This window comes from Protopterus annectens, chromosome 8.part0 (genome assembly GCF_019279795.1).
Source record: "Protopterus annectens isolate FY-2018-M chromosome 8.part0, PAN1.0, whole genome shotgun sequence".
Classification (NCBI taxonomy): domain Eukaryota; kingdom Metazoa; phylum Chordata; order Ceratodontiformes; family Protopteridae; genus Protopterus; species Protopterus annectens.
The window spans coordinates 839,175,963-839,248,051 of NC_056741.1; the positions used below are offsets into that span (position 1 = coordinate 839,175,963).

General features: G+C 37.7%; 1 protein-coding gene across 1 annotated transcript; it reads right to left on the reverse strand.

Annotated features, from left to right (window-relative positions):
• Positions 1-14,749: 14,749 nt before the first annotated feature.
• LOC122809095 (myosin-1B-like) lies at positions 14,750-53,516 on the reverse strand. Its single transcript, XM_044080323.1, has 39 exons — positions 53,301-53,516; positions 53,066-53,209; positions 51,542-51,698; positions 51,432-51,459; positions 51,207-51,324; positions 51,019-51,111; positions 50,857-50,920; positions 50,668-50,766; positions 49,855-49,958; positions 49,626-49,764; positions 46,454-46,572; positions 46,201-46,350; positions 45,940-46,110; positions 45,551-45,857; positions 43,708-43,778; positions 43,448-43,535; positions 42,556-42,673; positions 41,749-41,872; positions 41,371-41,507; positions 41,028-41,283; positions 33,536-33,778; positions 33,258-33,434; positions 33,027-33,172; positions 32,844-32,934; positions 31,426-31,815; positions 31,208-31,334; positions 30,948-31,066; positions 30,322-30,518; positions 28,464-28,647; positions 28,203-28,368; positions 27,880-28,004; positions 27,459-27,767; positions 21,615-21,818; positions 21,388-21,513; positions 18,766-18,936; positions 17,722-17,826; positions 17,533-17,628; positions 17,263-17,397; positions 14,750-14,861 (listed from the first exon to the last, which is right to left on the reverse strand). The coding sequence occupies exons 1-39, from the start codon at positions 53,502-53,504 to the stop codon at positions 14,841-14,843; spliced, it is 5,823 nt and encodes a 1,940-aa protein (XP_043936258.1). The 5' UTR covers positions 53,505-53,516; the 3' UTR covers positions 14,750-14,840.
• Positions 53,517-72,089: the final 18,573 nt, after the last annotated feature.

The following is a 72,089-nucleotide window of genomic DNA, read 5'->3' on the forward strand; positions in this document are numbered from 1 at the left end:
GGTAGTCTAGTCCCAGATGTTAGAGGTTTTAAAACCGAAATGAAAAAAAGTATTAATGCTGATTGTTTTGCAATTTCCCATCTGTAGATCCTGATAGTATGTCATTTTATGATATATGAATCTGTCAGTGCACAGGATTAAGGATGTGAGCTGCTAACAAGCTACTTCTTGTGGTACAGGGTTTGATTCTATTAGCCTGCGTTTGCTTACTGTGTGATCTTGAACAAATCAATTAACCAGACAGCATTTTGGGGTAACTGGGAATTTGAGCTAGGCTCCTTAATGGTGTCCTGGGCTTCACACCTAGTAACTAACTTTGAACCAAGCCAAAAAAGGACAAGTGCAGAGCTAGGAGAGGGGAGCGGCTTTCAACTGAAAAGACTGGACTTGAAATGCTGAGTACCAACATGCCAAAAAAAAAAAAGAAAAAGAATGAAAACCCAGTAGAAGGGGAAATCTTGAAGATTTCACTTCCTTTTAAACTTCTTTTTTCAGGGGGGCAAGTCCCGTACCCCTCACACTTAAATATACCAGCTCTGAGATCACCATATCTCAAAGAAAAATGAATATCCCAAGAAATGGTCATCTCAGCCACTCAGTCTCCATGTTTAGGGGCTCACTGTAGTGGGTCCCACATTTTAAATGGTTACCATGAGGAGCTGATATCCAGATAACCAGCTGCATCACTTACTAAATGAAGCAGCACTTAGCAGGAAAGGCAGACCCATTTCATACTTAAAACAAAATTAAATGTTAACTTAGGATATATACAATGCAGCTTGGAAAAATAGTATTGCCTTCTCACATGCAGCATAAAATGAGTCATCTTAAGAAAATCAGGACATTTAAGAGCTAATCCACATACCCTTGATGTGCACCACCAACTTAGGTTCCGCTCGAAGGGGTGCATGAGTTCAGACAAAGAGTCCAGGTGTTTGTCTCATCTGTTATTGATAAGGAGTTGCTTGCAGTGGCTAAGCAAACCTTGTCCAAGTGTATTGCTACATGCATAGTCTTTTTTCACCAGACAGTTAATCGCCCATTGACAAATGTTGCTGCCTTTGCCTACTCCACCAGCTGTTTGGTTATTTTCAGTGTAGGAGAGAGTTGATTTTGTTTGTGTGTGTATTCCAGGCTGAGTTGGAAATTTAGGAAGGGGTTCAACCAAATCCCTAGGAACTTGAATGAAGTGACAGATTTAGTTAGATTGAAACTGGGAGAGGTGACAGAATAGATCTTTGGGAGATAACTTTCTGCAGAAGGACTGATGGAGAGGTTGATGAGCTGAAATTCATTGAGAAGTGGTGGTTAATAAGGTAGTTTTTGAACATGGGCAGTGTGCCTATTTCAATGAGATGGCTTAGGAAAATTGAGTGATTGCAAAGATCAAAGGCTCTGCTGAGGTCAATAAAAATGGCTCCAGTAGTTAGGCCTTTGTACATTTAAAGAAGAATGTTGTTGCCGAGTGTTCAGATAGTTGTGTACATACTGCGACCAGACCAAAAGCTATGCTGCTTTCCAGAGATAAGGTGGCATTGGTTGATGTACTGAGTCTGATGCAATTAAAGTAATTTTTCCAGAATATTTACTAGGGTAGGAAGAATAGAAATGAACCAAAAGTATGATGGATTGGAGGAACTGGGTTTCTTAGGAAAAGATTTTACAATGGAATTTTCCAGATATTATGATAATATTAAGAAGTACAGTGAAGGGATGTATGGACAAGAGGTGGGAGTGGTAGAGGCAGTTTGGAATTGGCTGGAGAAAGGGGTAGGAAGATTGATGAAATGAGAAAGGAAATCAGAGGCAGAAAGTTAAAAGGCTATGGAATTCATGGAGGGAAGGTTATTCCATCCTGTAAGATGGCTTATCATTTTCTATAAGTTTTTGTGTGATTTTATTAGTAAGGTTTGGTATGATTTCATCAGATGACTTTTATGATGTTGTATTACTTGAGTGGCGAGGGTGTATAGCTGAGCGTAGAATTGCCTGTCTATGGTAGGAAGTGCTTTCTGAGAATGCCAAGCCTTGTCTCTGGGTTGTAAAAGAGCTTTAAGCTCATAGGTTAACCACTTGTTAGTTTTTGTTTGGTGGAGTCTTTGGATTACTGGAAAGCAGGAATTTTGCAGGTCAGTCAGTATACAGATGAGTAAATGTTCTTTGTGTTTCACTGTTGCAGTCCTCACATATGGGTTATCCAGCTCCCGGTAGCCCTCAGTCGGCCTGAATACCAGAGTCCTTGGTATATGATGTCGGCTGCCGCCAGTTGTAAAACTGATGTCAGAACATCAGGTATAAAAGGAGGCAGCTGATGCCATTTCCTCAGTCTTTCTTGTCACGGAGCCCGAAGCAGATGCAATTCACACTAGTGCCGGTTGCCATTTACCTTCGTTTTGCTTTCCGACTACCAAGTTGACAACGCCTTCAGATAAGTACCCCATTGAGGATCCTCTTTTCTTGCTTTAACGAATGTCAGATAAAGTTAATAACTCTCTTGCCTGTGGAAAACAGATTCCGCACTGTGATTTCCATTCCTATTGTATAACTTGTTTGGGCTTTGAGCACGACGTCCCTAACTGTGATCTCTGTGCTTCCTTTAACCCGCGTACCATCCGCTGTAGAGCTAAGATTTTGTATAAGTATTTCGGAGTCTGGCTTAAGTTCATCGGTATGGCGTCTTCTGGTCTCCCGACTTCGGATATACCTAGGAAACGCAAAGACAAGGTCCACTACAGGCCTAGGGTTAAATCTGCTGACAACGCACCGGTGAAATTGGATGTCAGCAGAGCAGTAGTCAGTGAGGTGCTTTCGCAGCCCCTGCAGTCTGCAGACTTTCAGCCGCAAGTCTCTGCCGAGACCTTTACGGAGTCCTCCATGTTGCAGGCTGCTACTTCATCTTCAGACCCTCCACCTGTCGCCGCCTCAGATGGGTCTGGAGCTGCTTTGTAGGCACTGGCTTCTGACGCCTCTTCTTTTCGACATGAGACCAGAACCAGACTGACTACCTTGGTTCAGACTTCTGCAGTTGCTAGGCCTCCCAAGTCCTTCCAGATTGCTAGTAAACCTTCCAGCCGCAAACCTACTCACAAGCAGGCGTCGGCCTCCCCTCCTGTGCCTCAGTCCCAGTTGGTAAAGGTGGCTGGTGATCTTCTTTCCCTGATTAGGGGCTCTTGTCCCCCCCTTCAAAGAGGGCTAAGGAATTATCTTCTGATGTTTTGTTTGTCTCAGATTCTGAGATTTCCAGTATGTCTGCTGGTGAAGAAGGACATTCTCAACTTTTTTCTGGCTTTGAGAATTCTGATGCTGAGGACTTAATCCCTTCTGCCTGCCCCCTCTGGAAGATTTTTCCTTTGGGGATACTTTGAATACCCTTAGGGAGCATTTTAAATGGGAATGTCAGGATTTTCCACAGTTTAAGAAAAGAATCAGGGAATTTTTGGATTTGCCACAGTATAAGCCTCTGGCTATACCTTCAGTTTTGGAAGTTGTGGATGATGTTTTCATGGAAAATTATTTAATGTCTCGGTTACATCTGTAGCACCATGTTGGTTGTGATACCCTGGTTCCCTCCTAATTCTGTTCCTCCTGCCCCCTGAAATCCAGATAGGTATTATAGGGTTGCTGAATCTCATCAAGTCCTTTTTAAAAACCCTACTGCTGATCCAGAAGTTACTTCTCAAGGTCCCAAGGGTGTTAAGGCTACTATTGCTAAAAACTCTGTGCCTTCTGATAAGGAGTCTAGGGCCTTGGACAGGTGGAGTAAAAAAAGTCTATACCTCTGCAACTCTTGCCACTAATTCCGTGAATTATCTTTTTCACATGCTTAAGTATCAGCAGCATACTTTGGAGGCTATTAAGGCTAAACTTGGAGATATTCCTTCCATGACGGAGAACAAAGATTTACAAGACTTACTGAATTATGCCACTTTAGTTAATAAGCATTCACTTCATTGTGGTTTTGACACTTTGGAGGTTTCCTGCAGAGCATCCGACACTGGATCTGTAATTGGAAGGCATGCTTGGCTCAGGGAGCAGCCTCTTTCTGAACCTGTTAAGTCTAAATTGCTGGATGTTCCTTTGCATAAGGACAATCTTTTTGGTAATAAGCTGAGGAGGTACTGAAGAAGTTGGAAGATAAGGCAAAATCTATGCAAGCAGTAAAAGATTTCCTTCAGGTTCAGCCTTCTCGGTTTAGTAGGCATTATCCTTCCAAGAATTGGTCTTTCCCTGATCCTGGCAAGCAGGGTCACTCTAGGCCTAGGGATTTCAGATCTACCAGAGGGCAGCCTTCCACCCCTCAAAGGGCTAAGCAATGGCATTCTTCTTCTGCTAAATCGGGGAGTTCTAAGCCAGCTTCCCAAAGTAAACATCATCAATGACTCCGGCCTTCTTGTGCCTACCTCTGCGGGCCCTGGGTTTCCTTTAGGGGGAAGGTTAGCCAGGTTCGCAGAGGTATGGTCTACCATCACAGACAACAAATGGGTGCTCAATATAGTAAACCAAGGTTACAAGTTTTACTTTCACACCTTCCGTGTTTTACAAAGGTACTCAGACATACCCAGAACTCTCAGGGCAGAGGTAGAAACTCAAATTTCTTCTTTACTGACTATGGGGGCTATAGAGCCAGTTCCTGCAAATCAGGCAGGCCTAGGTTTTTATTCAAGACTTTTTCTGGAACCCAAGAAAGGGGGCACCTGGCACCCTATTCAGGATCTGTCTATTCTAAACACTTTTCTGGTGATTCCCAAATTCAAGATGCTCACCCTTCAACAGTTACTACCAATGCTGGGAAAGGATTCAGGGCTGGTAACTTTGGATCTAAAGGAGGCTTATCTGCACATCCCAGTAAGGGAAAGTTGCAGGCAGTTCCTTCGCTTCAGGGCTGTGAAGCAACACTTTCAAGTCTCAGCATTGCCCTTTGGCTTATCTACTGCTCCCAGAGTTTTTACCAAGTGCCTGGCTCCAGCCATTGCTTTTTTGCAGGCAGAGAAACATTCAAATTTATCCTTACCTGGATGACTGTCTCATTCAAGCAAACTCCCCAGAACAACTAGAAAAGGATTTGGATTTTGTGAAGAACACTCTCACCTCTTTGGGTTACACTCTCAACGAAAAGAAGTCAAAGTTAGTTCCTACAAGGGAGATTGTTTTCCTGGGAGCAAGTCTGAATACAACCACCCAGATGGTATTTCTTCCTCAACAGAAGCAAGAAGATCTTTCGGCTTACTTCATGAACTTGGCAAGCATGACCCAGCTCTCTGCAAGGCAATTCCTGCAAGCACAGGGGTTCATGTCTTCATGTATTTTGATGATCCCATATGCAAGGCTGCATATGAGAAAACTTCAATGGTACCTCAATAATTTTTGGTGTCAACACACACAGGACTTATGATTCTTCCCCTGATTCCCTGTCTACAAATGGAGTTCCTCTGGTGGGTGACAGCCTGTTCTCAGAACAAGGGTCTGCCTTTCTGCCCACCACCTGCCAGCCAGACTCTCACAACAGATGCCTCAGAGGTTGCATGGGAGACTCATCCGGAAGGCAGGGGCACACAGAGGACATGGAGCAACCAGCAGATTCATCTGCACATAAACTTAAAAGAATTAATGGCAGTGCAGCAGGCCTTGCTGGCTTTCAAGGACCTACTCAACCCTGGGACTCTGCTGATCAGGACAGACAATACCACAGTCATGTGGTACATCAACAAGAAAGGGGGGACTCACTCTTACCCCTTGTGCAGACAAAGCATGAGACTGGTCCATAGCAGCATCCATGGGCTTACATCTAATAGCCCAGTATCTCCCAGGGAGGCTAAACTCGTTAGCGGATCATTTGAGCAGACATGTTCTGGATCCTCACGAGTGGCAACTGAACAAGCACATTTTCCATCACATCACTCATCATTGGGGCACGCCACAAGTGGATCTTTTCTCCTCTCACACCAATCATCTCCTTCCAACCTTCTGCACCAGGAGTTTCACAACAAAGCTTGGAGGGTGGACACATTGTCCTTACCATGGACACATCTCTCAGTTTATGCATTCCCTCCTCTGCCTCTTCTTCTCAGAGTGCTGCTAAAGATAAGGGACGAAAAACCAAAGGCTATTCTGATAGCTCCAGATTGGCCCAGGCATCATTGGTATCCCCTCCTTCACAGCCTTTCACAGGCTCAGCCTTGGCATCTTCCTCTGGTACCAAATCTGTTGGATCAGGGAGGGGGAAGTGCCTTCATCATCATCTTCAAACTTTGCATTTAACTATCTGGCTAATACTTTAAATCTTTCCCAACAGGTGGTTGAAGTTCTTCTTGAGGCCAGGAGGCCTAGCACCAGAAAATCCTATGCAGATAAATGGAAGAGATTTTGCTCTTGGATGCTGGCTAAAGGAGAAGACTCTTCTCATCCTTCTCTTTCCCTCATTCTTGACTACCTAGCAGGACTGCTTAATGGTGGGCTTTTCTTTTCTTCAATCAAAATTCCCGCTTCAGCAATTTCGGCTCATTACTCTTTTGAGCAACTCATTTTTTTTCACCCCTTGATGAAATAGTTCCTGAGAGGAGCTAGTCATCTTACACTTCCCAGTAGAGCTCCTACTCCTGCTTGGGATCTTAATTTTGTCCTGGAAAAACTTACTCTGCCTCCCTTTGAACCAGCTGCCACTGCAGATTTGAAGTTTCTGTCCTGGAAGACTGCTTTCCTTTTAGCTATTACTTCAGCTAGAAGAGTATCTGAGCTGCAAGCCTTAATGGCAGTAGAACCTTTCATTATTTTTCACTCAGATCGAGTTTCTCTGAGAACTAATCCCTCCTTCATGCCTAAGGTAGTTTCCAGTTTAACCCTTAGCCAGTCTATTCACCTGCCTACATTTTTCAACAATCCCCAAAATAAAGGGGAAAGGATTATGCACTCTCTTGATGTACATAGACAGCTGAGATTTTACTTAGGACTAAATCCTTTCGAAATTCTGAACAGTTGTTGGTTAGTTTTGCTCCTGGGGCTCAGGGTAAAGCTATTTCAAAACAAACCATCTCCATATGGATTGCTCATTGTATTCACTTTTGTTACCTGCAGCATGGGAAGGTTCCCCCTCAGGGTATTAGGACCCATTCCACTAGACCAGCCTCTACCTCTGCAGCCTTTCTGAGAGGTGTGCTTACTAAGGACATTCTACAAGCAGCTACTTGGTCTTCTCTCCATACTTTCACAAAGCATTACAATCTACCTTTGTTTTCTAAATCTAGGGCTGGTTTTGCCTCTGCAGTTTTCCAGGGCCTTCTTACCAACCCTTAATCTGTGATCCTTCCTCCCCCCTTTGTCTTTTTCCTGTGCTTTGGGAATCAACCCATATGTGAGGAGCGCAACAGTGAAACACGAAGAACATAGTACAGTTGTGTACACTTACTACAAATGTAGATGTTCGAGTGTATCACAGACTATATATATATATATATATATATATATATATATATATATATACATATATATTATCATATAGGTAGATACTATACTAAAGTGCTGCCCTTAGCCATTTTAAATAAGCCTAGTTATCCCAATTGAGGCTCAAACCCTGCACCACTTTGTGTTTGTAAGGGCACACACCTTCACCACACTCCCCTCTCCCTCCCAACCCCCAGGAAAGCTTGCCTCAAGGGAGACATCACACACGTGTCAAATGCAGGATTCAAACCCCTATCAAAACCACTTCATGATACCAGAGGAATATGCATTTACATGACGCACTATACATACATACACATTTTTTTTTTTTGTATGACGTGTCCAGGGTGCTACCTTCCTGGGTTAGCCTTCTTTTGGGGGCTCCTGACAGTTAAGGCAAGAAAAACTGAGGAAATGGCATCGGCTGCCTCCCTTTATACCTGACGTTCTGACATCATATAACAAGGACTCTGGTATTTGGGCCGACTGAGGGCTACTGGGAGCCGGATAACCCATATGTGAGGACTGCAACAGTGGCTACACTTGAACATCTACATTCATGGTAAGTGTACACAACTGTACTTTCTGCAGCACCAGTCCATTAAGGAGAGGATAGATTTAAGTTTGTTAATGTTATTCTGTGATCTGTTATGAAAGATATGAGATTTGGGAGCATGTATTGTGATTATGAATTCTAGTCATAATCTTGAAGTGAAAAAGAATAAAACAAAAAGCTGAAGAAAGAATACCAAAGTACAGATATCATAGAAGATGCAAATCCCCCAAAACACCAAACTCTGCTGAAATGCAGTATACACACATGCATACACATCAACTGTATAGCAAATACATCCCATAATAAGGCATTAGGTAATAATATCCCTTAGTTCCTCCAGGTTAACAGCAAACTTGTCTGTCCCCTGTCACTAACTACTTTTTTGAACTCTTAGGTTGTAAAATCATGGAGAAAAAAATATTCTTGTTTTTCAGCAAAACTCATTCTCCAAGACTGTTTAACCTGATATTTAGATTATAAACATAGCTGATCTGTATCTCATTTCTGCATGAAAACATTTTTTTTAGCATGTTTGATCGTTTGCTTTTTCACTTGTTAAGTCAGTCTATAGACTCATTTGGTAATCTTTCTTCAATATGGTCTAGGCCGGACATTATTTTAGGTAACAGCAAAGGAACAATTAAAGTGTTTCTTTACATAAAGCAAAGAATTGTTCAGAAAGCAACTTTCACAAATCTGTTTCACATATACTGATTAAGAACAACTAACAATATACAAAATATAGACAAGCAATGGCTCAGCAGCTAAGCTACACATATAAGAAAATAGGCACTTGGGCCAAGTGATGTGTAAATCTCAAATGCAATGATAACTAGTCTTTTCATATTATTTCCAAAGCAGTAATTTACTTGTATAAGCAATACAAAATAACTAATTTCATTTACATACTCAAAGGTATGTAAGGCTGATTAGCGCACAGAATGACATTGTGCTACAACTACAACAGGAGCTTGTTTTCTATGCATTAACACTATCAAATAACATTATCTAGATTTTGTTTTTACTCCTCTATGATTGCATCTTACAGAACTTTTCCATTTGTTTGTTATTTATCACCATCTGTTCAACTACTTATGATGTATTTCTTGCGTCACTGGATATGCATGATGTCCACTTTAACAGCTGTGTACCAGTTCATTCAGTACCTTAACCACCTTATGATGAACCATTTACAGGCTGCTTGTATATATTAGAGACATAGATGCCAAACTAGGGATGAATTTCCTGTTCCCCATCCAATTGTCCAAGTTACAATTGAATTAGGTTACGGAGAAACTGTTTTGCATGGATGAGGAGCCTGTTCTAGAGATGGGCTAGTTTCTGGGATACATACTTGTATAGAGTCAAACTGCAAACTACTGAAAAACAACAAAAAATAGGCAGGCAACAGTAATTCTTAAACTTTTATGATTAGCACTTTCGTCAAGTATTCTTGCACTCGACTTCATCAGACATTAGTTAAAAGAATGGTAGCCATATTTAAAACCAGATTCATAGTCACATGTTCAGTCACCTCACATGACACCATGTCACCTGACACAATTCTCATTTCTATAACACATGTACCTAAAAGTTGTATAAACTTCTTTTTCTTCTTCTTTCGGCTGCTACCGTTAGGGGTCGCCACAGCAGATCAACTGTCTCCATTTCTTCCTGTCCTCTGCGTCTTGCTCTGTCATACCAACCACCTGCATGTCTCTCTCACCACATCCATAAACCTTATCTTAGGCCTTTTTCATTTCCTGTTACCTGGCAGCTTCATCCTTAGCATCTTTTTCCCAATATACTCTGCATCCCTCCTCAGCACATGTCCAAACCAACGTGATCTTGCCTCTCTGGCTTTGTCTCCAAACCTTCCAGCCTGGGCTGACCCTCTAATATACTTATTCCTAATCCTGTCTATCCTCGTCACACCCAGTGCAAATCTTAACATCTTCAACTCTGCCACGTCAAGCTCTAACTCCTGCCTTTTTGTCAATGCCACTGTCTCCAACCCATATAACATAGCTGGTCTTACTACCCTCTTGTAGACCTTCCCTTTCACACTTAATGGTACTCAAGTCTGTCACAAATCACTCCTGACACTCTTCTCCACCCACGCCATTCTGCCTGTACTCTCTTCTTCACCTCTCTTCCACACTCACCATTACTCTGAACTGTTGATCCCAAGTACTTAAACTCATCCACCTTCGCCACCTCTACTCCCTGCATCCACACTATTCCTCTATCCTCCCTCTCATTCACACACATATATTCTGTCTTAGTGTAAAAAATGTATATACACTTTCCTATTGACAATACTCAAATTCATATGTACATATACAAAGAATACATAAATATACATGAAAAAGCCTGCTAAAACATCCAAAAAATGATATTAGTCATTGTGTACATAAAAATTGTTACATGTCACTAATCAACCTGAATACATTTCAGTTGAATGTCATAAATACATGCACTTGTGCATAAGGGAGGGGGTTGAGAAGTTTATGTGCATATAACAAACACAAAGAGTGCCCCAAATTATGTGTCTATTCACCTGAGTATTAGCCTTGTGTTAACATTTTAAACTCCTCAGTTTCAAGACACTTCCCAAAGAGCATATGTCGTTCAACCCTGGTGTCACATAGGCCCTGGTTCTAAGCTGCAAATCAGCTCCTTCACCTCAAGTTTTAAGCCTAATGGACCACCCCTGATGTCAAATTCAATTTGGTCGATCACCCTGAATGTGAAGGAATGACCAGGGTTTTCTACCACAAGTTTTGCAAGAGCATTGTCTGTTTTGGCTTTCCTAATGTGGTAAATATGCTCGTACACTCTTCCCCCTTAGTTTATGCTCAGTCTTGCTGATGTAAAAACCCGTACAAGACTGGCAGGAAGCGAGGTAAACAACCATAGTAGAATTGCAATTAAATCTGCCCTTACAAGTGAATTTTTCATCCAAGATGTTAAATCGGTTACCTGTTTGCATAAACCTGCAATAAGAGCAGGCTTCGCATTTGTACATACCTGGAATACATATCATCTTTGGTGGTGGCGGTTCCAAGAGGTTTTTCAAATTAATCCCCCTCCTGTAAACTACACTTGGTGCAGGTCCAACTGTAGTAAATTCTTTGTCTATTTGGAAAATGTTCCAATTCTTTTGCAAAATCTGTCTCATGTTTTCACCATCTGAACTAAACGTAGTAATGAAGGTGTACCTATAATCGATCCTTAGGTTACTTTCACCTCCAACAGGCACCGTGTCATCAATACTCATCCCCTGATTGCTGTTATCTAAAATGGCTTTAAAATGGCCATTTGTCCTTTTATTTTGAACTTCTTCAAATAGGTTGCTCATGTGAGGTGACTGAACATATGACTATGAATCTGGTTTTAAATATGGCTACCATTCTTTTTTCTAATGTCTGATGAAGTTGAGTGTAAGAATACTTGACAAAAGCGCTAACCATAAAAGTTTAAGAATTACTGTTTCATACATACTTGTATCACAGGCAAGGTTTACATCTTTAGAATTGGTAATTATGGTGGTTTGTTTTTTGGATATATGGGAGGTCCATCAGAGTGGAGTCCTATGATGCCTTGTTTGCCAGATGTACTTCATCAACAGCCTGAAGGAAACAGAATACAGGGATAGGGATTGAGTCAGTCTGCATAGGACATAGCTTTGCAACCTATCCAGTATTTTTCCAGACTACCCTCTAATCAGAATGTTGGTCTGGCAGTCCAAAAAGCACTGTACAAACTCTGGTATACCGTTTATCTGTACAAACAGAATGCCGAAGTTTGTAAAAAGCAGCCATGACATAACTTTTAATTAAAAACATCACTAATGTGATGAGTTGAAAACTGGGACTTAGTTAAAAAAAGGGAGAGAAAGCAAAAGAGTGTATTCCACACTGCAATGATGTGTATACTGACATCATAAAATGGGCAGGAGAGTTGTTGGGATGGACAAAAAAATAGACAGAGACAGGCAGGGTTGTGGGAAGTGCAGGGGTGTATGACTTCAATATGTTTTTTGCTGAATAGAATGGTGGCAAACCTAAGAGGGCATGGTATTTATACCCTGTATTCTTTTAGTGAGAAACCTCTGTGGAGGTTCCAATTGTTGGATATGCCTGGTTAAGTACAAAGCAAAGGGGGCATTGTACTCAACGATATGTCTCACAGATGCCGAATATGGTGGAATAATGACCTCCTTAGGCCTAGATGCCATACCTTTGTTTACAATTTGCACAGCATAAAATGATTTCCTCACTACCATAAACAAATGATGGTCAAATGCTAAGTTACTGTCTGTCTCTATGTGTCCCCAAGTCCCTGGCTACTGGGACTATTCTTAAAGTTGTGTTGTTAATATGATAGTTACCAGGGTTGACTGACTTCCTGAAGGATACTGTTATGCATTTCTTGGCATTTAGTTTTAGCCCATGGCTCTGACAGCAGTTATTTATCTGTAGCTGCCCTTCCTGGAAAACATTAGTGCCAATAGTGAATTCTATGACTGCTCCTAATTTTCAGTCATTTGCAAATGTGTTCAGCCAGAGGCCCTTTACATTGGCAGTGGCATTGAATTCAAAGAAGTAGATGAGAAAAAGGATTGGTCCCAGGATCAGTCCTTGAGGGAATCTGCTGGTGACTGGCCTCTTTGTAGAGGTGGACTTCCCGATTCTTATTTCCTGGGTACTGTCTGTAAGCCACCTGGCTATACACTGGGTAACATAAGGGTTTATACCTAACCTCTTGAGTTTGTCAACAATGTCCGAGTTGGGTACTGTGTCAAATGCCTTGACCAGGTCAAGGTAGGTAGAGTGAACCATTTGCCCTTGTTCATTACTTTGTTAACCATTGCAAAGAAGTCCACCACACCAGGTTGAGTAGGCATGACCTGTCCTTGAAAAAGCAAAATTGGTTGGGTCCAGTGTCTGGCGGTTTCCTATGCCATTACTGATCATTTCCATAATAATTCTTTCCATGGCTTTGTATATAAGCTAGTGAGACGTATATGTATGTAGTTTCCAGGGTTTGTAAATGGCCCGTCTTTGTGCAGAGGGACGATGATTTCTGTTCTCCATACTTAAGGCATGAAGCCTGTTTGGTGGCTTGAAAAGTCATGTTTCTTGCTATTTAGAAAGAAGCCTGGGATATTGTTTTGGCCCACTGATGCAGTGTTCTTAGCCTTAGAGAGGGCAGTCAGAAAATGCTCTCTAGTAACATGGGGAGTTATATTTGATGGTATTTCCTGAGGGGAGGCGGAGGGAGGGGTAAAGTTACAGCCGAATTTGTCTGCCAGTAGGTTTGCTATATATTTTGCCTCAGTATAGGTGGCTCCATTAACAATGAGCTCTGCACACAATTATGTATTGCCTTTAAAGTTGTAGATATAGCTAAAGAATGCCTTGTGGTTGTCTTTGGCCTGGGAGGCCAAATTTACCTCAAATTTTGCTTTGGTAGACTTTATTTGTCCTCTTGAGTTGTTTGTTTAGTTTGATGAGAGTGTGCTTATCTTACTGGGTGCTACACCTCATAAAATTTGCCAAGATTTTCTTCCTTTTGTTATACATCCTTCTGATATTATGCTTCCACAAGTGTGGCTTGCTTTTTAGTTAGTTTTGTACTTATAGCTAGTGGGTACAGCTGCCTTGATGCAGCTATGTTTGTTAGATATTTTCAGTGTGTGTGCCATACCTTTGTCCAAGTCCACATTTCTGACATCCAGAAGACTTACTTTTGTTTGGAATGACTCCATAGTTAAAATGATTGTGAATTATTCTGTTTGGAGGTCAGCTGTTGCCAAATATCGGCCTACGTCCAGAAATTAGATTTTGCCTTCCAATACGTGTGAGAGAAAAACAAGTCTAAAGTGCTGTTTCTCCAAGCAAGTTGTGGTAGTCTACTAGAAGTTGCCATAAAGCTTCCCCATACAGGGTATAAGGAATGCTTCTGCTGTTAGATTTAACTGCAGGTAAGTTTTTGCATACTGGTGTCTTCCAATCAGTCAGTTATAGAGGTTTACAAATTAGGAAAATTTTACAGACTGTCAAAATATTTCTTACCAGTACACTTGCTTTTGTATTGCACATCCAGCATTTAATTTAATTTAATTTTATTTTATGTTAGTTTTTATAATTCAGAGCTAGACTAGAACAGTGAGATATATAACATTACAGTGAAGACAAGGCTGGACTCTGGCTGTATGTGGAACTCTTACGCAGGTTTAGTCTGTAGTTAATCATATCAAAAAGTAAATGGAGTAGGGTACATGAAATTACTCCCTAATAGCCAACTTGTCTTTTCTGGGAAAAAAATTTTTGGTGGTTCAGCCTGTTATCTGCTGTAATTCCAGAGCTAGAAGATTAACATACCAAATAGATTAGAATGGGGTCTGTTACCGTCAGGAAGGTGTATGAACTCAACAAGACATTCATTTCACAGATGTCAAGTTTGGGGTAGGGAGAATAGGAGAAAAATATCCTTCCAGCTTCTCAGTGTGACAACCCTGAAATCCTCTGTTACTATAAGAGGAAAATAATGGGTAGCATGGATTATGGGCAGATTAGGAGTAACCCCAGATCAGCACAGAGGGACCCCAGAAATGATAAAATCAGATCATAATGGCATTCACATTTCAGTTCATGCAATGTATTCTAGCATCTGTTTCTAATCAGAAAAAAACAAACAAAGAAGATAGATAAAATAAGTTTTATTGATACTTATAAAATAATTAACATGCCTCTAGAAAAAGATCTGTTTTGGTTCTGTGAGTTGAAGAAATCCACATTTTGCTTCATTCTTCTCTTCACGTCATGCCAGTTACGTGGATTCACTCTTCACTCTCTCCTTTCTGAAACAAAAGTTCACACTGTATGAATGACAATATTATGTTTTTGTGTTAAAATTTATTATCATTTATCTATAAACAGTAATACATTCTACCTAAAACTAAGTCTTAAGAATGAAATTAAAGTAATATATTAAATGATTTACATGTTTCTTAAGTACTAGAATATGAATTTAAGGGCCTAATGAGGTGAAACAAACTATTGCCTAGCTTTTCAGCATCACAGATAAGTGTGCTCAACATATTGTGTCCCTCACACTGTAATGCCATGCACACAAAGTCATAAACTGCTAAAAAAGGGTGGTGTGTTAATTTCAGTCAGACCAAATGCAAAAGATAATATTGGTGATACTTTATGGCCTTAGAGCATACATCTCAACCTCTAAGTGCAAGAAATCCAGACAAAGCCAAATATAATGGGAGGACAAAGGCACAGAATCAGGGACAGATTTTAAATGTTGTCCTTATAAACTTGGACAGTTACTAGAATAACAGGTTTGCATTAACATGCATTTTTCTGAAGGATATGAAGTTTGAAACTCAATCATATGTCATTGTTTAATGACTTCAATCATCATTAATTTGACAGAAAACCACAAATTATTTGAAGACAAACATCTGTCCATTCTGTGAAAATCTGAACAGTTCAAAGGCATGTCTTACAGAAAATACTTAAAAGGGATTGGGCCCAGGAAATGCACAGAACTGAAATATCACATGGGAGCCATGCTGAATTATCTTTGCTTTGAGTTTGAATAAAAATCGATTACGTTGGGACTGGAGGTATTGTTTTTAAGACAAACTATTTAGATTAAATTAGTATGTATCTACTAGCATGTTTTTGAAGATGTCTTGAAAAAAAAGTATTCTTTCTCTGATAATGTACCTGATTACTTTACTGTTTTTGTTTGCTATTTGACCTAGTTGTATTCTTACATTAAAATTACCCAGGGACTCCTATGATCTAGTTATGCCAGGGGGTTTACAAATAGTCTTTGCAGGCAGACCTTTGCTGAAACTCAAATTGTCAACTATAAAATACCAAAAAAAAAAAAATCAAGTAAAGAATAGAATGGTATTCACCCCACATATAAACCACTTTATGATAAACTATTAACCGTATGTCCCTATAATTCTGAAGTCTGTATACCCTTGTCATTTTGAAGTGAGTGAAATTTACTCTGTTAGCAGACTGGTTTCAGGTGACTTGATGATCAATGAGGTATTTCTTGTTTAATCATGGTAGGGAAATTGAATGAATATCCAGTTCTGTAGTCAGCAGTAGCAGTAGAACATGCAGGCAGACTGCATTACAACTTTTCCTGACATCTGTCTGTCTTAGCTGTTTTTCATTATTTTTTAAATTATTTTAAGACAATGCATTTGTAAATTGGAACACATGAATGATCTTAATTAATAGAATTTACTCATCTGAGCATGTAAGTAATCTTTATAGAATTTATTTTTTTACTACAAATTATTGTGGCTCTCTGGTTATTAAATGCACTTCATTCTTCTTGTCTTCTTTATGCTACCAAGTAAATCTTGCTTTTTACTATGTGTATATGTTATATATGTACTGTTGTTTTTTTTTGTTTTTTTTTATCCTATGTTAATCCTTACTATTGTGAGTTGAAAAAAAAAAAAAATATCAATATCAATTACTTTTTTCTCCCCGGCCTCTAAAAAAAAAGGACATGTATCCAGCTAGACTAGCCCGGTCAACAAATGTAAAATAAATAAAAAATAAAATAAATATTTCATAAATCAAGGCATAGTGAAGCTGTTGTGCATCTGCATTCTAAACAACAAATGTCTGCCAAACTTCAACAGTGAGGTAGGCTGTCCCTTTTTACTGAAGTCTCTTTTGTACTACAACAGTCTTAAGATATTTAAGAGACTACATGCAGAATGTCTCCTATGTGCCAAGGATCTTCTTTGAATGGAGGCATAAACTGCAGAATGCAGGCAAAGAATACTGCTCTGAGAAGAAACGTTTAAGTGGAAGTGTGCATTACAAGTCTGTTTCATGTCATTTTTACTTATTAAGTATCTCAATTACAAACTATAAAGTCACAATGAAGATTTTATGGTATAGAAGGAGTAATTATCACACTTGAAATTGTTTTTCCCTATCAATACTTACTGCCTGATCTGAGTTAATAGATATCAACTAGTATCTTTGTATAGTTCAGTGATACATCATTTAAAGAAGGGGAAGAAAATGTCTACCTTCTGTCAGACAAGTGAATCATATTTTAAGCTCTGCATGGCTTTGCATGGTTAACCACAATGGTAAACCAAAATTAATTTTACGAGATTATAGCAACAAAGCATTCAGTTTTAAGATTAAAAACTCCATCTTGTGTCATCTAAATATAATCTTCAAAATTATGAAACTCACCTTGCCACTAATATCACGGCTCTTAGCTCTGAGCTTGTTGACCTGGGACTCTGCAATATCAGCACGTTCCTCTGCTTCTTCAAGCTCATGCTGGACCTTCCTGAACTTGGACAACTGGACATTGACCTGCTCCTCCTAGAAGACAGAAAATAGGAAAATATCACATTTAGTGCATTCCTTATTTCATGTAAGAAACTACATATATAAATAATTTTTATCAACTCATACAAGTATTTCATTACAAATACTAGTGCTTTAAATAATACTTACAGCTTCTTCTGATTGTCTCTTGTAAGCTTTGACTTTCAGCTGAAGTTTGTCAACCAGATCCTGAAGTCTCAGCATATTTTTCTTATCTTCTTCAGTCTGCAAGGAATGGTCAACAGTTAGATACGAGTTTCATCTAGTAGAAAATTTAAATAAACTAATCTAATTCTATTGAACGACAGTGCAGTATACCTGATAAGTTAGTTCCTTAACTCTCCTTTCATATTTGCGAACACCCTTAATAGCCTCAGCGCCTCTTTTCTGTTCTGCTTCAAGCTCATTTTCCAGTTCACGGACCTGAAACATAATAAAAGAAAAAATATATATCTTTTGCTCAGCCAGGCAGGAGGGTAAAGAGAGCAAAATGTAGTGAAAATCTAATTTAAACCTCTTCAACACATGCTTCAACTTTCCAGCACCCCTCTGCCTCACTCTGCTAGTTTCCCATTCTATCCCAGCACATCTTCTCTTATCTCCCTTCATCTATCCACCTTTCTTTTCTTCCTCTCCCTTATGTTATCACCCTTATATCACAAACTCACTCCTTCTGCACAATCATTCCAATCACTTTCGCTTACTTCCTGTTTCTCTTTTTTCCATCCTTCTGCTCTTTTTCTTTTACCATTCTCTCCCTCAGACTTTGTACATATTCACCCTTTGTTCTCCTCCCATCCTACTCTTATCTTTTCTATCCCTTTATTCACTGCATTAACCTATACCATCTACGTTGTGTCTTCTCTCTATACTCTGTCATGCTACAATCCAATTTTATATCCCTCATCTTCTTCCTATCCATTCAATTCATCCCTCCAACTATATATCATAATATACATTTTTTGTTTCTCTTGTTACTTACTCTTTTCATAAATTATAAATATTCTTTCAATGCTTTAGATGATATTTGTACACCAGTTAGCCATACATTCATTGTATTGCTCCTGTATTTACTGTAAAGTACTATGTTTTAATTTCCATAGCTTTTTTCCTCATAAAATAACATATTTTGATTCTATTTTTTTTCTCCTTCTGTAACTTAAAAAATATTCTTTCACTGTTCTAGATAATTTTTTCTATTGTTAGCTATATGTTACTTCTATTGCTCCAGCAGTCATTGCAATTTTCTATGTTTAATTTGCAGAGCCTTTCTCCTCACTACTCTAATGAACAGGGGTCTTGAATTGCTCAGTTAACATAAATACATACATAAGTTAATAAATAAATTCTGATATCACTTACTCTGGATTCCAGTTTCTGGATCTGTTTCTTTCCGCCTTTCATTGCTAACTGCTCAGCCTCATCTAAACGATGTTGTAGGTCTTTTACACTCTGTTCAAGGTTCTTCTTCATCCTTTCAAGGTGGGCACTGGTGTCCTGTTCCTTCTTTAGTTCTTCAGCCATTAAGGAAGCCTATCAATTCAATTGTAATGAAGATTGAAGTGATAATTTTCAAACCAGTTAATGGCTTTTACTTCTTTACAATGTATGTACTATTTGTGCCTCGAGTGATATTCTAAAAAATATCCTAGGGTGCAGCTTTATTTCTTAAAACAGTTGCTACTTACATTTTTAGATTATTGTTAGCAAATTTCTTTTAAGAAGTACAGATGTGTCTGTAATTAATTAGTGCATTTAATCAGTGACAAGAAGTGAGGGTCAGACCAGTTATTTATTATGTTATTTGCCTTCCCCCAAGATAGCTGAGATTCAGCTTTATTCAACAAAGATTTTTGACCAAACTATAATCAAAGTGTTTCACAATTTAATGATGAAAGATATAGTTTAAGTCTGACATACAAGTCAGAAATTTGTATTAGAAAATATTTTAAGGTACATAAACAATTTTATTTGGCGCACATAATTACAGTTACTGTTTATTTAACTTTACCTTGGCTGTTATAGCTACTTGACAGTAATAAAACTATTTTGGAATAAAACTGTATGCAAATTAAGGTAATACTTCCCAGAGGCATGCTTTTCTGCCTTTGGAACTGTTTTTACCTTTATTCTAAATTTGCTTATTGTACACATTTTTTTAAGAATGAAAAATGTTGTTTGTGCTTGTCTAAATGTACTACTTTTCCGGTCTGGTATAACAAGGCAAACACTAGTAAATGGTAAATGTCATATTGTGTGGCAAAATTTCACCCCAGGTCTGCTTAACTCAGTGAACTTCTACAAACAATCATCATGTTATCATTTGATGAACAAAACCTTTTCACCTTCAAAAGGCTCCATAAGCTGTAATGAAACATGAGGCATCCTTATAGTCTTGTTTCAAAGTCACATTCTAGTTTTAAAATAAGATCAGTGATACTACCAACATTTGCAAAAAAAAATCACTGTTGTTACTTTTAATGTTCGCAGGTAGTTGCCAGGGGATCAATGGGAAGCATAACCTAATTTCTTTAGATATCTGTTTAGCTAAATGACTTGCTTAATGTCACCCAGCAGCTAAATGGATATTGAAGGAATCAATCCCTAAAGTACTGGAAGCAGCTCATTAACTTAATCATCTGATCTAACTGCTAACACTCTTTCCATTGGAGAAATTTAGGCCAGCATGCTTTACAAGTCCCATTCAAGTGCATTACTTCAGCATAAAAAACAGGAAAGCCAGCTCATAGTTATATTACTTTCCAGCAGTTCCAGAAATGTTTTAATCTTTTTTTATTAATGTTTTTAAAGCTCTTATTAATGTTTTTTGTATACTCATGGTCAATGGCAACAGGCAAACGTAGAAGCAGAGGATTAAAGTTGCAGCTTTAGAATTTTCACAGATTTTACAAATACAGTAAAAGTAACGCACAAGCAAAAACACAAAAGTCAACAAGAATTAAAAAGAATATATTGACCATAATCCCTGTATTTTCAGCGTTTAGTGGTTGTAATGGCAAAAATGGTAGACAATGCAGACAGAATTTTGTGTCTATCAAGACCTTCTCATTTTAGAATAAAACAAAACTGGTGGAATGCATATTTTATAGTAAACACATAGACTGATATTTTAACATAGGTTATTAAGAAAAAGTAGGTTGATTTCAATGAGGAATACCACATTTTGGGTATTTGAGTTCCTTCATTTAGCGGTGCTTGCATCCTTACAGTTTTGCCGCACATGCCATGCAATACGCCAGTTAATACTACTTTTGGTGTCTATGAGCTGAAATATGTAACTAAGGTAGTCTATGTGCTGTAATACATATAATTATGAGTGGTCCATGAGCTGTGATATATCACTAAGGGTTTTCTATGACCTGTAATATATAACGAAGGATAGCTCACATCACACGTTTTGAGGGGATTTCCTAATGCAAAATAATTTTCCTAGAAGTCAGTGATCAGAATTGTACTAATTTGATAAAACAGTGTTAGGTGAATACATTTCAATGAAATGGCAAGTGAAAAAAGTCAAGAAATACCACCTTGGTTCTTCCTTGAAAACAGACATTGGCCTAGTGGACCAACCTGATCAACTTAAAAAGAATTAACTGTTAACTATGGTGTGCCAGATTCAGAGACAATGTCCTGTAGATTCATGCTGGCTTTTTCTAAGCTGCTAGTTGAATGCTGAATTGCAAAATGTAATGCATAAATATATTTCCATATACATTTTTTTTGGGGGGGGGGGGTTACAGACCATTCAGACTGTACCATCCAATCAGAATGTAGAACATCTGGAAAACCTATTTATAAAGTGGATGACTGTCTCGTATATTTCTTTTTCTTTTCCTTTAATATCAGTTAGATAACTTTTGCTGAAATAAGCTATCCTGTAACTTAATTTGTAGAGTTCTGTCATCTGTGTAGTGATTTTTTTTTTTCATTATTTCTAGTTCAGATAACAAGAGCAATCCTTACATCAGTGATGGCCTTCTTTGCCTTTTCCTCAGCATTCCTTGCTTCCTGCACAGATTCATCCACCTCTGACTGGAGCTGGGCCATGTCGCTCTCAAGCTTCTTCTTGGTGTTGATAAGGTTGGTGTTCTACAAAAGAGATACATTGTAACATTTAATTAATACCAACTGTTGTTAAAGAACTAGAATTAAAAATCATGACACAGGCACAAATAGCTATGCTGTGTTACCTGGGAATGCAGGAGCTGCACACGCTCACTTGCATCTAGCAGTTCTTGCTCTGCAACCTTGCGGCCTCTCTCTGTCTGTTCAAGTGCAGCTCTTATCTCTTCAACTTCTGCTTGCAACAAGGTATTCCTGCGCTCAATCACAGCTACCTGTTCTTTCAGGTCATCCTGGCTTCTGACAGCATCATCAAGGTGTAGTTGAGCATCCTGTGACATTTAATAAGAGTTTGAAATATTAATTGTTGTTTTATTTTCTTTCACTTATTCCAGTAGGCATTACTGGTCCAACATTTCATCAACATCAGCAACTACATTATAATTCTGACAGTTTTAAGTTGCATCTTGACAACTTTTACACTAAAGCAGTTAGATTACATTATATTTCTGCCAGTTTAAGTTACATTTTAATAACCTTTATAGGTTCATAGGTTCATACTAGACTATCTGCCCTAGGGCATTTATAAGCCTAGCCAGAGTGTGTTTGGCTTTCGCCACCCATTTTAAATTAATTTTGCTATGCCCTTTTTCGAGGTTAGTATACTGTGCCTCTGTCTAACAGTGACACAGAAGTGATACCTGGGGTAAACCAACAATCTCCCATCCACTCATCAAGATTCCTCTTGAAGAGAGTCAATGAGGGACTCTGCCTAACCTGGACTGTGATTTTATTCCAGATTGAAGGGAGCCTCTGGGTTATGAATCTGTTCCTCCAGCATGTCCTATTTATTTCAGTGCTGAGATTCAAGTCTCTCGAGCGCGTAGCTCGATGGGATTTGGATTTTCTGAGGTGCAGCATGTCCATTAATTCCAGTTGGACATGGCTTTATACGTCATGCGCAGATTGCCTCTGAGCAGGTGGTATGCCACTGAGTAGAGCTGGAGTTTCTTTAACCGGGCAGCATATGGCATCTGTTTGAGCCCTTTGATCCTGTTGGTGAGGTACTTTTGGGGTCTTTCCAGTTGCTGCAGGTGTCCGGTAAGGTACATCCCAAAAGGGGCATTGTACTAAATTATGGGCCTGATGAGGGATGAATAAAGTGGCACGATGACCTCCCCTGATCTAGATGTGAATCCCTTCATGATTAGGTGGGCTATATAAAATCAAGTGCAGCTCTTATCTCTTCAACTTCTGGCCACGTGGTTGTCAAATGAGAGATTGCTATCAACCTGGGTCCCCAGGTCCCTAATTACTTCTTCCATACTTAATGGATTACCACCTATGTGGTAATTTGTGGGCACTTTGTTTTTGCCAAAGGGGATGACTATGCATTTTTTGGCGTTTAGCTTGAGACCATGGCTCTGGCAACAGTTGTTTGTTTCTATGAGGCCCTTTTGGAGGATGCTTGTGTCGGCTGGAGAGTCGATTATGGTGCCCAGTTTGCAGTCATCTGCGAACTTGGTCAGCCACAGTCCTTCCGTGTTGGCTTGTACCTCCGAGAAATATATACCGAACAAGAGAGGTCCCAGGACTGAGCCTTGTGGAACGCCACTTGTAACTGGTTTGGAGTCTGACATGGCTCCAGCAATTCTAACCATGTGGGTTCTGTCCTTGAGCCAGTTTGCAACCCATCTAGTGACATAGGGGTTAATATTTAAGATGGTGAGCTTATCTATAATGCCCGAGTGGTGTATTATATCGAAGGGTTTTGCGAGGTCCAGGTAGGCTGTGTGGACCACCTTCAGCTCGTCAATGGCCTTGGTGACTGTTTCAAAGAAATCGACCAGGTTTAAGAGGCAGGATCTGCCTTTAACAAAGCCAAACTGGGTAGGATCCAGTGTCTGTAGGTCCCCAATATCTTTATTTATGAGGTCCATAATGATCCTTTCCATAGCTTTGCAGACCAAGCTAGTCAGGCTTATGGGGCAATAGTTTCCAGGATCCGTTGAGGCACCACCTTTGTGGAGAGGGACCACTGTTGCTGTACGCCACTCTTTGGGTACATATCCTGTAGTAAGGCTAAGATTGAACAGTAGTTTTATGTTTGGGTTTAGCTCTACTTGGAGTTCATGTAGGACGCAGCCCGGGACACTGTCTGGTCCCACTGATGCTGTGTTTTTTGCTTTGGAGAGGGCGGCTCTTACCTGAGCATCTGAGATGTCAGGGGGGCAGCACTCTGCTGGGATAGATATTTGCCCTTTTGGTGGGGGGGGGGAGAAGTTTGCGCTGAACCTGTCAGCTAGGATGTTGGCAATGTCTGTGGGTTCGGTGTATATTTTGTCATTTTGGACTAATTCTGAGCATATCTGGGAATTCCCACCCAGGTTCCTAACATAACTAAAGAAAACCTTGTGATTATCCTTAGTGTCCTGTGCAATTTGTCTCTCGAAGCTGGCCTTAGACGATTTTATGAGTGCCCGTAGTTTTTGCTAATACTGATCAGAAATGCCTTCCCTTTTTGGTATTTTGCTCTATCATGTAGTAGCTTCCTCCTTCTATTGTATAGCTTGTTTATGGCTGGGGTCCACCAGACAGGACGTCTGCCTTTGGAGGATTGGGTCTTGGTTTTATTTGGGATTGCATGATCTATGCATTCCTGAAGGTGTTCATAGAATGCATTTATAAAGGATTCTGCGGTCTGGGCTGTAATGGTTAGATATGAGGACTATGGATATGTTTTGCACATCCATACTGCCTGGGTTTGATTATAGCACCTTTGACTTGTATATAGTTCAATTAGAAGGAAGCCAGTTTACTAAATGAAAATTACTGAATCTACCTTTTAGCTGCGGTGGTGGTGCTGCGGCAGTTTCCTTCAGATCTGCTAATACTTCCTTCTGTAGGGCAGCATATAAGTCTCCACTCAAGTGTCATTTTCTGGCTTTGTGCTGCCCAGTTTGGGCAACGTGATCTCACTATGCCTGTTCTGTGCAGGTGGAACATCTAGTACTTTTGATAGGTGTCACCTAAGCAGAAAAGCAGTGATGTTTCCCTCCCCAAATGCTAAGCTGGAAATGGTTGCTTTTTCTCATTCTTCCACTCCCATCACTCCATTGCCTTTGCTCTAATTGAACACTGATGAGGTATAAAATAAACTAATATCTGTTTAACAACAACAAAAAAAAAAAATAACCTGATATGTGGTAACCACAAATAATAAAAATTAAAAAAATAAATAAATAAAAACTTGAGAAAGGAGCTAATACTTACTTGTATTAAGTGTATTAATCAGTTAATATAGCCGCTTTTTATCCAAAGGACTTCATCAGAAAAAAACCTACATTCCATCTTACACTGTATAACTGGAAATTCAAAAACAACATGCTCACTCAACAACCACTATCAATTAACATCCATATTTAATAATGAAGAAGAAAAAATCCTTTGGAATAAATTGTACCAAATAACAAAAAAAAAAAAAAAAAACAAATTCACTGAATAAAAAATGCACCAAAGCACGACTGTCTCCATATAAAACTCAGGTTTAATAAAATATATAATAAGGTAAGCACTTTCACACAATAAATATGCTTCTTCAGACAACAGATTACAAAATCAAATGAATTAAATAGTACATTCATCTTAGGTCATAAATATAACCAAGCAAATGAAAACGCATTCCTAATAAAACAATTAAAAAGCTCTTATTCATTTAAACAGGCCCCTAGCTTTCAAAGCTGGTTGTATAGAGGCGATATTATAAAAGTAATTAGAAACAATTGGTCTATTTTGCATCTTGATCAAGATATTTATTCTATAGTGGGGGAAGAGCCCAGATTTAGTTTTAAGAATAAGAAGTCTCTTAAAGGACAATTATGTTATAAGAACTCTAAAAATATTGAGAGAAACATGAGTGAACCATCAATACGATGCTGTTCTATATGCAATTTCTGCCCATATATAGATCCTTTTGTAGAATTTGTTCACCCTATCACCACCAAGAAATATCACTTTAAGGTTACTGCTGATTGTCACAGTAATAATTTGATTAATCTGGCTAAGTGTAGAGCCTGTAATTGTTTCTATATAGGTAAGACCAATAGGTCTTTACTAGAAAGAATGAGGGAACATGTGTATAATATGAATAGGCTTAATGAACATAATGCACTAGCCAAACATTATCTGGAGTATGGACAAGAACATAAATTTGGATTTAGGGTGATAGAAACTTTAAAATCCAACATTTGAGGTGGTGACTTTAGAAACTTTACTGAAGAACGTGAGTTATCATGGATCATTAGTATGCAGGTATATAGGTTCTCTGGCATCAACGAGAGAACCTCTATAAAACCAGCTTTGAAAGCTAGGGGCCTCTTTAAATGAATAAGAGCTTTTTAATTCTTTTATTAGGAATGTGTTTTCATTGGTTGACTATATTTATGACCTAAGATGAATGTACTATTTAATTCATTTGATTTTGTAATCTGTTGTCTGAAGAAGCACATTTATTGTGTGAAAGCGCTTACCTTGTTATATATTTTATTAAACCTGAGTTTTATATGGAGACAGTTGTGCTTTGGTGCTATTTTTTTATTCAGTGAATTAATACCTATTTAAACTTAAAATGCAATATTAAAAAATGTTTAATTTTGGTGCCAGACCAGGGATGAATTTCCTGTTCCCACATCCAGTTGTCCAAGTTACACTTGAATTGGTTTAGGGAAGAGCTCTGCTTCACATGAATGGGGACCCTGTTCCAGAGAATGGATAGTCTTTGGAGCATATATATGTCTGTATAGCATGTTCTGTTCATATCACAGGCATGGTTTAAGTCTCTAGAACAGTTCTGGTGCTGCTGTTTCTTTTGTGGATATACAGGAAGTCAATCAGGGTGGGGTCTGACAATGCCTTGTATGCCGGGCATAAATCTCACCTCAACAGCCTGTAGGAGACAGACTACAGGAATAGAACCCTGAAGTGGTCTACATAGGGCATGTTACTTATACCCTGTGTTCTTTTAGTGAGGAACTTCTGTTGACATTCCATTTGCTGGATGTGCCTGGTTAGGTACATACCAAAGGGGGCATTGTACTCAATGTTTAGTATGATGAATGCTGAATACAGAGAAACAGTGACTTCCTTGAGCCTAGATGCCATACCTTTGTTTATAATTTGCATAACATACTATGATTTTCCACAACTGTTGACACGAGATGGCCAAAGACTAGATTACTGTACGTGTGTGTGTGTGTGTGTGTGTGTGTGTGTGTGTGTGTGTGTGTGTGTGTGTGTGTTCTTTGTTGACTAGGTGGGTGAGCTGGTCCTACGACCATTTTCAGCCATAGGCTCATAGCTGTTTACTAGGTTAATGACGACAAGGAACTTTTTAAGCCTAACCATGCATCCCAAATCTCCGACAAGTTCTGATACCCTTGATAAGTGTAAGCATGGACCTGGGAGATTAACCATTTACAGGTTACCTGTTTGCATGAGAGACATAGGTGCCAAACCAGGGATGAATTTCTGGTTTCCCATCCAATTGTCCAAGTTGCAGTTGAATTGGGTTAGGGAGTAACTCTGCTTCACATGGATGGGGAGCCTGTTCCAGACAGTGTAGTCTCTGGGATACATACCTATCTCTCCAGCAGGTCTTATTTATATCACAGGCAAGGTTTAAGTCTTTAGAATGAGTAATTTTGATACTGTTTGTTTTGTGGATATGCAAGAGGTCCATCAGAGTGGGGTCTGACAATGCCCTGTATTCCAGGCATAGATCTTCCCTGAAAAGCATGTAGGAGACAAAATACAGGACTAGGGCCTTGAGGCGGTCGGCATAGCACATATTACTTATACCCTCGGATGTTTCTTGCCCTTCTTCATTGTTTTCATTACAATGAGTCTAAAAGTAATAACAAGCATGTGGCATGGTTCTGTACCTCTTTTTGAAAATATAAAGGTGTACATTTTACCTTAAGTTGACCTTGAGTGTTCCTCAGGTGTTTCTGTGCCTCAGCAGCTTGTCGGTTGGCATGGCTCAGCTGAATTTCCATCTCATTCAGATCTCCTTCCATCTTCTTCTTCACTCTAAGGGCATCATTTCTGCTCCTGACTTCAGAATCTAATGTGCTCTGCATGGATTCCACCACCCTTGTATGGTTTCTCTTCAGTTGTTCAATCTCTTCATCTTTCTCTGCAATCTTTCTGTCTACTTCAGACTTGATTTGGTTCAGCTCTAACTGAACACGGAGTATTTTAGCCTCTTCATGTTCCAGTGATCCCTTTTCATAAAAATAAAAACAAGCACAGACAAATAATATTTATGTAAGTGAAGTATGTCCACACTTGAAAAAATGCAACTTATGTTGTTCATATTGGTCTGGATGCCTGTACCTCTGCCTCCTCAAGTGCAGCCTGAAGGTCACTCTTCTCCTGCTCAACCTGCTTTTTGGCTTTTTCCATCTCGTGGACGCACTTTCCAGTCTCTCCAATTTGTTCAGTTAGATCTGAGATTTCCTCTGTTTTACAAGAATAACAAAAATATTAACATCATGAAGTTTTTTGACACAAGATTGTTTGAATGTTGCAAATTGCTCCCTACAAAATAGAACAATTTATTCATTTTTCTCTGTGCATTTTCTATAGCATAATTTTTAGACTAGTCTAAAAGACCAAACATCCAAGTTTGACTTCCATTTTAAGACTTTACAACTTACGTTGTAAGTTTTTATTTTCACGCTTCATGGTTTCAAGCTGGTCCAGAGTTTCCTCATAGGCATTTTTGAGTTTGAAGATTTCTGTACTGAGGCTACGAGATTCCTTCTGAGCAGCTTCCAGCTCAGCCTGACCTTCTTCATGCTTCTGCTTCCATTCTGCCAGAACCTTCAGGAAAAACATAAATAGAATGAGTTCTAATTGTAAGCTATACCAGGTATGTTCAGACAAGTAAAATACCATTAACAAGTACTATAATTTACCTTGTCAAAGTTTCTCTGCTTTTTGTCAAGAGCTGCAGCTGCAGAGTTTGATCTCTCAACGTCGATCATCAGATCTTCAACTTCAGCCTGAAGTCTCTGCTTGGTCTTTTCTAAGGAAGCGCATTTGGAGTTCACAGCCTCAATTTGTTCCTCAGCTTCCTGCAGACGCTGAGCAAGCTTTTTCCTTAAATTGCATAATGTAAATGTTATGAAATTATTCCTAATATATATCATATTAATGCTTGTACTTTATCTTCTCAAAGAGCTGTTACCCTGAAGTGCAAATCTCTGAAAACAATTTATTAAAAATGTAAGTTCAAAGGAAAAGTCAGTGAATATTGATGCCTGAAAAAGAGTTACTTCAAGTAAACCAACAACATTACTGCTAAACATATTATCTGTTTTACATAGTGGTCACTGTAAGTGTCCTTATGTAAGGGTCTTTTTTCCCTGGGTTCCTATTACATAATTGACAGCTTACATTGTCAAATGCTTAAATATCGACACCTAAGTGTCGCATGCATAGAAAAGCGAACGGCCACATATGCAAATTCTTTTCTTGAGAAAAAGTCGTTTGACCGTTATCGGGGATTTGCCCTTTCACCAATGTAGAACGATCTTGGAGTTGGTATATTTAGTTGGAGGGGTGTGGGGGGCAAAGCCCCCCCACTATGTTTGGGTTTTCTTGTTTATTTTGTTTACGGACGGCCTAGCAAATTCTTTCCCGAGAAAAGAATTTGCATATGTGGCTGTTCGATATTGTAAGGTTTCGACGCTTAGGTGTTGATGTTTAAGCATTCGGCAACCTAAGCTGTCGATCATATGATATAGATGCCTTTTTTCCCTACGTCTCTGTGCTTAAAATATGCTAAGTGAATTATTGTACTCTTAGAAAAAGGACAAAATCCAATACCTGTCCTTTTTCTAGGGTGGGATAACATGAGATTTAGTATATTTCTAGTCTGGTGGTGCAAGTGAGCTTACTGCCTGTATCATAATGTTAATCTCTTTACTGTAGTGCATTTAGCTTACTGTTATTCACATCTGTCATTTTTGTAGTCCAGTGTATCCTTAGTAAAACTATCAAACACAGATCCCCTGAATCTGGATAAAGTAACCAACGATAAAAGTATAATATTCCAAAAAAGCCAACAACTCATTGGAATACACACAGCAAAACAACACTTTAATACAAAATAGTAAAAATATAAAACATGTGAGCGTTTTCACAGAGTCCTCTCTGCTTCCTCAGACATACTACAGTAACTGCTGCTCTTGTTTAAATAATGATACATCAAGGTCATATCCAATCACTTAGCATCTTGATTGAATAAATAAAAGTTAAAGGCATACACTATACAAACACTATATAAACAATAAATCATATAAATAGTGAACTAAAATATATGTAAAAAAACTGTAAAAACATGCTGTATAAAATTAGATAGTGGTAAAACCGTAAAATATATGTACAAATATTAGAAGATGTGACCAAACATAATAATCAATGTTTCAAAGCCCTGTTCCTAAGAAAAGGTTTCAGTGAAACCTTACTATTTAGTCCAGGTTATTTATTCAATCAAGATGCTGTTAACTGATTGGATATGATCTAGATGCATCATTATTTAAACAAGAGCAGCAGTTACTGTAGTATGTCTGAGGAAGCAGAGATGACTCTGTGAAAGTGCTCACATGTTTTATATTTTTACTATTTTGTATTAAAGTGTTGATTTTCCGTGTGTATTCCAACAAGTTGTTGGCTTTTTTGGAATATCCTTAGTAAAATGTGATTCACCCATATTTAGTTTGACAAGCTGACCTAAAACAAAAATGAATGTTTAAATTAAATATGACTTACTTTGCCTCTTCAAGCTCTTCTGTGCGCTGGATAGCATCTGTTTCATATTTGGTTCGCCACTGTGAAACCTCGGTATTGGCTTTGGACATGGATCTCTGAAGTTCAGCTTTGGCTTCCTGTTCTTCCTCAAACTGTTCACGAAGTAGGTCACAGTCATGACGGGCAGACTGCAAGGCATGAGCCAAAGCATTCTTTGCCTATAATGAAAACAAAAATATAAAAGTGTTTTGTTATAAACTGTTTATGTCATCATGGAAAGAATGGAACATCATACACATGCTCAGTTATTCATCTAGGGTTCTTTCTCTGAGCACCACCCTTTATTTAAATTTCTTTATTAGAGACTAATTATTCTGAGCTATCCATCTAGGGTTCTAATTCTGAACCTCACCTATTTTAATTTCAATTTGTTTGACATTGACACAGACTTATTATTCTGAGGATTAGAGAACAATGTACTTAAGTTATGTGCCTTCTGAAAAACTTCTTAATGTGGAAGGAAGCACCAATCTTAATTTTAAGGTTTATACTCTACATTAATTTGATAAGGGCATTTTATAATATATTTTCAAAGTCCCTGGAGTCCTATACTCACTGGATATTATTAATCATGTCCCATATTTTACCTTAACTTCTTCTTCCAGATGCCTCTTCAGTTCCTCAGTCTGTTGAGTAAAAGCTTGTTTACCCCTTGTTAGCTGTGAAACCAGGGCTTCCTTCTCTTCTAGCTGGCGTGCAAATTCACCTGAAAAATTTTTTTTTTATAAAAGCAGTTACTTAAATACAGTTTATCCTACAACAGTCTTTTTAATGTAAGGATATTTACATAATATTATTTGTTTCTATTTTCTTTGTATATTTAGTATAGTAAGCGGTAATTCAGTACCTGTTTCTGTTTGCAGTCTTGCTTTCTGGGCAGTTAAATCGCTAATAAGGCGCACATGCTCATCATCCTTTGACTTAACCTCACTGAGTTGATCTTCCAGTGATCGAGCAAGTTTTTCAAGATTTGCCTGCAATTCACAGTAAGAAATATAAGTTCATGAAATAATTTGTTTTGGAATTCTTAACTTATACATATTTATTTTCTTTTATAGAACAGACCTTTGATTTTGAGACAGATTCCATGTTGCTGGCAAGATCGTCAATTTCCATCTTCAGTTCACTTTTTTCCTTCTCCAGTTTTTGCTTCACACGTTGCAGGTTATCAATCTGTTCCCCAAGCTCTGCTACAGTATCAGCCTGCTTCTTACGGAGAGCAGCAGATGTGGCTTCGTGTTGCAGTGTGGCTTCTTCTAGGTCACGACGCAGTTTCTGAAACTCTGCTTCACGTTTCTTGTTCATCTCAATCTGGGCAGAAGTTGCACCACCAGCTTCTTCAAGTCTTTCACTGATTTCTTCAAGTTCTCTGGCAAGGTCAGCCCTCTGCTTTTCTATTTTTGCTCTGGAAGCACGTTCGGCTTCAATTTCTTCTTCAAGCTCTTCAATACGTGCCTGAAATTAAAAATTAAGATTAACTCTTTTACAGTTTACCTCAAAATAAAAATGTGGTCTGATAAGTCTGCATTTCAATCTACCACTAATTGCAGCACTCTCAAAGCACTAAAGACTACAATTCTAGCAGTCTTACATAAAAACATTAAAACAATACATACTCTTAGCACCGAAATCTGCCAGTTTGTAACCATGCCCCCTCAGTGTGAATATCACTGCCTAACAATCAGGAATGCTAAATGGCTACATAGCAAAGGACAGCTCTTTATGTTTTTACATTTTGAAAGCTTCCCCTCCATAGCTGCAAAATTTCTACTGATGTGTCCATCCTATAATCTGAGAAATGAGACACATTCAGGACTATTGTTGCATACACCCAGAACCTGCCTTCACTGCACAGCTTTTCTGCTCAAGGTGCTACACTATGGGACTCACTATCTGCAAACCTTAGGGGACTAACCTCCTACTCCAAATTAAGGTCTCACCTTAGGCCTCATCTACTCAAAGCAGCAGTTCCCATCTCCTTTATTTCAGGTCATATTATACAATATTTGACTCCCAAAGCAATGTTACCAGTTAATCCATATTGGCTACTTCTCTGCCATGCATTTAATTTTTGACACTTTATATTCTTCACATTAAATGTCCGTACTTCATCCTCAGCCTGCTTTCTTCTCCCCCATTTTTGTAGTTTCCTCACTATGTGCTGCATTCCTGCTACATACCAGTGACTGTTGTTTATAACCAGCAAAGACAGTTGTCATCAGTACAATGTGAATATATTTTGGTTACTTGATACTAACTTTACATATACATATATATATATATATATATATATATATATATCCATGTTATATCTTTATAACCTGTGGAAACAGCTGATTGTATCTACACACTGCTTGTTTATCTTGCACTTTTCCTGGGCTGATCTTGCAATTTTTCCATATGGATCAATGCTCTAGCCTGGTAAATAAAAATCATAAATATATAATTACATACATTTATTCACTGGTAGAAGAAAAATATACCTGCAGCTCTTTGATTTTTTTCTGCAGTTGTGACCCCATAGCTTGTTCATCCTCTATTTTGCTCTGCAGCTGGCTAAGCTCAAAGTCTTTCCTATAAGAAAAATTCACATGTGAAAAATTAACACAATCCAAATGCATAATGCATTCAGTTTGTTGCTAAAGGTAGAAAGCCTCATTACTAACTTTTTTAGCTTTTCTTCTGCTTGTTGCTTGTCATTTTCAAGATCCAGAACAGTTTCTTGTGATAGTTTTAAATCTCCTTCTAGCTTTCTCTTGGCTCTTTCAAGATCCATGCGTAATTTTTTCTCTTGCTCCAGGGAACCTTCAAGCTGCACATAGAAATAAGCACTCATTTAACCATTCTATTAAGAACACAGTCTGATTATATTTCCTGTTTTGCTAGAGCATACTTACATCATCAACTTGTTGTTCAAGCTTTGTCTTGGCCTTTGTCAGAGTGTTGACTTTGTCTTCTTCAGCCTGGAGGTCATCAAGAGTCTGCTGGTGAGCCTCCTGAAGGGCCTTCTTCTCCTTATTTAACTTAGCAATGCCTTCATCAAGGCTTGCTAGTTCTTCTGTCAGGTTTTTTACCTAATTTTGATAGAAAAATATGTGATTCTCCTATTTTAAAATATCTAGAAGAGAAAACAAAATACAGCAAATGAGTATCCCTACAAGTTTCTAATATATACCTTATTTTCAGTGGCATGTTTCTCCTTCTCAACCTTTGCCAGAGTAAGTTCTAAGTCATCAATGTCTTTCTTAAGCTCTGAGCACTCATCCTCCAGTTTCCTTTTTTTGGCTGTTAACTCAGCATTTGATTCCTCCTCATCTTCCAGCCTTTCATTCAACTCTTTAACTTTGGCTTCAAGCTGAATCTTACTCTTGATGAGTCCATCACATCTTTCTTCTGCATCTGCTAGGGCCTCAGTTTCCTGTTAAAGTTATTTATAGAATATTTTTATTTAAATTGTTCTTAGAACACATTAACCTTATTTTTAGTTGTAATAAGAAGTTCTGATTTGCTTACCGACTGAACAGATAGTTGAAGGTCATTCTTCTCCTGTGAGAGGGCAATCATTTTCTCTTCTAGTTCCTTTCTTCTGGCCTCTGACTTTGCCAGTTCGGCCTTGGTCTTTTCAAACTCTTCCTTCATGTTGGCCATTTCTTTCTCAGACTCTGCACTCTTCAGCAAAGGCTTTATTTTGAAGTACAACTGCATCCATGGCCAGGTCTTGACATTCATGAATGATCTGATGTTATACTGGATGGTAAAATGGATTCCCTGTTAAGAAAGCAACACAGTCATTATTTAATATATGCTTCAATTGGACTTTGTGTGAGTCAGGTTAAATACTGCTCTATCACATACCTCCTTTCCATCATCTTCTTAAATTCAAGTCTCATTACATAACCACGACAGATGGCTTGTATGCAGTGATAAGCATTGCAAGTTTCTCATCTCGCATTTCCTCAAGGGTACCCAAAAGACCAGCTTTGAAGAATACCTACATTGTAAGGAGCAATAACACATGGATGTCTGTTTTAGCCTTATATTACAATGAACCTCAAACAGTAGAATTAAAGTAGAAGTTCAGTGGTGTGAACATAAGAAATGGAATACCAAATCTACTAAAGGTTCAACTACAAGGTAAAAAAGCTTCCACCTCTATAATTAAAATATACAACTGCTATGTACAAAAATCTATTAAAATATGTTGTGTTCTTAAGAAATGTGGAGGTTCTTACCTTAGTGTGTCCAAATCTGTACTGGGTATGATCTACATCAATGGATCCCAGAAGTTTTTCTGATGCCTTCTTACTGTCAATGAACTGACCCTCAGGAATGGCACTTGCATTCAGAACCCTGTATCTGTTTTAGTATATTTAATTTGAGTTAATACATATGGAATATTATAATCAAATTGCGTTAACAGTAATGCAACTATTTCAGTTCCATCTTTAAACATAATAATTTTGCACAATAATTAAGACAAAAGTTCCCCAGTTTGTTTGTGTCTTTCGGCTTTTTCCCGGTTAGGGGTCGCCACAGCGGAACTCCGGTCCGCTAATGATTGGCAGTAGATTTTTACATACCAAGTTGCCAGCTCTGATGCACAACCTTCAATGAAGGTACGCCCATTCACGCATGTCTCCACACAGAAGACACTCTAGCTGAGAATCGAACCGAACAGCGTCTTACTATGAGGCGACAACGCTACCGCAGCACCACCACCGCAGTAAAGAAGTTCCACAATATTTTCCCAAGAAACTCATAAAGCATTTCAGTCCTTTTTAAATTCACCTACTATAAATCAGTAATTGGAATTAGAAAATATACAGAAGTTCCCCAGTATATTTTCTAATTCCAATTACTGATTTATAGTAGGTGAATTAAAAAAGGACTGAAATGCTTTATGAGTTTCTTGGGAAAATATTGTGTATTGCATATTATTTAAACTGTTTCATATTATGGCCTCACATAAAATATCTTTTGTTCTGCAGATGTTTTGTGTAAAATTGTGGTAATTTAAAACAATGATAATTATTACAAACCTTTGTTTGAAATCAGCATAGATGATTCTGCTTGGAAATCCTTTCCTGCAAATCCTGATACCTTCTAGTACACCATTACATCTCAGCTGATGCAATAAGAGCTCATTGTCCATTACACCTAAAACAACAAATCAAAGTATAAGATAAACATATACCCTTTACTAAGTACAGCTGGTTTATAGTTTGGCATGAACATCTCTCTGTATACACTTGCATGCATATACATTTGATATATAAATAGCCCATAGTTGGCCATCAATGATTATGCAATTTCCTATAACCAATCACAGTTTTACATTTTTCCAAAAATAGATATATCCCGATCACAGATGGTCAAGTAGTGATTATTTTTATCATACACTGGAGTTATTTTAAAAAAATATATTTCTTATCTTTTTAATAACTCCACTAATTAAATAAACTTTATCTTGACTTACTTTTCTGTTGTGGGCAGACAGGCTTGGGATGCAGAGCGTGTCTGGTGATGCCCAAATATAACCTTTTGGCTAAGATCAAATGTGGTGCATGGCTACCCTTAGGATACCGAATACTCAGTATGCAGCAGTGTCATTAACAGTGTCGCTTGTCATTAATTACTACTGTGACACTCTCCCTAGATTAATTATTTGCATTTGATTCTTTATTGGTATTAAAAGTTACATTGTAAGATGTGGTGTGTCTGCTTATCTTTGCTGTGCTGGGCACATTTGTCTAAATTTGCAGTGTACTGTTAAATTTTCAATGCTGAGTTGCCAAATGCAGCCGTTTTCTATTTTTTTAAAACTGATTAGCTAAGCAGATGTTTTGATGCAGTAATTGCAGTTTACTTACAACATTCAAATAATTCCACTAGTACTCTGTTTTAGAATAGTTGTAGAATATGCATAATTACCTGGTGTTTTGGTTTCATTGGGAATCAGACAACGGACAAAGTGAGGATGAGTGCTTCTCAAGTTAGTCATCAGCTTGTTCAAGTTTTCCTGTAGTTCAACAAATAGAAAACAGAGTCCTTATTTCAAATGCAAACTTTGGTTTTATTAAAATTCATTAATTTAAAACCATAAGCCTGCTATCTTCATTGGTTAATGTAATTGACTCTGACCAGAGTAACTGCTTTATACAGTGTTTGTAATCATTTATTTATATACATACCCTGAAGACAGCAGATACTGTCTGGAAGGAGGAGCCCTTCTTTTTACCACCACCCTTCTTTCCGCCAGACTCTAAGATAAATTGAAAGGAAACAGAAATTTAAAATATTATAGGGTAACAGTTTACTTCTGATATGCAGTACTACAGTGCTCTGCAAAACTGGCTTAATGCAAATAATAGTATAACATTTGTGGCCAAAGTGTCTTCCTAATCAGTTTTACTATAATTGTTAACTACAGATTCTTAAGAGGAAGCTAAACCATGCCCTGAGTTTGACAAAACTCTCTTACATTCAGACTAATAATAAAGATGGAAACACATTAGCCATTAATAGTAACGATCCAAATTTTTAGCTGTCTAGAATTGACCTTAAACTCAAATTTCTTTAGCTCCTGCTTCAGCTGAATTTGGTAACATCATACTAAATAAATTAACTGAACTGTTAAGTGGTAAAGATCAATTACATACAAGTGTTTGTTTCCAGGATTGACCGAGGAGCACTGTTCAGATTAAATGACCTTGTTTAGCTTCATAATGGCAGTGGAATGGCCCAAACTCGGGACTATAGCATGACTCTCATTAGCAGCTCTAATGCTTAGTGCTATCTGCTATACTGCAAGGCCAAGAGTAACACACTTGTATCTCTGCTGATTTTGTGATGGTGACACATGAGACACAAAGCACTGTGCAACAAATAATTAGCAGTATTTTTCCAGTCATGTACATTTTATATATTTGAAACATGATACAAGATATTTTGTTTATACTGTCAAACACATAAGTATATGATACAATCTATTGTGTACATGTAGCTCTACTTTCAAGTATGTGCTGAAATGTGTTTTCTGGTGCAACTATAGTAAAGAAACTCTGTTTTGTGTGTGTGTGTGTGTGTGTGTGTGTGTGTGTGTGTGTGTGTGTGTGTGTGTGTGTGTGTGTGTGTGTGTATAGCATTGATGTCTCCCTACTGTAGCCTGATTCTGGATGTCAATGTTAATACAAGAAGGTTCTCTGTCACGTTATCAGAATATTATTTTTATTGTATTTGGTTGTTTATTGGAGTAGTGGACTGATCCATAGGGACATATTTTGGTCATAGCTTGGAAGCACTGTCTGGTTAATTGACTTCATCAGAGACATAGAACAGTCACACAACCACCACCAAACACTGCACCTTATTTCTGTGAGGTGAATACCTTAACCACTGTGCCAATAACTGTTTGTTAAGTGTTACGTTTTGATGCAATAGTATTTATGCATTAAATAGAGGCTTTTGTTTTTAGTTTTTTGCTTTTAGAAGCTTTAAAAGTTTGAATTTTTTTTCTTGATGAATGCAGCATTTTTATTGGATAAAAGCTTGTATATAATGACTTGTAGTTTAAGTGTTTTAATATCTCTGAGGAAGTCTGATCAAGATGAAAGAGCTTAGATCGATTAAAAGTTTTTATATTAGTGGACATGATTCTAGTTCCTTTGTGTATTTTAACATTTAGCAAACAGTTTCTTACTGTGAATGTTTTTTGGCTGCCTTTTACCATCTTACAGCTGTCTTGGTTTGCTGAAGAAGTTTGGTCATGGCCGTGTTGCTGTTGTGAGATCTATTTTACTTTGCAACGTCTTTGTGTTCATCAGAGGCACGCAGTAGACAAGTGGAGGCTGAGGGAATGAACCCTAGGCTATAGGATGAATCTCAATAATGGCTTGTAGCCCTAATCCACTATGCTATCTGCCACATGGAGTACTAAAGAGTACGTCAGAATATTACATTTGTTGTATATCAGTAACTGGCATAATACTAGTCTTTGTTTCCTTGTCAGGCCAGTATAATTACCTTCTGCACCCCCATAGGCTGCAAAGAGGAAGGCAACCAGTTTCAGGGAAGATTTCTGGTAGAGCCCCACAACGGTTTCATTCAGTGGGTCCTTATTCTTCTCCAGCCATCCAGTGATGTTGTAATCTACAGTGCCAGCATAGTGCACCAGTGAGAAGTGAGCTTCAGCCTTTCCTTTGGCAGGTTTGGGCTTCTGGAAGTTGTTGGACTTTCCAAGATGCTGTTCATAGAGCTTGTTCTTGAAGGAAGTGTCTGTGGCCTTGGGGAACATGCACTCCTCTTCAAGGATGGAGAAAATGCCCATAGGCTAGAAAACAGAATATTACTGTTAAAAATTTGGAAATTAAAATTTTCTAAATAAAAATATTTCAGATGAAAGCATCACTCACCTTCTCAATCAGCTCAATACAAGCAGCCAGGGCAGCAGTTGCACCACCAGCTTCTTCAAGTCTTTCACTGATTTCTTCAAGTTCCCTGGCAAGGTCAGCCCTCTGCTTTTCTATTTTTGCTCTGGAAGCACGTTCGGCTTCAATTTCTTCTTCAAGCTCTTCAATACGTGCCTGAAATTAAAAATTAAGATTAACTCTTTTACAGTTTACCTCAAAATAAAAATGTGGTCTGATAAGTCTGCATTTCAATCTACCACTAATTGCAGCACTCTCAAAGCACTAAAGACTACAATTCTAGCAGTCTTACATAAAAACATTAAAACAATACATACTCTTAGCACCGAAATCTGCCAGTTTGTAACCATGCCCCCTCAGTGTGAATATCACTGCCTAACAATCAGGAATGCTAAATGGCTACATAGCAAAGGATGTTTTTACATTTTGAAAGCTTCCCCTCCATAGCTGCAAAATTTCTACTGATGTGTCCATCCTATAATCTGAGAAATGAGACACATTCAGGACTATTGTTGCATACACCCAGAACCTGCCTTCACTGCACAGTTTGCACAGCTTTTCTGCTCAAGGTGCTACACTATGGGACTCACTATCCGCATACCTTAGGGGACTAACCTCCTACACCAAATTAAGGTCTCACCTTAGGCCTCATCTACTCAAAGCAGCAGTTCCCATCTCCTTTATTTCAGGTCATATTATACAATATTTGACACCCAAAGCAATGTTACCAGTTAATCCATATTGGCTACTTCTCTGCCATGCATTTAATTTTTGACACTTTATATTCTTCACATTAAATGTCCGTACTTCATCCTCAGCCTGCTTTCTTCTCCCTCATTTTTGTAGTTTCCTCACTATGTACTGCATTCCTGCTACATACCAGTGACTGTTGTTTATAACCAGCAAAGACAGTTGTCATCAGTACAATGTGAATATATTGTGGTTACTTGATACTAACTTTACATATATATATATATATATATATATATATATATATATATATATATATATATATATATATATCCATGTTATATCTTTATAACCTATGGAAACAGCTGATTGTATCTACACACTGCTTGTTTATCTTGCACTTTTCCTGGGCTGATCTTGCAATTTTCCCATATGGATCAATGGTCTAGCCTGGTAAATAAAAATTATACATATATAATTACATACATTTATTCACTGGTAGAAGAAAAATATACCTGCAGCTCTTTGATTTTTTTCTGCAGTTGTGACCCCATAGCTTGTTCATCCTCTATTTTGCTCTGCAGCTGGCTAAGCTCAAAGTCTTTCCTATAAGAAAAATTCACAAGTGAAAAATTAACACAATCCAAATGCATAATGCATTCAGTTTGTTGCTAAAGGTAGAAAGTCTCATTACTAACTTTTTTAGCTTTTCTTCTGCTTGTTGCTTGTCATTTTCAAGATCCAGAACAGTTTCTTGTGATAGTTTTAAATCTCCTTCTAGCTTTCTCTTGGCTCTTTCAAGATCCATGCGTAATTTTTTCTCTTGCTCCAGGGAACCTTCAAGCTGCACATAGAAATAAGCACTCATTTAACCATTCTATTAAGAACACAGTCTGATTATATTTCCTGTTTTGCTAGAGCATACTTACATCATCAACTTGTTGTTCAAGCTTTGTCTTGGCCTTTGTCAGAGTGTTGACTTTGTCTTCTTCAGCCTGGAGGTCATCAAGAGTCTGCTGGTGAGCCTCCTGAAGGGCCTTCTTCTCCTTATTTAACTTAGCAATGCCTTCATCAAGGCTTGCTAGTTCGTCTGTCAGATTTTTTTACCTAATTTAGATAGAAAAGTATGTGATTCTCCTATTTTAAAATATCTAGAAGTGAAAACAAAATACAGCAAATGAGTATCCCTACAAGTTTCTAACATATAATATACCTTATTCTCAGTGGCATGTTTCTACTTCTCAACCTTTGCCAGAGTAAGTTCTAAGTCATCAATGTCTTTCTTAAGCTCTGAGCACTCATCCTCCAGTTTCCTTTTTTTGGCTGTTAACTCAGCATTTGATTCCTCCTCATCTTCCAGCCTTTCATTCAGCTCTTTGACTTTGGCTTCAAGCTGAATCTTACTCTTGATGAGTCCATCACATCTTTCTTCTGCATCTGCTAGGGCCTCAGTTTCCTGTTAAAGTTATTTATAGAATATTTTTATTTAAATTGTTCTCAGAACACATTAACCTTATTTTTAGTTGTAATAAGAAGTTCTGATTTGCTTACCGACTGAACAGATAGTTGAAGGTCATTCTTCTCCTGTGAGAGGGCAATCATTTTCTCTTCTAGTTCCTTTCTTCTGGCCTCTGACTTTGCCAGTTCGGCCTTGGTCTTTTCAAACTCTTCCTTCATGTTGGCCATTTCTTTCTCAGACTCTGCACTCTTCAGCAAAGGCTTTATTTTGAAGTACAGCTGCATCCATGGCCAGGTCTTGACATTCATGAATGATCTGATGTTATACTGGATGGTAAAAATGGATTCCCTGTTAAGAAAGCAACACAGTCATTATTTAATATATGCTTCAATTGGACTTTGTGTAAGCCAGGCTAAATACTGCTCTATCACGTACCTCCTTTCCATCATCTTCTTAAATTCAATTCTCATTACATAACCACGACAGATGGCTTGTGTACGAGTGATAAGCATTGCAAGTTTCTCATCTCGCATTTCCTCAAGGGTACCCAAAAGACCAGCTTTGAAGAATACCTATATTATAAGGAGCAATAATACATGGATGTCTGTTTTAGCCTTATATTACAATGAACCTCAAACAGCAGAATTAAAGCAGAAGTTCAGTGGTGTGAAGATAAGAAATGGAATACCAAATCTACTAAAGGTTCAACTACAAGGTAAAAAAGCTTCCACCTCTATAATTAAAATATACAACTGCTATGTACAAAAATCTATTAAAATATGTTGTCTTCTTAAGAAATGTGGAGGTTCTTACCTTAGTGTGTCCAAATCTGTACTGGGTATGATCTACATCAATGGATCCCAGAAGTTTTTCTGATGCCTTCTTACTGTCAATGAACTGACCCTCAGGAATGGCACTTGCATTCAGAACCCTGTATCTGTTTTAGTATATTTAATTTGAGTTAATACTTATGGAATATTATAATCAAATTGCGTTAACAGTAATGCAACTATTTCAGTTCCGTCTTTAAACATAATAATTTTGCACAATAATTAAGACAAAAGTTCCCCAGTTTGTTTGTGTCTTTCGGCTTTTTCCCGGTTAGGGGTCGCCACAGCGGAACTCCGGTCCGCTAATGATTGGCAGTAGATTTTTACATACCAAGTTGCCAGCTCTGATGCACAACCTTCAATGAAGGTACGCCCATTCACGCATGTCTCCACACAGAAGACACTCTAGCTGAGAATCGAACCGAACAGCGTCTTACTATGAGGCGACAACGCTACCGCAGCACCACCACCGCAGTAAAGAAGTTCCACAATATTTTCCCAAGAAACTCATAAAGCATTTCAGTCCTTTTTAAATTCACCTACTATAAATCAATAATTGGAATTAGAAAATATACAGAAGTTCCCCAGTATATTTTCTAATTCCAATTACTGATTTATAGTAGGTGAATTAAAAAAGGACTGAAATGCTTTATGAGTTTCTTGGGAAAATATCGTGTATTGCATATTATTTAAACTGTTTCATATTATGGCCTCACATAAAATATCTTTTGTTCTGCAGATGTTTTGTGTAAAATTGTGGTAATTTAAAACAATGATAATTATTACAAACCTTTGTTTGAAATCAGCATAGATGATTCTGCTTGGAAATCCTTTCCTGCAAATCCTGATACCTTCTAGTACACCATTACATCTCAGCTGATGCAGTAAGAGCTCATTGTCCATTACACCTAAAACAACAAATCAAAGTGTAAGATAAACATATACCCTTTACTAAGTACAGCTGGTTTATAGTTTGGCATGAACATCTCTCTGTATACACTTGCATGCATATACATTTGATATATAAATAGCCCATAGTTGGCCATCAATGATTATGCATTTTCCTATAACCAAGCACAGTTTTACATTTTTCCAAAAATAGATATATCCCGATCACAGATGGTCAAGTAGTGATTATTTTTATCATACACTGGAGTTATTTTAAAAAAATATATTTCTTATCTTTTTAATAACTCCACTAATTAAATAAAACTTTATCTTGACTTACTTTTCTGTTGTGGGCAGACAGGCTTGGGATGCAGAGAGTGTCTGGTGATGCCCAAATATAACCTTTTGGCTAAGATCAAATGTGGTGCATGGCTACCCTTAGGATACCGAATACTCAGTATGCAGCAGTGTCATTAACAGTGTCGCTTGTCATTAATTACTACTGTGACACTCTCCCTAGATTAATTATTTGCATTTGATTCTTTATTGGTATTAAAAGTTACATTGTAAGATGTGGTGTGTCTGCTTATCTTTGCTGTGCTGGGCACATTTGTCTAAATTTGCAGTGTACTGTTAAATTTTCAATGCTGAGTTGCCAAATGCAGCCGTTTTCTATTTTTTAAAACTGATTAACTAAGCAGATGTTTTGATGCAGTAATTGCAGTTTACTTACACCACTCAAATAACTCCACTAGTACTCTGTTTTAGAATAGTTTTAGAATATGCATAATTACCTGGTGTTTTGGTTTCATTGGGAATCAGACAACGGACAAAGTGAGGATGAGTGCTTCTCAAGTTAGTCATCAACTTGTTCAAGTTTTCCTGTAGTTCAACAAATAGAAAACAGAGTCCTTATTTCAAATGCAAACTTTGGTTTTATTAAAATTCATTAATTTAAAACAATAAGCCTGCTATCTTCATTGGTTAATGTAATTGACTCTGACCAGAGTAACTGCTTTATACAGTGTTTGTAATCATTTATTTATATACATACCCTGAAGACAGCAGATACTGTCTGGAAGGAGGAGCCCTTCTTTTTACCACCACCCTTCTTTCCGCCAGACTCTAAGATAAATTGAAAGGAAACAGAAATTTAAAATATTATAGGATAACAGTTTACTTCTGATATGCAGTACTACAGTGCTCTGAAAAACTGGCTTAATGCAAATAATAGTATAACATTTGTGGCCAAAGTGTCTTCCTAATCAGTTTTACTATAATTTTTAACTACAGATTCTTAAGAGGAAGCTAAACCATGCCCTGAGTTTGACAAAACTCTCTTACATTCAGACTAATAATAAAGATGGAAACACATTAGCCATTAATAGTAACGATCCAAATTTTTAGCTGTCTAGAATTGACCTTAAACTCAAATTTCTTTAGCTCCTGCTTCAGCTGAATTTGGTAACATCATACTAAATAAATTAACTGAACTGTTAAGTGGTAAAGATCAATTACATACAAGTGTTTGTTTCCAGGATTGACCGAGGAGCACTGTTCAGATTAAATGACCTTGTTTAGCTTCATAATGGCAGTGGATGTAGAGACTGAATGGCCCAAACTCGGGACTATAGCATGACTCTCATCAGCAGCTCTAATGCTTAGTGCTATCTGCTATACTGCAAGGCCAAGAGTAACACACTTGTATCTCTGCTGATTTTGTGATGGTGACACATGAGACACAAAGCACTGTGCAACAAATAATTAGCAGTATTTTTCCAGTCATGTACATTTTATATATTTGAAACATGATACAAGATATTTTGTTTATACTGTCAAACACATAAGTATATGATAAAATCTATTGTGTACATGTAGCTCTACTTTCAAGTATGTGCTGAAATGTGTTTTCTGGTGCAACTATAGTAAAGAAACTCTGTTTTTGTGTGTGTGTGTGTGTGTGTGTGTGTGTGTGTGTGTGTGTGTGTGTGTGTGTGTGTGTGTGTGTGTGTGTATAGCATTGATGTCTCCCTACTGTAGCCTGATTCTGGATGTCAATGTTAATACAAGAAGGTTCTCTGTCACGTTATCAGAATATTATTTTTATTGTATTTGGTTGTTTATTGGAGTAGTGGACTGATCCACAGGGACATATTTTGGTCATAGCTTGGAAGCACTGTCTGGTTAATTGACTTCATCAGAGACATAGAACAGTAACACAACCACCACCAAACACTGCACCTTATTTCTGTGAGGTGAATACCTTAACCACTGTGCCAATAACTGTTTGTTAAGTGTTACGTTTTGATGCAATAGTATTTATGCATTAAATAGAGGCTTTTGTTTTTAGTTTTTTGCTTTTAGAAGCTTTAAAAGTTTGAATTTTTTTCTTGATGAATGCAGCATTTTTATTGGATAAAAGCTTGTATATAATGACTTGTAGTTTAAGTGTTTTAATATCTCTGAGGAAGTCTGACCAAGATGAAAGAGCTTAGATCGATTAAAAGTTTTTATATTAGTGGACATGATTCTAGTTCCTTTGTGTATTTTAACATTTAGCAAACAGTTTCTTACTGTGAATGTTTTTTGGCTGCCTTTTACCATCTTACAGCTGTCTTGGTTTGCTGAAGGAGTTTGGTCATGGCTGTGTTGCTGTTGTGAGATCTATTTTACTTTGCAACGTCTTTGTGTTCATCAGAGGCACGCAGTAGACAAGTGGAGGCTGAGGGAATGAACCCTAGGCTATAGGATGATTCTCAATAATGGCTTGTAGCCCTAATCCACTATGCTATCTGCCACATGGAGTACTAAAGAGTACGTCAGAATATTACATTTGTTGTATATCAGTAACTGGCATAATACTAGTCTTTGTTTCCTTGTCAGGCCAGTATAATTACCTTCTGCACCCCCATAGGCTGCAAAGAGGAAGGCAACCAGTTTCAGGGAAGATTTCTGGTAGAGCCCCACAACGGTTTCATTCAGTGGGTCCTTATTCTTCTCCAGCCATCCAGTGATGTTGTAATCTACAGTGCCAGCATAGTGCACCAGTGAGAAGTGAGCTTCAGCCTTTCCTTTGGCAGGTTTGGGCTTCTGGAAGTTGTTGGACTTTCCAAGATGCTGTTCATAGAGCTTGTTCTTGAAGGAAGTGTCTGTGGCCTTGGGGAACATGCACTCCTCTTCAAGGATGGAGAAAATGCCCATAGGCTAGAAAACAGAATATTACTGTTAAAAATTTGGAAATTAAAATTTTCTAAATAAAAATATTTCAGATGAAAGCATCACTCACCTTCTCAATCAGCTCAATACAAGCAGCCAGGTCCATACCAAAGTCAATGAACTCCCAGTCAATGCCTTCCTTCTTGTACTCTTCTTGTTCCAGGACAAACATGGTGTGGTTGAAAAACTGTTGCAGTTTCTCGTTGGTAAAGTTGATACACAGCTGTTCCAGTGTGTTGAACTGTGTGCAGAAGACAAAGAAATGATGTAAGCGACTTTTGCATGCTGTATTTTTGTGATCATGCTTGTATCATTAATGTATAAAACTTACATCAAAAATCTCAAAGCCAGCAATATCCAGGACACCAATGAAGAACTGTCTTGCTTGCTTAGTATCCAACTGCTGGTTGATACGGAATACCATCCACAGGAACATTTTCTCATAAATGGACCTAACCAGGGCACCAACAGCATTGTACACCTGAAGAAAGAAGTCAAATAATTTATTGGTATGATCTCAACAAAATGTCCAGATAATGAGGTAGATTTAATTTATAACTGTGCAACTGTAGGTGATCCTTTACCTGTGGGACAGTTTGACCCTTGGTAACAAATTCATTTCCGACCTTTACTCTTGGATAGCAGAGAGCTTTGAGCAGGTCTGCAGAGTTCAGGCCCATCAGGTAGGCAATCTTATCAGCCACTGTTCAATAAGGACACAATAACAGTTATTTGGATGATACTGATTACACATAATGGAAACGTCTGAGATTAAGTTACTTTCTAATTATGCATTAAACAGGTGTCACCAAACATTTATGGTAATATAACACTTTGCAGAGAACTCATATATGATATCAGCTCATATTCTATGAAAGCTAGTTCTTTCTGATAGAAATTCCAGGAATTCTACACGGCATCTGACATAGACCTTATTGGGTTATTACAGTACTGTTCATTGTTACTAGCAACCCAGTTGCCTTTCTTATAAATAGTGAGACATATGTTAAATATATTAATATTTCCAACTTATATTGCCCCTTCTGTTAAAGAATGGGCAGGCAGATAAGAAATGGCATAAAATACACTCAAATTACAGTGTACAGCTGTTACATTATAGTAATTATGTATTACTGTTTGTGTCACAATAATTGTCTACTTAAGCAACTCTGTCCCATTTCTATGATAACCTTGGTTGAGTTTTAGATTTTTTGTGCATTAAGAACAATTATGTAAATGTTTAAAGCAGAACAAAGAAGAAAAGTATGCAGTACAGAATCTAATATGCAGGATATGATTTGGACATAACTGCCAATAAACATAATACAACTTTAAAAACAACAAAGAACAGGTAGGATATAAAGCAATAACTCATCTCAGGCTAGGTAGGTATGAGAGATAAAGCAGAAGAATTAAGTAAAGATATCAAGGGAATAGTACACAGATTTTAGGGACTAGGATGCAGTTACATGTGCTTAGCAAAACAGATGTTATTTTGTTAATGGTCTCAGTAAAATATGTGCCACAGAGTACGCCTAGATTTGAGGTAGTCCTGTTTTAGATAAGATATGAGGAAAGGAAGATGTGATGAATGGAGAACATGCTTACAGTTCTTGTACTGAATTAACAGAGCTAATATACCAAGGAGGGAGATATTAGTCAATGTCGCAGAGCAGAAGACAAAATAGTTATTATCTGACACTTCAGTGTATCAGTTTAGGAAGGTAAACATATAGTATAAAGAAAGGCACAATGCTCCTGTCCCCAGGGTTAAAGTAATGCAGGGATATGGAGACCCTCACGCGAAGACTCCCCAAAGTGCTGAGAGGAGTGAAATGGACATTCATCCTAACCATCTTTTTAGGAATCTATAGTCACATGTGACATATCTGCCTATCTGTTTTCAAAGTAATTAATGGACCATGTTATCACAAAGAGGCACATTTTTGCATAATCAGTATGAGATTAACAGAATAAGATCACTTGTGAGAGATGCAAAGACAGCAGAGATATTAAGGGCTTTTGCCAGATATACAGAACTATCCAATCTGTACGTATCACTGCCGTGGTAATGTAGTCTATTCTGAATTATACTGCAGGACATCACAAAGTGTTTTTTTATTTTTTTCTATTGTTCTTTTTCTTTTCCTGACCAGGTTAGTCCTACTAAGCTAGTAGCCTTTTCAGGGGAGACAAGAGGTGTAATTTCTACTACTAGTGTAAATTTGGCCAGGACATCATGGAACTTTCCTTGCTCTTTTTGATAGATTGCCATGGAATCTTTTACAGCCACCTGAGCTACCCCCAACCCAAGCAGATGGGACTTCAGTTTAATGTCTCATCTGAAGGACGACACACTCAAGAATGCAGTGAAGTGCCTCCTAATGCTGCACTGCAGTACCAGTAATCTAATCTCCTGGAATGGGAATAGAACCCACAGCCTTCTGGTCTTCCAGCACTAAAGGCAAGTGCTCTGCCAGACACTGACATTAAAGTTGTACTAAACCAAGTAATCCTGGATCCGTAGAAAAATATTTTTAGTAGTTTAAGAATAGTTTAAGAAATATCAGAATACTCTTTATGGAGTTATGTTGAAAAGGTAAATAATTTGAATTTTCAAGATTATGATAGAATCTTGATGTTAAAATCAGTTAATAGCACAATATCATCCCCTTTTTGGAAGATTGCCACTTGGAGATTTATTCATAGGAGCTACATGACTCCACATAAAATTGCGTTAATATCAAAGAATAGTAGACATAAATGGTGGAGATGTGACAAAACATTATGCTCAGATTGGGCCCATATGTTTCTTAATTGTGAAATGGTCACTCCCTTTTGGCAGGAATTTAAAGTTTTCACAAAGGCATTGTGGTCAGACAATTGTGACATCTGTGACTCATTATTATTATTCAATGCATCAATACCAGTAAATATCCCAAAGACTCAACTGCTTCTTCTCTGGTTCCACCTGGCAATTGCAAGAAAAGTTATCACATCAAATTGGAAAAGAAGAAGCAGATCCTCATTCACTGAATTTATTTTACTGGCTAAAACTGTGTGCAAAAAAGAACTGCTAACTCTCAATATAAGAACAACAAAAGTAACACATAAAAACTATTGTGGTTGAAACTAGAGAAACTATTAGATAAGATGAAATAATACTAATAGACATTTGTATATGTTATGGGCATTGTAAATAGTTTTGTTGTATATAGTTCTATTTTACTTAATTTGTTTAAAATATGCAGAATCTTCTTGATTTGTATGTGAAAAATCAATAAAAACTGTTACAAAAAAAAGAATAGTTTAAGATTAGCAGACAGACTTGCCTGTCATCTTCCATTTTATTGAGTGTTCAGACTTGCGTTCCAGCAGAGTCAGATATAATACTAGTAACAATGATCTACTGAAAAGGGTTTATGGGGAATGAGCCAGAATGGGGGGGTTTAATTTTCATATAAGTTTCTACCAATGTTCCCAGACCTTTTTTAGCAATGGAAACTAAAGTCTAAAGGATAAGTTCAGGTGCCTACCTATACACTTATAGTTGTTTTGATTTCATCAAACCTATGCCAAATCTAGTCCAGTTGAGAAAAAAGTTATTGAGAGTGCTGTACAGTATTTTTTATGTATGCATCACATATTACTTATACTAGTATCTAAAGTACTAATTTTAGTAAGTGTAAGAAGACTCTGCAGGCTGCAGAAATTATTCTAGAATACTGCAACAGATCACATCTAAAAAGTGCCAACCTTCAGTGCCTTCGGGCTCTGCCTGCTCCTCACGTTGCTTCTGCTTGAACTTCAAGTTGCTGTGATGCATGATCGAACCAGTTATCTTGTAGATGCCATTTTTTTCTTCATTTGTGAAGCCCAAAATGTCAATGGCTCCCTGGGGGTTTAAAGAGAAGCAAGAAATAAAGAAGCCATTCTACACAACTGTCTTATAAAAAGCTTTATTTGTAAATTTTGATCCACTTACATCGGTGGCCATCAACTCCTCTTCATCATTGATGCTTTTTACAGTGATCTCACCCTGACTGCAGAAAGGGAAGTCGTATGGGTTGGTGGAGATCAGCAACATATCTGAAAGGAAGAGAAACATATGGTTAAGGCTGATTGCTATAATGTATCTCAGATCAGACCTAAAAACTGTTGTAACTTACTATCACTATAGAATGATTCCTCTAACAGTTTTATATCATAATGAAATAGCAGAAAGATCCTTCAGAATAAATGGTACAAAATAGCAGAATGGATATACAAAGATAAAAATGGTACCAAAAACATGACTGGTTTCCGTATAAAACACAAGTTTAATAAAAATAATAAAAACAGGGTAAGTTCTTTCACACAATAAAATGTGCTTCTTCAGGTCTGAAGAAGCACATTTTATTGTGCAAAACCGCTTACCTTGTTTTTATTATTTTTATTAAACTTTAGTTTTATACAGAAACCAGTCGTGTGTTTTTGGTACCATTTTTTACTTTGCATAGTTTTATATCATAGTATGATTTTGCTGCAATGCCCATAATGTGTGTGTGTGTGTGTGTGTGTGTGTGTGTGTGTGTGTGTGTGTGTGTGTGTGTGTGTGTGTGTGTGTGTGTGTGCGTGTCTACGTCTATGTGGGATAATAATGCTACTGTTTTACATTTTGAATGAGCACTAGGTAAGAGAGATATTTTTATTATATTGCCTTATTTTTAATTTCATACACTGCAACATGTGATACTATTTTAAATACATAATTAAATGTGGCAGTTTTAAGATTATAACAATGAAAAAACAGTATTACCAATGAGTTCGGGTTTCTTATTGCACATGATTTGGTAAAAGATATGGTAACCTCTTTCCGTTGGAAGCTGGAATGTTACTCTAGATTTTTCAAGCAGATCTGTGAACCAAGAAGATATTTAACTTTAGTATAAGAAACTTAATTCAAATGCTTAGATATTATTTATTAAATTTAGTATGGTTTACTCACATGTTTCAATATCAGCAGAGGCCAGTTTTCCTGTAGCACCAAAGTGAATTCTAATAAATTTACCCTAAGGATTATAGATCAGAAAGATTTATGTTAAGAACATTTTCTATACAAATTAGATTCATAAGTACTGTATTATACAGAAGATCTGATATAACTTACAAAACGTGAGGAATTGTCATTCCTCACAGTCTTGGCATTACCAAAGGCCTCCAACAGTGGGTTAGCCTGAATGATTTGATCTTCCAGAGTTCCCTAAAGAAAGAAAAAAAATAAAGTTTTATATGATTGCTAATTGCCAAGATGCATTTTTCTCATTAAAGTTATGCAGTCCATGATGTCACATTTACCTGTATTTTGCCAGTAGGCTGTGGTTCTTGCTTCTTCTTGTCCCCCAGAGCTGCAATTGTTGCAAAGTACTGGATGACACGTTTTGTGTTCACGGTCTTTCCTGCACCAGATTCTCCACTTCAGGTATAATGAAAGTCATAAACAAATGTTAAAAATGACTTCATATTCTCAAGAAGCATCAGTCACATGTCTGCACATACCCCCTCCCTGTCAGTTATACTTACGTGATCAGGATAGACTGGTTCTCACGATCTGTAAGAAGTCGAAAAGAAATGTTCAGTGAACAGTATGCCACAGGAATTAATAAGGCTAGATTAGAAGGGTTCCCTCTTACCAGTTAACATGAACTGATAGGCATTGTCAGAGATGGAGAAGATGTGGGGAGGAGCTTCCTGACGTTTCTTGCCTCTGTAGGCAGCAACCACCTCTGGGTTATACACAGGCAACCACTTGTAGGGGTTAACAGTGGCACAGAACAAGCCAGAGTAAGTCTGGAATAAAAACAATAGAATAGTTTATGTGTGGGAAGTAATTTTTTGCAGTGTTCTCTTTTATGGAAAATAAGTGTATGTTCAGTATTATCAGAAGTTAAAGCACTGTTTCTGAAACTTTGCTGTCTGTAAGTATGTATGTCCCTGCATATATTGTTTTGCAGAGATTTCAGTGGGGAAGGAGATTGTATTTTTCTAACAATACAGCATGTCTATATAATATATTCCAGATTCCAGTACCATAACTTTTTAAGATTTGAAATCCAGAACTTATTTTGCTTTTATGGTGGACGATTTTCACCTATGATAGAAAGTAAGCAAGTGGAAGGGGTGAAAAGCAGCTGCATAAAAGCAAAATAGATATGCGTTTTTATATATTACTTTAATAAATTATCTTAAAACTGAGTAAGAGCTTACAGCTAGCAAACATTAAACAGTTGATTTAAAAATACAATGTTAATTGCCTTGCATGCTACTTAAAGAAGGCCTACAAACACTGCAATTCTGAGTTAGTGGGGAAAAAGACAATAAAGAACACGGAACACCACAGTAAAGTCATAATGAGGTTTAATGCAGGAAGAAGAAACCTTAACAAAAAAAAAATCAGAATCGTTACTCCCAGCATCACACTGTGAAGTATAATGAATTATAGAATAATTTTTGTTCTTAGTGTGATGCAGAAATACAGTATTAGTTCTGCAGGACATTACTGTATAATCTAAAAGTTGTGTGTGTGTGTGTGTGTGTGTGTGTGTGTGTGTGTGTGTGTGTGTGTGTGTGTGTGTGTATATATATATATACATTTATATTTATATATATATATATATATATATATAATATATATATATATATATATATATATATATATATATATATACACACACACACACACACACACACACACACACATATAATCAGCTTGATCACTAACAGTTAATATTAAAATGATTTTATGTAAACTGACTACATTTCCTGAACTTCTTTGGTAATACATAAGACTTTCTTAAACAGTCTCTTTAAAGTAATCACTTTCAGTAAAATGATGCCTGCAATTAACAAAATGTTAACAATTTGTTGCATGTGATAAAGATCCATTGTGTTGGTCACAGATCTCATTCCACACAGGTACACAGTTAAAGCCCCAAAGATCTCTGTATCCCAAATATCCATGAAGATTGTTTACTTGCATTGGAAAATATGGGTATTTACCATTATAGAATAAAAATCAACTCAATGTAAAGTGTTAATTTCCGAACAAATTGTGTACAGTTGATAAAGAGCATGAAGATGTGTGAGGAATGAAAATAAGCAAAATACTGTCCTAGGTTTGAAGAATGATAGAAGGGGAGAAAAAATATTTTACTTACATAGATCATCCAGGCTGCATAACGATCTGCAAGGTTATACAGCACAGAGGGTTCATTCAAATGGGTCAGCATGGCCATGTCTTCAATTTTGTCAAATTTGGGAGGGTTCTGTGGACAGACTTGGTCTTCCTTAACAGTCACAGACTGAAAAACAATGGGAAAATGAAGTTAGTTATACATTTCTACATTCTGGATTCACCTGAGATTGTTACCAAACGTTTATTTCCAGACTTACCGCACCCTCATCGTTTTTCACGGTGACTTTGTCACCTTCCCTGGCTGTGATCATTCCTCTAGCATAGACCCTCTTAGGATGTACCACAAAGCAGCTGTTCTTGGCATCAAAAGGTTTGCTCTGTGCTTCAATTCGCTCCTTCTCAGACTTGCGCAAGAATGACGCAGCCTCGCCAAAAACGGCCATCTCAGAGTCGGAAGACATGATTGCAGCTCACTAATGAGAGTATAAGAAGATATAAAAAGTGAGTAATGAATGGTTGATTTTCACATGTCCATGCTGCTTGTTAGCTGTCGTAGAACTAACTTACCTACAAACTGCTCTCAACATATGTTATGCCTCTTTGCAATCCTTGCTGCTTTTCTTATTAATTTCCAAACATACTCGCACACACACACACACACACACACACACACACACACACACACACACACACACACAAACACACACAAAATGCTTATCTCCTCCATTTCTTTATATTCTCCAAATTGTTGCTTTTTCATCCTTCCTAATGTGGTGTCTTTTTAACTGCATAGCTTTATTTTTCTTGTTGTGTTTGCATTATTCATAGAGTATAAGTTTATCACACTTGTGGTGAGTCATTGCAGTTTCTGCTAAATGTTATTCTATGACCTACAGCTACATTATCATGCCAGCCCATAACTGATATATTCCCAGCTACATAAAGCCACTGTTACAGATGCAAAAACACCTGCACGTTGTGTGATGACATTCTGCCCCTGTCCATTCCACTGATTTGCATTTTGTGATATTCATTAGTACCACAGTTGTTTATCAAGCAGACATTTTTCAGCGCTGCCCCATTATAGAGTGCAGTTGAATTAATTGTTGCCACCTTCCTATCAGCATACATCATGTTAAAACTGCCCACTGGCAGCAGCACCCCTGTGCTGGTATCTGATCAGTGGTTACTAAAAGAAACTTGGATAGTGTTTTCTTTATCTGATTTTAAGAGTGATAGATTTTTGTCTGACTTGTTAATGAACTGCTAGCTGTGCCAAAGGTACAGGGTTTGAATCTTTCCATCATTATTTACTTACTCTATGACCTAGAGTAAGTCACTTAACTAGGCAGTGGTTTGGGGCAATTGGTAATTTGGACTAGGCTGGAAAGACGATTACACCAAGAGCAAGTCTTTTGGAATCTGACCACCAGTATAAACTTGCTTTATAGACAGGCCTTATACTGACATAAGCCATTTCAACAAGAGCAAGTCTTTCAGAATCAGGGCTGGCTTACACCTAAGTCACTTACACTAAGAGCAAATCTTTAGGAAACTAAACCCATGTGTAGAGCAGTAATATACTACATACCTACGATTTCAACAAACTGTGGATTAGACAGTAGAGGACTAAATATTTTCCATAAGTGTTACAGTAATAGATCAGAGTATTAAGGTGCATAGTAATTAGACAGTCCATAGTAAGGGGGCAATGCTTAAAGAAGCACATTCAAAAGTGCTCATTCAGGAAAGCAGTAAAATATATAGGATCACAAAACTATCAGCTTTTGCTATATAAAACTGTAAATGGAAACATAAGCACTTAAATATCTGTGTAATAAATTTCACTTTGTATAGGGTAATTACCTGAATGAAATACAAAAAGTATAAGACTGAAATATAAGCATTACTTTTAGGTAAAATGAATAAAGCTCCTAGTATATTTACGCAAGTGATTGGTGTTTTCCTTAGGAGTTTACATAGGCTGGATGCACTTCTACTCCTTTATTTATTGTTTTAGGATTTGTCAAAGTATATTGCAGGCCATCTAAGCACATAATACTGTTTTCTCATTCTAACAATGTGTTTTCTGCACATCTGCAGAGGCCACTATTCTGAACTGCCCAGTGGCTTTGGCTACCTTGTTTGATGAAAAATGAATGGCGCAGTGGTGCAGCAGTTGCATTGTCACCTCACAGCAAGAGGTTCTCTAGTTCGATTCTCAACTGGGGTGCCTTCTGTGCGGAATCTGCATGTCCTCCCTGTATTTGTGTGGGTTTCCTCCCATGTTACAAAGACATGCATCTACATTCTTTCTCCCAAGGCCTCCACTGAAAATTGGTTTCATTCCAAGTTGGACCTTCCTGGTACACAAATGTTAATAAAATAAATAAATAAATGATGCAGTATGACTGGTGAGGGAACACTGTGATTAATTTAACAGATTATTCCTGCACATTTACATAACCACACAAAAAAGTGTCACATTACAGGTTTCCTACACTCTGTTGTAAAAATGCTAAACCTCTACACCGCTAGCTCATGGCCCACTGATTCATCAAGCTAAAGAACATATTTTACTCACTTTTATTGAGCTACACATAGTTAAAATCTTAACACTATAATATAAAATGGAGGATAGCTCTTTACCCAGCCTTCCTCTTTATATTATCACCTCCAAGCCTTACCTAACCTGAAGTTAAGGAAAAAATCACAGCTGTTCTTAAAAGTTTTCCCTGACTTACTGTATTGGTGAACTAGTTTGCCAGTGCAGGGCCTTTACACAGTTGTCACATACAGTAATAGCTGATTACAAATCATGTGACACCACTCATTTAAAATTGATAGGAGCAAGCAATAAGTACTTTTCTTAGTTGACAGTGTCTGTTATTACCTAGATACAGATAACCAAAAGAAAAAGAAAACCTACCTTTTATGTAGTTGCCAGTGACAAACGATGTAAGAGAACCCTGTAATGAGGAATTGAACAAAATTAAATTGTTGCATCTCACATGTCTTTCTGTAGCTTTAATTCAAGAATATAAGACCCACAAACAACTTAGTAAATTGCAGCATAGCCCATAAGTAGTAAATTTCTCTGATTATTTGTAAACAATCGAAACTTAGTAGTTTTTCATGCATCTAGGAGGTATGGTGTGGCTATGACAATTTGTGCTTAAAGTAAAATTGCAGTTAGAAATAATAGTTTTTTAAACGTCAGTATTAACAGATTTATTTTGGAAAGGATTTTCAGAATCACATTGTCACCATACTTTATATGGAAATGTGCAGAAACATGTACATACTGAGCTCCAGAGTTACTCAAATATTTTCTAAAGTTGCATTTATGCAGGTGAAATATGTTTGATTTTGAGAAAGCTGATTTTGTTTCATACAGTATACTATGAGTTTTCTTATAAGACAGTGCGTTGCTGTTCTGGTCATGGTTATGATCTCTTTTTTCATTGCTAATTCCATTATTTTACTTACTCCGTCTCTTCCTACCATAATTATTTAGTTTCTTCCTTTTGAGCACATGTAATTCTAATGATGGTGACTCAGGATCTCCTTGCCTTTCAGTTTTTCACTCTTATGATTGCATATGATCACCTAACCAGCAGTGATTCAGGTTATACAGAGAAGGACTGCTGGCCCAACCTGGTTCTTGACTCTGTTTCCTTAATGAATGCAGTGAGGGTATGGAGGAGTTCTTTAATGAAAATGGCAAGGTTCTGTGGGGGAGGGGGGGTCAACACTCCTTAACCTGACAGCAGAAGCCATGATCTCAAACTTTTCTGCCTGAGTTGAGAAACCCATGATGCAACTGCTCTACCTCCTTAATCTTGATCTCTTGATCTCCTTTTATGTTCAGCCTGTCTGCACTGTAACATCACCTGATTCTTCTAAGCTACCAAACAGTTACTTTGCTTCTATCCTGACAGTATCGTAATGCATTCTTAAACTGCTTCATTCTGACCAATGTAGATTCTCATCAGGTAGACATATCACCATTGCTACCTGTTTTTTTTATCCTGGTTACCCCCAACTCTTTCTCTTATATTTTAAGGATGCATTGCTCTGTTTGACATCAGTACAGACAGTCTACCATCTGTGTAGCTCTCAACCAGAGGACTGAAAACTATTGACATTTTACATAATTTGGTCTGAAAGACATCTGATGATATTACATACTGATACTGGACCATGTCAGCATGATAACTGTTTACCTGGAGAGAAGAACTTATTATATCAATATAAAAGCAAAACTTTAAATTCTACATTGCAAATATGGGAACCTAGTTGACCTTGGTTAGGATCCCAGAAGTGCATGACATCACCTCCTTGCCTCACCATGCAAGTAATAGCTTATTCTTATACTAAATATGCAAAGTCCATGAAGGTGAATGTGGAAGAAAATATGTACAATTTGTTTATAGTTTCTTTCACCGATATTTACAGCAACATCATTTATAATTATTGTGCCATAGGCCTGCATTCGCAATTTAACCCATAGCAATATTTATTAACACAGTGGGCAGCATGTCCCCCACCCCACCATGTCCAGCTTCACTGCTGGATATATTCACTCAGGTGTGATTATTGCTTTCCATTAGTCTGTCAGTGGAAAAATGCTGCTTCCATGAAGCTTACTACACCTTCCACCACGTGTTTTCCAATGTCATCTCTCAGAAATAAGCAATTTGTTTAAACTCTTTTAAGTAAAGTTACAAAGTTATTTCTAAAGTAAACTAAAGAGTAGTTTAACAATTTAAAAAAAAAAAATATATATATATATATATATATATATATATATATATACACACACACACACACACACACACACACACACACACACACACACACACACACATACACACACTCTTTACACTCAGTATAGCCACTCTTTATGTTCAGTCTACTGAATTTGTCACTATTAGGCTGATGGAATTTTTAAGATGCCCATTTTACAGGTTCACTGGTAAATAGCATGGAAGCTACAGTTAGCATTAAGTCACACCAGTAGGTTTACTGTGCAGGGCATGTTACAGCACAGTATAGCTCAGACTTTTGCTTCCTTTATTTTGTATGTTCTTGCGTTATTTCTCATTAGGAGCTTGGGTTGTTTGCACCAAACTGAAGGCATGTTTTTATTCCAGGTGACTGTTTCATGCCACTCTACGATTCCCGCAGTGATGCTCTACTTCCTTAATTTATCAGTAATCCATGAGAAGGTGTTGGAAAATCTTGCATTAACCCCCCACAGGCATGAATTATTATTAATACAATGGCATTATTTAGAAAATAAATTGTTTACCTTTTTAAATAATGGCATCGTTATGTCTGAACTTCCTGTTCCAGTAGTGTTCTTCTCCCATCTTCCATGGCTGGGTACAGCATCCTAATGTCCTGTCCATGTACTGGACATTACATGCCAAAGCATGTGCAGTACATGAGGTTCAATACAGATTGTGACACTTTTCCTCTTTTTTTGGGGGTGGGGTTGGTGAACTTAGAAGTATGCATGTATCCTTCTGTTTATCTGAGGATGCTAGTACACTCCAGATGGATGTAAACTCATTGCAGTGAGTTGGGAGTATTTTTTATAGTTGAAGAATTTGATTACTATTATTTTTTTATGTGTGCATTTGGGGAAAGAGGAAGCTTATTTTCACCCTTTTGATAGTTTTGTATGTTTTCCACTTAATGGAATGGAGGGCACGTCAGGTGTAGCTTTTCATTCTACCCGACCCACCAAACCAGGCTGTACTCCACTCCCCTGACTAACCTTAGTGAGCCCCACTACTGATGCTGTGGAATTTTCACCAGTTCCACTACACTGTGTGTCACCTTATTTTCCTTTAGTGAATAAAGCAGAGGTCTAAGGTTAGACAAATAGTTCAGCGGCAGGTTTCGCTGTAGAGCAGGCATGCTGACATGATCATGGAGTGTGCAGGCTATTTTTTACTTCAGTTCAGTTACCCTTAGCTATCAATGACAAAAAAGCAATTTACACCATGACATTTCATGCCATCTTGCAGCTGTGCTGAATACTGAAATGTTCATGTTCCTGCCAAACATTAGCAGACTTTACACTTCACATGCATCACATTCAGATTGACATGCAACATATAAACCCTGTCTTCTTTTAGGAATTAACAATTGTTCTGAATAGTCAGTATCATAATTAACATGTACATAATTTCACTTTCTGACACTAAGAATTTAAATATACATTTAGTTTAAGCAGAGTAAATTGTTACTTACCCAGCAGGAGACTGTTGCCTATAAGCCTGGGGGTGTGTCAATCTCACTTTTTATAAGATTTTCTTGCTGACCCAGGCATCCAAAGACTGACTCCAAGTAAGGAATGTAAAAGATCAGTTACCAGAAAAAGGGGGTATCTTTGCATTAGCATTAATAGTAAAAATAACCTGATTTATTTCTTGCTTTATATGTCCCTGTTGCAAAATACGTTTACAACAGCATGTTCTGCAATTAAGTGTCTGGTATTGAAATCTCAGAAGCAGAAAAGTTGCTTTACTCTCCAGTCCTCTGTGGCTCAGGATTATTTCTTCTCCACCTTTCTGTGTTTATAGACATCAGTAAAAGGAACTGATCAGACAGCAAACAATTTTGGATTAAAGCTCTCAGTCACTCCATTTGCACAGGAATTGTGTTGTTGGAAAAAATACAACATGGGATTCATGTTGCCTTTTAATTCTGTTTCTTAACAAAAAATTTGAGGTTAAGTGACATTTTTGTGATGGTGGTATCATCAATGCCTCAGTTATTTGTCACTCAGTAAATATACTGTACTGTTTTTAAAGTAATATGTAACTGTAAATTATTTTTTGGGCAGTTCTTATTTTAGTTACATATTCTGCATGACTCTTCAAACATTCTATTAACTGTTTCAGCCTTTAAGTGATTTATAGTTGATCCAATTCTGCTTTACTTGTTTGATATTTAATGACATGTAATGTAAGGTATTAAAAACTATTGTGTAAATATTTTCTAAGTGAAATTACGTTTGAGTAAATGCTCATGTTGCTAACTGCAGACTCCTGAATTAATTCAAATTTAACTTGAACTGATTGTGCATTTAGCACTAGAATGTGATTTGTATTTGGTTCATATTGTACAAATCACAAAAGTTTAGTCCACAGGGCATGTTAAAGAGATGCATATTTATGTCTTATCTTCATTTCATTCTCATAAACTAAAGTACACAAACTTTGTCGTGCTTTTTATGAAAATATGGGATATATTATTTTTGACTTTATTATAAAGTTAGTATTTATGGCTCACTGCTACTGAATGTTGAACAATTAATCATACAGTTGTGTATTTGTGCACTTTCCCCATTCTTGAACATACAGTTTAGTCTCACAATAAGGAAATTTAATAAGCAGGTTTATGACGTTTATTTATTTACTTTATTTATTTATTTTAGAATTGTTTTTGGCTCTGGAAGGGTTCTACCTGCATAAATACAATTCTGCTTAATGTTGTCTTCTGTCCTCCACAATAGGAGCAGTAGCAACCTGAATGTGTACAAATGACAGAGAAAATACATGATATACAATTAACAAAACTGAGGTGTACTGGGTACCCAGATTTGTAGTCTAATTTTTATGAATGTGCATAAATGACTGAGAAAATAAATGATGTACAATTAACAAAACTGAGGTGTACTGGGTACCGAGATTTGTAGTCTAGTTTTTTACTTTCTGGATTATAAAGTGATCTTTAGAGATCATCTGTGATTTACATCAGAAATTTAAAGAGTATGTGTGTGTGTGTATGTGTGTGTGTGTGTGTGTGTGTGTGTGTGTCATACTGTCTGTTGTTGTAGATATAATCACACAAAGTTTAAAACAAGACCTACTTCCTTTTTCTGATTAGTAGTTTTGCATACTTTATTTCTTGCCCTGACTTTGAAGAAAATAAATTGTGTAAACTCAGAATTGAGCTCTTAAAATGTTTTATATTGCCAGTTTTATATATGCCACCAGGAAACACATCTATAAAAATTACATAAAATATCTGAGTGAATTGGAAAGGAAAATAGGTTTTGGAGACAATGAGTCACATTTGAGTTTTCTAGAATTCAGAAAGCAAAAAATGAAACCTTCCAGATTTCTAGAGCTTAAACCCAAGTTTTGGTGACTGTTTAAGTCATAGTGCATGATATGTGCTAACAATTCTAATGCATGCCACGGGTGTATACTTGGGTTTTACACGCAAGTTGGTAATAAATACTTTAACCCACATCCCATAGTGTTTTATTTAGTTGACATAGTACTCCATTTTGCTGAAATAATAACAATATAATGGCTATATTTTTAAATTATTCTTAACATATTACAAAACACTGTTAAGATGAATAGAAAACCACCCAGTGTCCCCAACACTGACAGTGCGCATGTCTGTGTGAATTTATTTTATATTTTTCTCACTATTCTTTCTTTCTCTACCAGTGCTCTCTATCTGAAGTAGGTTTTTTTTTTTACTGCGAAGCCATAAGTGGCATAAGTATAAAGATTTTTTTTAATTCTTGACTTTAAAATGGTGGCTAGTTGCATTCTGTGTTGTTATTTGGCTTTCCCTCATCTTTGTATTTCATCGATATTCTAGAATCCTTATAACTGGCTATTTTATGCTTTATTTTCCTTACTGAAGTCCCGATAAGAGTTACTTAATCAAATGCACAATGAGCAGGCCCTCTTGTCTCACGGATACACATTATGGCTGTGTATACCATTGTGCAGAGTGACAGTTTTATCCCAGTGAAATTTTTTTCTTCTGGTGTGCTATCTGGTGCAAATCAACCCCCAGCCCTTTAAACCTTTCTCGGTGTAGTACATATAAGTTATAGATGAAGAAATTGTTTAGCCTTCGTGTCTTACTGTTTTGTTTCATTTAGCCATGTCCACTGTCTTAACAGTAAGATTTTACCAGACACATATCAGGTACTTGACAAATCTTCGAACGCTCAAAATTTCGAATGCTACACGGTCGAGACCAAACGTTAGAAATTTTAAGTGTTCGAAGATTGACTTTCAATGACGCCGTACAGTGCAGATAGGGAGAATTTCTCTTTTCTGCACTGAAGTGCGGTCTCAGAGTTGGTATATATAAGTAGGGGGGTGTGAAGGCACAGGGGGTCTTGCCCCCCTGCCTATGCTGTTAAAGTGTTTTTTTTTTTCTTTTTTTTTAGTTTTTTTTTTTATTTGATGTTTGAACATCCAAATGTCGAAAATTTGGTCTCGACCATGTAATGTTCAACATTTTGGATGTTCGAACATTTAACATAGACCCCACATATCATTATACTGCATTTTGATGTGTTCTATGATAATATTACTGAAAATATTGGGTAATTGTCATTAAGTTGTTTATTCTTTGGTGCATAGGTGGATTAGGTTATCAGTCAAGGAGACCTTTTTGAGTTTAGCCACCACAGTTCTCATTACGTGGCCCCTCTATTCATAAGGGTCTGATGATCTAGACCAGGAGTGAATTTACAGATTTCATTCCATTCATCCAGGCTGGCTTTAAAGAGAGTTAAGTGATCTAATTTGTTACAGGTAGGTGATTCTTTAGTGGATGGATAAGTAAGGGAATTAGTTTGTTTGATATGAAGGAGGAGATTATTCCAAAGGCAGTGGATCTTTTCTGATGGGTATATATTCCACTGACAGGCACTGTTAACTTATGGCATTGATTTACATTATTAGAATGGCATTGGTAGTGCTATTTGTTGTTCAAACATATAAAACTTCATGCAAGATATATGGACATTTGCATCCTAGTAAATAAAGCAATGGTCACCACAAAGAAGTCTGTAGGAGATGGTCACCACAAAGACATCTGCAGGAGGTGGTCACCACAAAGAAGTCTGTAGGAGGTGGTCACCACAAAGAAGTCTGTAGGAGGTGGAGCATCGTGTAGCTTTAAGATATCATAGCCCAGATTTCCTTGGTAAGGAGGAAGTGTGTTTGTTCTAGCGGGACAATACAGCTGGACATATACATGTCAAAGAGAGCATTATACTATATTATACTACATTATACTAATATATTATATTATATTATATTATATTATATTATATTATATTATATTATATTATATTATATTATAGGTCTAATCAGGAAGGAATGGAGAGGATAAATAACTTATACCTAGAAGATATGCCTTTAGTTATTAATTGTGCTAAGCAAAAGAATTTAATAATAATAGTTGATTGGTGGTCATAAGAGAGTTTATTTCCAAAATGTGCCTTGGACTCTATCTGTTTTGAGTAGGGTATTTATTGAGTAGATGCAGGAGTGTTCTTACCTGTCAAAGAGAACAATGCCACATTTCTTTGCACCAAGCTTAAAACTATAATCCTGACTTCTGAGATTTGTGTGAGTTGGGTGCCATCTGGTGAGGCGATGACTACTTTACATTTCCAGTCATCAGCAAATCTAGTCAGCCAGAGACCCTTGGTGTCTGTCTGGATATCAGTGAAGTATATGCTGATGAGAAGTGGCCTGAAAACAGAACCCTCTGAGGTGCCACTGGCGATCTGCCACTTTGAAGAGATTAATCTAGAAACCTTGACTGTTCAGGTGCTGACTGAGAGATGTTTTTGATCTCCAATAAGTTACATACGGGTTAACATTTAAATTAGCCAGTTTCCCAATAATGCAGGAGTGTAGACAGTTTCAGAGTCCTTGGCTAAATCCATGTAGGCAGTATGCACTAATCTGCCATCATCTAATGCTTCAGTGACTTTCTCAAATAAATTCACCAGATTTAGTAGGCAGACCCTACCTTTCACAAAGCTAAATTAGTTATGAATGAAGGCTTGTATGCTGTCAATTTCATTGTTTATGAGCTCTCTAATGACATATTTCATTGTTTTATAAATTATGCAGAGAAGGCTAATCTTTAGTTCCCTGAGTCAGTGTTAGGGCAGCCCTTGTGAGGCAGTACCATAATAGCTGTTCTCCAGGCCATGGACACATACCCCCTTGGAGAAACTAAGGCTGAATATTTTAAGAAGGAATACATGTTTTATGCTAACAAGGAAGTAGCTGGTATGTTGATTGGATCAATGTAGCAAATATTTTTGATTTTGGAGATGGCTTCTAAGGATTATCCTGGAGTATTTATAGGCTATGGTATTGCCCAAGTGGAGTGAGGGGAGGAACAGAGGAAGACGTCTGAACCACATTTATCAGCTGATATGTTGTCAAAGTCTTCCAGGTCAAAATAAGTGGTTCAACTGAAGATCAACTTGGTCAAGTGCTGAATACTTTTCCTAATATTCCTGATATTGTTAAAAAGGCTTAGTAGTGATCTTTTGATGAGGTAGCAGAATTTAATACATGTCCTCTCTTGAAGTGCATCCCATACACTTTTTTACACTTTTCAAAAGCTAACTTCTTCAGAAGACAAACGTGTTTAATTAAACAAGGTACTTATATAGTAACCTTATATTAAGTCATAAAACAATCAACTGAAAATAAATACAATGGAACAATAAACAAAAAAGAAAAGTGTGGGGAATCAAAATTTCGAGGACAAAGCCTGGGTTCAACACCACAGAACAATTGGGTTACTGGTTCGTCTTTTGGAGAATTTAATACATACTTGGCTTTGCAGGTATTGATCTTATGCCTGTGTTCTTTGCTTACCTTATGAGGTCACTAGTATGGAACAGGTTCAATTTATTTTTCATTGTCAGCAGTTTTTTCCCTTTCATTATAAAGTTTGTTGATACTGGGGTTCTACCACAGGGGCTTGTTTATAAATCTGACATTATATCTAGGGATAGATGCCACAATGCAGGATTTTACATGTCAGTAAAAATGAGTAGTATAACTGACCAAGTTTGTTATAGTCTCCATGGGGTGAAGAGCTCTTATATTTCTTTATGTCATCAGAGAGTGCTAACATTCTCAGAGGATAATATTTTACATACTGATGGCCTCTGTCCATAAGGGACATAGGGGCCAGACTAAGGGTAAATTTACGATTTCCCAATCAGTTGTCAAGGTTTCATTTGAATAGGGTCAGAGATGAACTCTGATTTACATGGATGGCCAGCCTATTCCATAGCACAAGGATCCTGTGGGGCACACATCTGCCCCTCCAGCACGTTCAGTTTATGTCACAAATGAAGCCCAGATCCCTCGATTTAATGTTTCTGGTGCTGTTTGTTTTGCATATGTGCAACACGATCCATCAGTACTAGCCCTGAGGAAGCTCTGTAAAATAGGCAAAGACCCCCATCAACAGCCTGTAGGAGACTGAATACAGAGACAGGGTCTTTAGGTGATCAGTGTAGGATAGGGTATTCACACCCTGAATTCTCCCAGTGAGAAACATTTGTGGATGCTCCAACTGTTGCAAATGTCTTAAGTGCATGCAAAAGGGGGCACTGTAGTCAATGATGGGTATGATAAGGGTTGAGGAGAGCAGTGCTATAACGTCCTTGGACCAGGATGCCACCATACCCTTACCTATAAGTTGGATGACATAGAAAAGGTTCATAGGTGTGTACTAGGCTAACACACCTGGACCCTATATAAGCCTGGCCCAAGAAGATTCCCTGGCATCATGCCACCCAAAGTTAGTTCCCAGTGCCCTGTCAAGCAAGGCCACTGAAGTGATCCCCAGGATGAACTTCCTGTTGCCCATCAACTCGTCAAGATTTGTCTTAAAGAGGGTCAGTGAAGTGCTCTGCTTGACGTGAATAGGAAGTTTGTTCCAAAGTATGGGAAGTCTCTGGGTTAGGAACCTGTCCCTCCAGCATGTTCTGTTTATTGTGGTAATGAAGTTTAACTCCCTGAAGCATCTGGCATGGAGGGATTGGGATTTCTTTAGGTATAGCATATCTAGCAGTTCTGGGTCAGACATGGCTTTGTAGGTCAAGCAGAGATTGCCTCTAAGTAGACGATAAGAGACAGAGTATAGGTATAGCATATCTAGCAGTTCTGGGTCAGACATGGCTTTGTAGGTCAAGCAGAGATCGCCTCTAAGTAGACGATAAGAGACAGAGTATAGCTGGAGTTTTTTTAGTCTGTGCATAGAGGGAATGTGTCTAAGGCCTAAGATCCTCTTAGTGAGGTATTTATGTGGCCTTCTCAGTTGTTGTAGGTGTCTAGTGAGGTACATACCAAATGAGGCATTGTATTCTATAATACGTCTAATGAGGGATGAGTAGAGAGGGATTATGACCTCTTTCTTCCAGGATGAGAAACCTTTGGTAATGAGATGTGCCACATAGAAGTTCCTTCTGACTACAGTGGCAATGTGGTTATCAAAGGACAGGTTGCTGTCAACCTGTGTCCCCAGGTCTCCTATCACACCTTCGGTGTTTAGCGGTCTACCACCTATGTGTTAGTTCATGGGCACCAAATTTTTCCCAAAGGGAATGACAGTGCACTTTTTGGTATTGAGCTTAAGGCCATGGTTCTGGCACCAGTCATTGGTGTCAGTGAGGCCTTTTTGTAGAATGTCTACATCAGTTGGAGAATCAATAATGGCTCCCAGTTTGCAATCATCTGCGAACTTGGTCAGCCAGAGTCCCTTTGTGTTGGCTTGAACTTCAGAGAAGTAGATGTCAAACAGGAGAGGACCTAGGACCGATCCCTGTGGGACACCACTTGTAACTGGTCAGTAGTCAGATTTGGAGTCCACTACTTTCACAGTGTGGGTTCTATCAGTGAGCCAATTGGCAACCCAACTTATGACATAGGGGTTTATGCCTAGTTTAGTGAGTCTATCTATGATTCCTGAGTGAGGGATGGTGTCAAAGGCCTTGGCAAGATCTAGGTAGGCTGTGTGAACTACCTTGCCCTCATCCACAGCTCTGGTGACAGACTCGAAGAAGTCTATCATGTTGAGCAGGCATAATCTACCTTTCACAAACCCAAACTGTGTGGGGTCCAGAGTTTGGATATTCCCTATGTCCTTATTTATAAGGTCCATGATGATGTGCTCCATAGCCTTAGATATCAGACTCATCAGGCTAATGGGGCAGTAGTTTCCAGGGTCTGTAGTCACTCCCCCTTTGTGGAGTGGGATGACCATAGCAGTGTGCCATTCGGTAGGAACAAAGCCTGAAATGAGACTGTGACTGAACAGGGTACTAAGGTGTGGTGCCAGTTCACTTTGTATTTTATGTAGAACAGGTATATTATCAGGTCCCATGGAAGCTGTATTTTTGGCTTTGGACAGTGTGTTTTTACCTGTGTAGCCATGATAATAGGGACTTGGCATTCCTCAGGTATTGTTATAGGCCCTTTAGGGGTGAAAGAGGGTACATTTTGCACTGAACCTGTCGGTCAATATGTTGGCAATATCAGTTGGTTCTGTATATGTATTGTAAACAAGCCAAAAGCTCACAAAACTAAATAAAAAATTCCAAAGGTAGTCAGCGAATGTAGAAACAGCTTGAAGAATGACTGTAGACTGTATACAAGTACTCAAAAGGTGCAAGCATCACTTTAATACATAAAACAATAAAAACTGGGTAGCGCTTTCGTTTCACAAGTAAAACTCCATCAGACAAACAAAGTTCACAAATGACTTCCTTTATACTTTACCATCCATTCTCATTGGTTACCACACATTGATGCTGAATTTAAAATAACTCACACATTAACTAATCGAGTGCTGTAAGGGAACCACTACACAATAAATCTATACACTTACTTAACATTGAAAAAGGCCCAATGGGTTGCTAAAATGTTGCATGCACTAATGCATAATTAAATTACTCTTTAAAAACAAGCTATATAAGCAAAAACATATTTTTAACTTTCTCATAATTATTGGTTACACTTTTGTATAATCTATTTATGATCTATGTATTTTTCATATGTATATATACATATCTCCATTACTATGTGTTCACTTGGACTTTTTTCCTTTCCAGTGCTTTTAACTTCAAAATGGGGGAGATGGAGCTTCTCTCATTTATACCTGGCCAGCTGTCAGCCTGTAGGTGAATCTGCCATTTAAGTTCACTGATTTCTAACATCAGTGCCCAAGATTTATTATCGTCAATAACGACATGATCTATAGCCATGTAATGGAAAACATGCCCTTCATTGTTGGTGATATACTTTACTAGGGCGTTATTTGTGTTATGTTTTTTAATGGCATACTTGTGCTCGTATATTCTCTGAGAGAGCCTTCTCTTCATCTTTCCTATATAGAAACACGGGGCAGGATTTACATGAGGCAAGGTATAGTACTGCTTTAGAAATGCAAATATATCTGTTTCTAAGTTAATACATGTTATTCTTAACAGTAAAGCTGTTCAATACGAATTTTATTTCACCATGTGCAGGCTCCACACTTAAACCATTTCTTGTTTGCATTTTGTTTCTTCTCTCCGCTTTGTCCTCAGTAAATCCTTAACATTTGGCCCCTTTCTATATACAATTCTTAGATTTTCCCCTATTCTCTGTCTTACGTTTGAATCCTCTAATAGGATAGGCCAGTTCTTTTCAAAAATGTTCCTTAACATGTAGTATCCTGGTTAAAGGTCAAAACCAAGGCTTTTGAAAATTCCTTTTCCAATCGACTCTGGGTCCTGTCCTCACTGCATATTATCTCATGTGGCTGATCTAGTGGTATCTTTAAGAAGGCAAATGTCAAGGTAATGGATGGAATGGGTGCTATAATCAAAGGTAAACTGCAAGAAAGCTGTAGTTTCATTGATATAATTTAAAAAGCTTTCCAACTCTATAAATGGCCCTTTCCATATAATGCAGATGTCATCCTGGAATCGCTGATAAAGCTTAATATGGGGGTAAAAGGTAGATGAAAACACAAACTGCCTCTCCCAATAAGCCATGACAACATTTGCAAAAGCTCCACCACATGGTGAGCCCATGACTACACCCTTACACTGTAAATAAAAGTTGTTGTCAAAGGAGATGTAGTTGTTAGTGACAACCACTAACACCAGATATATTGCTAAGATTCATAGGAAAGTGACATACTCCAATTCCTTTTTGCACTTCAGCAGTTCGCACCCTTACCATCAAAAGAGGTCGGTTGTGAAGGGGCAACTTGTCAGAGCGGCCCGAATGGTCACCACACACAATGACTTTATTGAAGAGGTTAACATCTTGTGGTCCATGTTTCTTAGTAGGGCCTATCCCTCTGATCTTATGGACGAATTAATCTCAGAGGTTACTATAAAAAACTAAATGGCCATTTCCAACCTATTTTAAGCCACTGTGGCACCCTTGAGCAGTTTGTAGATCAGCCACATTAGATAATATGCAAGGAGGACAGGACCCAGAGTTGATTGGAAAATGAAAAAGAAGGGGTAACATCTGAATTTTCAAAAGCCTTGGTTTTGACCTTTAACCGTGTTAAGGAACATTTTTGAAAAGAACTGGCCTATCCTATTAGAGGATTCAAACATAAGACAGAGAATAGGGAAAAATCTAAGAAATGTATATAGAAAGGGCCAAATTTTAAGGATTTACTGAGGACAAAATGGAGAGGAGAAACAAAATGCAAACAAGAAATTGTTAAGTGTGGAACCTGCACATGGTGTAATAAAATTCACATTGAACTTTACTGTTAGGAATAACACATATTATCTTAGGAATAGATATATTTGCACTTCTAAAGCAGTAGTATACCTGGCCTCATGTAAATCCCGCCCGTGTTTCTATATAGGAAAGATGGAGAGAAGGCTCTCTCAGAGAATATACGAGCATGAGTATGCCATTAAAAAACATAACACAAATAATGCCCTCGCAAAGTATATCACTAACAATGAAGGGCATGTTTTCCATTACATGGCTATAGATCATGTCATTATTGACGATAATAAATCTTGGGCACTGATGTTAGAAATCAGTGAACTTAAATGGCAGATTTGCCTACAGGCTGACAGCTGGCCAGGCATAAATGAGAGAAGCTCCATCTCCCCCATTTTGAAGTTAAAAGCACTGGAAAGGAAAAAAGTCCAAGTGAACACATAGTAATGGGGATATGTATATATACATATGAAAAAAACATAGGTCATAAATAGATTATACAAAAGTGTAACCAATAATTATGAGAAATTTAAAAATATGTTTTTGCTTATATAGCTTGTTTTTAAAGAGTAATTTAGTTATGCATTAGTGCATGCAACATTTTAGCAACCCATTGTGTCTTTTTTAATGTGCGAGTTGTTTTAAATTCAGCATCAATGTGTGGCAACCAATGAGAATGGATGGTAAAGCATAAAGGAAGTGACATTTGTGAACTTTATCTGATGAAGATTTACACATTGTGAAACGGAAGCGCTTACCGGTTTTTATTGTTTTATGTATTAAAGTGGTGCTTGCACCTTTTGAGTACTTGTATGCAGTCTACAGTCGTTCTTCAAGCTGTTTCTACATTTGTTGACTGCCTTTGGGATTCTGTATATGTATTGCCATTGTGCTGTAACTCAGAGCAGATCTGAGTATTGCCATGTAGATTCTTGACATAACTATAGAATGCCTTGTGGTTGTCTTTTGAATCTGCAGCGATTTTGTTTTCATAGCTAGCTTTAGAGGATTTGATGATGGATCTCAGTTTTTTGCTGAGGCTGACAAGGGAGTTTTTCCAATCTTGGGACTTCACTCTTTTCTGCAACAGTTCTTTCCTTCTGTTGTAGAGTTTATTTATGGTGGGGGACCACCAGATTGGCTTCCTTTTTTTTTGGAGGAGAGCGTCTTGGTTCTGTTTGGTATGGCCTGTTCCATGCACTTATGTATGTGCTCATACAGTGCATTGGTGTATGATTCAGTTATGCACCTATTTTCCATTTGCATGGGTGTTATGAAGTTGCTACCTCTGTTTTTAGAAGTCCAAAATTGGCTTTGGAGAAGTTTTTTACAGTGGTTTCCTTTGGGGGGGTGAGAGTGGGATGGGGATATCCATGGTGGTTAGCTTGTGGTCAGATCTGACCAGGGAGGAGTTGATTACTGGTGTAGAGCAACAGTCGCCCATGTTAATAATGACCAGGTCAAGGATGTTTCTACTCCTGGTGGGGGTAAGAATGAGTTGGTCCAGGGCATTGGAATTAATGAATTCCAGAAAACGTTGAGCAAGTGTTTTGGTACATGAGTAATTTTCCCAGTTAATGGAGAGGTAGTTAAAGTCTCACAGTATAAATGTATTGGGTTGTACCCTAATATTTTCCAGTGCGTTTAGGAATGTGGTGTGGGAGTTAGGAATGTGGAATGATTTTCTTACTATCTTAGCTATGTGTTGATCAGGGCTCACTACATATGTTCCCAAATCCCTTACTACTGGGTCAGCTCCTGGGGGTGTTTTATTGATGGAGAAATTAACTTGAGTTGACAGTTCCCCAAACAGCATTCTAATACATTTTTGACAGTTATTTGTGTGTTACACCCTCTTGCAAAATGTTGGTGTCATGGGGAGAATCTATACTAGCTCCCAATTTACAGTCATCTGCAAACTTAGTGAGCCATTAGTTTTGAATGGTAGCCTTGAATTCTGAGAAAATAGATGCCAAACAGGAGCGGGCCCAGCATGGAGCCCTGGGGTACTCCACTGGTAACCAGTCTCTTGTTGGAGGTGGTCTCACCAATCCTGACTGCTTGGTCCTGTTTGTGAACCAGCCAGCAATCCAGACAGTTGTACAGGGATTTATGTCTAGCTCAGAGAACTTGCTAACAATGCCTGTATGGGGTATTGTATTGAATACTTTCACCAATTCAAGATATGCAGTGCTCACCCTTTTACCTTCATCTGTTGCCTTGGTGACCCTCTCAAAGACGTCTACCAGGTTAAGGAGGCATGACCTTCCCTTAACTAAGCCAAAGTGGGATAGGTCCAATGTCTGCAGATTGCCAGTGTCCTTGTTTATCATTTCCATGATAATTTGTTCCATGACTCTGGATATTAGGCTTGCTAGACTGATGGGGCTGTAATTTCATGGTTCAGTTGATGGTCTGCCCTTGAGAGGGTGGGGGGAGGACTGTAGCAGAACTCTATTCACTCAGAATGTAGTCTGTTTT

What these genes read in the sequence shown, in the direction of transcription:
- LOC122809095 (XM_044080323.1), bottom strand. Translation starts at nt 53,504, where the DNA reads ATGTCTTCCGACTCTGAGATGGCCGTTTTTGGCGAGGCTGCGTCATTC. An exon ending in CTCTGCTGATATTGAAACAT is followed by an intron (nt 50,767 to 50,856) that starts GTGAGTAAACCA and finishes CTTGGTTCACAG; the next exon opens with ATCTGCTTGAAAAATCTAGA. An exon ending in AAAAAATCAAAGAGCTGCAG is followed by an intron (nt 31,816 to 32,843) that starts GTATATTTTTCT and finishes TTTTAATTTCAG; the next exon opens with GCACGTATTGAAGAGCTTGA.